We start from the raw sequence: 72089 nt of genomic DNA, 5'->3' as shown, positions 1-72089 counted from the left end.
TTTGAAATGCCCAAAAACTTCACTTTTCTTTTTCATAAAATACACCCAAACTTTTCTGCTATAGTCATCAATAAAAGTGACAAAATAATGACAGCCTCCAAGAGATGCAGCTTTAGTAGTCCACACATCAGAGTGGATTAATTCCAATGGCTTCTCACTCTCTTGAACATGTCTAGGAAATGGTTTCCTTGCCTGTTTTCCAAACTGACAGGCTTCACATACCTTATGCATTTCTGCAACCTTGAATTTAGGCAATCCTGCAACAATATTTTGGGCCTGCATTGATTTAAGTCGCTGTACATTAACATGACCAATGCATTTATGCCAGATATCAATATCTGCAACTACACCGGTCCCATGTGCAAACATTGCTGCACTCAATTCAGACATGTCTGCATCTAATGTAAACATTCTGCCCTTCTTCTTTCCTTTTGCTATCAAGCGACCTTTATTTTTCATATCCTCAACAAAGCATCCATGAGGATTAAATCTGACCTGCAAGCCCTGCTCAACCATTTGACCAACAGAAACCAGATTCTTGGTGATATTCAGGACATGAAATACATCGGACAGGTATTTCTTTTTCCCATCCTGCATAGACAAAGGAATTTTTCCAATCTGCACAATAGGATGTGCAATATCATCACCAGTCTCCACAAATCCTGGTTTTTCCATTTTTCTTGCATCCTCCATCCATTCTGCACGACCTGTCATGTGGTTTGATGCACCTGAGTCAACATACCATACATCATTGCTTTCTTCTGCACTTGTCACAGAATTGTTCATGTGCTGCACCATAAAAAGATGCTCATTTCTGTCATCACCCTGTCTACTAGAAGATGCATAATTCCCTTGTTGCAATTTCCCATTCATGATGTCATTCTGCTTTTTATAGCAGTCTTTAGCCATATGACCCATTTTACCACAGTAATAGCATTCAACATTACTGTTTGCATTTTGGCCTCTTTGCCATCCACCACGACCTCTTTGGCTCCCCCTGCCTCTAGAGTTACCACGTCCTCCTCCATAGGACTGGTTTTCTTGAGTTTGCTGCATATTCTGATTTCTACCACGGCCTCCAAATCGGCCTCCTCTACCTCTGCCTCTACCTCTTCCAGTATTTGAGTAGAAGACAGCTTCTTTTGAAGTTCCTCCTGAAGAAGATGCACCACCATTTCTTTGATCCTCAGAAATTAGAAGAGCAATCAACTCCTCAAAATCAGGAAATCTTTCACGAACTGAAATGGATGTCCGAAACTGTGCATAATCCTTTCCTAGACCATTCAAGGTCACCAAAACTAAATCATCATCTTCCACTGGCGATCCAATGGAAGCAAGTGCATCTGCAATCTTCTTCACCTTCATGTGGTAGTCATTGATGCTCATATTTTCTCTTTGCACATTATGCAACTCTTGCTTGAGCTGCATTTTCCTGGCTTGCGTATTTGTGCTATACATTTTTGACAAACTATCCCATGCCTCCTTTAGCGTACTTGCATCCTGAATATGCACAATCATAGAGTCTGAAATACTGATAGACAGCCAGTACATAACTTTCCTGGCTCTCTCATGCCATGCTTTGAATGCCTGCATTTGCTGTTGATTGGGAACATCAGGAAGAACTGGTTCTTCTTCATTTCCTGCAACAAATTTCCAATATCCTTTTCCCATAAGGAAATTCGTCATTCTAAACTTCCATGCTTGGAAGTTGTTCTTGTCAAGCATTTCAGTTACAATCTATGAAACAGAATCAGACGCCATTACAAAATACTGCAAAAAATTATGTCACTGCAAAAAACACAGCTTCACCCTCACAAGGACAAATCTGCAAAACTGGCGAAAGTGGTATTTGACCACACAGTCACTTCCTAGTGACGATTTTGCATAAACAGAAACCAAGGATGATTCTGTAACTCCCAATGTCTCTATAGATAAGCATACGATGCAATTTTTGTGGTAACTTTTCACCGACCTGTAGAATAGTGGTTGTATAGCATAAAACTGGGCCTTTTCCTGAGTGCGTGCAGAAAACTTCCGCCTCCAAAACAGGCCCCGAAATGGCCTCAAATCAAAAAAACAAGGTCGCCAAGGGCTAAAGCCCTATCCCGCAGTATATACTGCCCTCTTGCTTCACCGCGAAGGGCGTCTCAACCTGAGACAATGCACTCTTGCAATTTTCGGCTGTGCTACCTGCAGAGATCTGCTCCCAAAACAGAAAATGAAAGCAACACTACTCCTCTTACCAGAACACCGCGAGCTTGGCTTGCTTCCTTGAGCTCCTTACCACGAACAAGGCTCTGATACCATGTCAAGATTGTCGGAGAGAAGGAAGGAGTCTCACTTGTAGCTTTCTTGCTTGCACAATGGGGGAATACACACAAGGGTGGAGGCTGAAAACAGTTTTTCATCTTCTTAGTTGTGTAAGCCAAAAAAAAGAACTCAAGTACAAAGAAATAGAAGAACCCTATATATGGGTCTCAAATCAAACTCAACTAACTAAGGTGGCATACTAACTGAGCCACGAACTAGAGTAGATAAGGATAGCTATCATGTAGCTATTATTCATGGGCGGTGTACCAACCGCATCTGCAACTGACACGTCGGTGACATAAATGCACAACGGTCACCCTGGCGTATCACGAGTGGAGCTCGATATCTCAACAAGGTGAAGAGTGTATCTCTTGCAAAATGAGATCTTTGAAAGATGATTGAGGAGTCAAGAAAACCCGCCCTTTATGCCATAAAAGACCATTATGCCATTTATAATTTGGATACTCTTCTCCTTTGTCTTACTAAAACTCCTTCATTATTTTGGATGCTTGCTCATCAAGCAAATACTCTTCTTGAATGTCATGGATCCAATCCTTATGCACAGTTGAAATGGTAGAGATAGAACACGCCCACATTATTGATAAGGCATCCGCTACCACATTATCTTTTCCAACCATATAAGATATCTCAAAGTCATATCCTTGAAGAGTAGCTAACCATCTTTGTTTCTTAGGAGACAAATTTGGTTGTGAAAGGAAGTATTTTAGCACACGATGATTGCTTTTGACCTTGAGATGGCTACCATAGATGTAATGATGCCACTTTTTAATAGCATGCAATATTGCCAACATCTCTTGCTCATAAACATATAATTGATGCTCCTTGTCATCAAGCTTTTGGCTTTCATAAGGTATGACTCCGTGGTCTTGACATAAAATAGCCCCAATTCCTATTCCACTAGCATCCGCACATATGATAAACTCATTTGATAAATCCGGGCATACAAGGGTAGGTGCTAAAATTAAGAGAGATTTTAGCTCATTGAAACTTTGATCAGTGATGGAGTCCCAAATGAAAGCCTCCTTTTTTAGTCTATCCATCAATGGAGCCGCCACATGAGCATAATTACTAATGAACCTCCTATAGAAGAATGATAACCCAAGCAATCCTCTCAAAGAAGTTGCATTTGTAGGAGTAGGCCATTTTTTTTATACATTTTGCCTTGTTGGGATCCATTCTAATGCATTGCTCTCCCATAACATGACCTAAGTATTCAACTTCATCTTCCATGAAAGAACACTTTGTCATCTTGGCAAAGAGTGTGTGTCTTCATAATGTGTCAAAGACCTCTCGTATATGCTTCAAATGCTCATACTTGGATTTGTTATAGATAAGGATATCATCAAAGATAACAAGGAATGTTTTGAACAAAAAGAGCTACAATATTTTATTCATGAGGGCAGTAACTACTTACCTCTCACGAATATGTAAAATATTACACGGCGCAGCGAACAGAATCTGAGAAAGAGATAGAGAGTACACAATAGATAAGAGGAGAATCAGTAAAATTCTTTAACTCCAAACAACTGATACAAAGATGGCTCTGTCCACCCGTGCGCTTCCACTGTGTGAAGCTTAGATGGCGATCTAGACAGAAGATAGGTGAAGAGCTTAAGGCTAGCTGGAACAACAACTCTGACTGGGTGAAAGATGAGTGTCAGATGGCTGCGAAGGGGTTTAGCTTTTATAGCCCGCGAAGGTCGTTAGGTCGGCCTGCTGACCGACCTACCATATGAGCCTCCACTAGTCGGCCAGGGAATATTCCAGGGAATATTCCCTTTACCATCGGGCCGGGGGCGCTGCCCCCGGACCCCCGCCAGGGGGGCCGCTGGCCCCCCTGGGACCCCCCAGCCAGGGGCCGCTTCCGCGGCCCCCGGACCCCACAATAGGGGCCCCTTTTAACTCCCTTACCACGCAACTCAATGCAATGTGCCTCGAGTTGCTATCAGCTTAACCACTCCGTCTAACCCAAAGATTAGACCCACAACAGTCACCTTTTTGCCATCCGGTCACATAGACCTCATCTGATATACAAGTCAGGACTCAACCAATGTCCGGGCTCACATTTGGCTTCTCCTCATAATGGGGGCCTTACAACTTTGAGCACCATGGATCATTGGTAGCACCTAATGAGGGTGGGGCATTGATCATATCTAACACCCCCCCTCAATGTCCACCCATAGGTGAACTATCTCCTCGGCCCAATGCCGAGTCTCTGAAGATGAACTTGAAGCAGATCCTTCGTAAGTGCTTTGGTGAAGATATCTGCTCCATTCTCCTCTGTTGGACAGTAGACCAATTCCACTATCCCATCCTCCATCAAATCACGCACATAGTGATACTGGATCTCTATATGTTTGGTGCGTGCATGAAACACTGGATTTTTGGCAATGGCGATGCAACTCTGATTGTCACATCTCAGCACAGTTGGTTCTTCATCCTGCACTCCCATATACCATAGAATCCTTCTCAACCATACGGCCTCACATGCAGCAAAACAAGCTGCCTTGTACTCTGCTTCGGTAGAAGACAATGCCACTGTTGGTTGCTTCTTACTAATCCAAGAGAAAATTCCTGAACCCAAAGAGAAACAATAACCAGAAACTGACTTCCTGGAATCAATGTATCCTGCCCAATCTGAGTCACAGTTCCCCACAAGAGAAGTTCCGAAACTGTATGTGATACCATAGTCAAGAGTTTTCTTCAAGTATCTGAGCACCCGCATCCCAGCCTTCCAATGACTCTCATGAGGTTTGTTTGAGAACCTGCTCAAAACACCAACAGCAAAACTGATATCTGGTCTGGTGTTACACAAGTAGATTAGACTGCCGACCAACCTCCTATACCTCCCAATGTCTGCTAGTGCTGATGTATCCTCAACGGATAACTTTACATTCACCTCCATAGGTGTAGCTATCTCCTTGCACTCGGTCATGCCAAATGCCTTCAAGATCTCCCATGCATACTTCTTCTGAGAGATGAAGATCTTTCCTGGCTCTTGCCAGACTTCAATCCCCAAACAATAGTGCAGCAAGCCCAAGTCTGTCATTTCAAACTCAAAACTCAAAGCCTTTCGAGTTTGGTTGATCATATCTTCATAGTCACCTGTAATAAGAAGGTCGTCCACATATAGGACAATCACTACAGACTTTTTACCATCCCTGTAAACATACAAGTTAGCATCTGAGGCACATCTTTTGAAGTTTAGGTTTAAAAAGAACCTATCTATCCGCTGGTACCATGCTCTGGGGGCTTGTTTCAGCCCATACAATGCCTTCTTCAGTTTACACACTTTGTTCTCAGAATGGGGGGCCTCAAACCCTGGTGGCTGAGCCACGTACACCTCCTCCTTGAGGTCACCATTTAAGAACGCTGACTTAACATCCATTTGGTACACTGGCCACTTCTTGTGGGCAGCCACTGCAAGTACCGTGCGAATAGTGGTCATTCTGGCAGTTGGGGCAAATGACTCTTGAAAATCAAACCCTTCAACTTGTGAAAATCCTTGGGCAACCAGTCTAGCTTTGTACTTTTCTAAGGTACCATCAGCCTTGTACTTTACCTTCCAGATCCACTTGGTGCCAATAATCTTCCGCTTTGCTGGCCGATCCACTAGCTCCCAAGTGTCATTCTTCATTATGCTGTCATACTCCGCCTGCATAGCAGCCTTCCATGATGGATCTGCAAGTGCTTCTTCTAAGTCAGTTGGCTCCTTTACTTCTCTCATAATCTCAACCATCAAGGCCATGTTGACTATGTGAGCAGAAGCCCTCCTTTGCTCCTCTATTCTCTGAGACCTCCTTGGTCCGTCTGCCTTCTCCTCAACAGATGCAGGCCTAGGATTATTGTGGTCATAGAGCTGCTTCACCCAGCGCGGCAATGGCTTTTCCGGTGGGGTGATGTCAGGTTGGTGAACTTTTTCCTCATCATCTGAAGATGATGCTTCCTCCTCCTTAAGGATAGGGATAGCTCTCGGGACAGGTTCATAGTGGACTACTTCTTCGCTTGATGATAAAGTGGAAGACCTTGCCTTCTCCTCCTCCACTGTATGCGGCTCCTCCTTGAACACCACATCACGGCTCGCGATGATCTTCTTTGCCTCTTGGTCATATAACTTGTAAGCCTTTTGCTCATCACTATAACCCAAGAAGATACATTTTCTGCTTTTTGGTTGTAACTTGTTTCTCTTCTCATCTGGAACATGTGCATAACATTCACATCCAAAAATTCTGAAATGTGAAACAGATGGTTTCTTACCAGTGTAAGCCTCATGAGGTGTTTTTCCCTTGAGAGCCTTTGTGTAGCTCCGATTTAGAATGTAGACTGCAGTATTAACAGCTTCAGCCCAAAAATGGTTAGGCAATCCCTTGCCCTTTAGCATGCATCTTGCCATCTCCACAATGGTACGATTCCTGCGTTCCACAACACCATTCTGCTGAGGTGTGTGAGGCGTCGTCAATTGACGCTTGATCCCTTTGCTCTTGCAAAAGCCTTCAAACTCCTTTGAGTTGAACTCACCACCACCATCTGTTCTAAATTTCTTCACACTTTTCCCTGTTTCATTCTCAACAAGTATTAGCCATTCTTTAAACTTACCAAAAGCTTGAGCCTTATCACGAAGGAAGTACACCCACATCTTCCTACTGTAGTCGTCGACAATCAACATAAAATAAGAAGATCCCCCCAAGGCCTGTGTAGGCATCTTACCACACAAGTCAGCATGCACCAACTCTAGAGGAGCATGTGCTCTATTCTTGCTTTCTTGTGGAAATGCCTTTCTCTGTTGCTTGCCCATCATACAAGCTTCACATGGTTCCTTCAATTCAGTTATTGTAGGTAGGTGAGCAACCATACCTTGCTTTTGCATCTCCTTCAATACTGCAAATCCGATGTGTCCAAACCTTTCATGCCAAAGCTTACTTGTGCCCACTCCAGCGGTGGCTGTAAGAGCACTTAGCTCATACAGGTTGTTCCTCCTTTCTCCTTTGCCAACAATTGTGCCAGCACTATCAATAATTTCTGCACCTGTCTTCTTGAACCTTACTTCATGACCAAGATCAGTTATGGCAGCAACTGATAAGAGATTTCTTCTGATTTCGGGAACATACAACACATTTGAAAGCTTTTTGACTTCACCATTTGCAGCAACAAAAGAAATAGTACCTGTGCCCGCAGCAGGGCATTTAGCATCATTTCCAACCGTCACAGTGATGGATTCTTGTAGAGGCTGCATAGAACTGTATAGACCTTTCTTGTTGGTCATGTGACGGGAGGCCCCACTATCCAACACCCAAGAGTCAGTGGTAGATTCTTCTTGCGCCGAGGAGCACACTTCCTCAATGGTCGCCATGAATAATTCCAACTCTGCTTCAGCCGTATTGGCTGTCTCTTTCCCTTTACTTTTAAGGGTACCATTCTTTTCATCTGCCTTCTTGACACGACAATCTGCAATTGCATGTCCTTTCTTCTTACAGTAGAAGCACTCTCCTTGAAACTTCTTCTTGCCGCCCTTTTTCTTTTTGTCACCATCATTTTTGGTGGAGGAAACACCTTTGCCTTTTGCATTGGCAGAGAATGCAGCATCTCCATTGTTGCTTCCTTCTCGGGCTTTCAGCCTCAACTCCTCCTCCATTAATAATGCACAAAACTCCTCAAAAGTCAAAGCTTGAGGTCTCACCTGAGTATTAAGGGCAGTTACTAGTCCATCAAACTTTTGTGGACAAATCCGAAGACACCTCCGAGCTAGCTCTTCGCTAGTCTTTTGTATCCCAGCGCCAGCCATCTGGTCGCGCAGATTCTTAATCCGAGTGATGAATGCTTCAACCGTCTCTCCTTCAGCAAACTTCTCCGCTGCTAGTTGATTCTCCAAGTTTTGAATCCTTGTTTGGTTTCGTGTTTCATACTGACTCCTTAGTACATTCCAAGCCTCTGACGCTTTGGTTGTATGCTGAATCAGAGTCAAAACACTGTCAGAACAGCTTGTAACTAAGGCACACAATGCATCTGCATTCCTTCGTTTCCAAGCTCGTAGGAGATCTGCATTCGGAGGAATCATCACACTAGGATTTGATGGGTCGGGGGTAGGCTGTGGTTCTGCGTCAGTCCCCAGCACAGTCTCCAGAAGCTCATAAGAATCAAGGATAGTAGTAATTTTGAACTTCCACAAGGTGTAGTTTGTACCATCTAACTTGCCTTCGCTGAAGGTTGGTGGACGAATCCTCAGTGTTTGAATAGCCGGTACAGCAGCACCACCTCCTGCACCGCTTCCTGATGCGCCAGAACTGCTTCCCGGAGTCGACATCGTTTCTCTTTGCTGTTGAAGCCTTTGCCTCTTGCACTCTCTCCGATCTCTAGAGCCCCCTGGGCTCTGATACCATGTAAAATATTACACGGCGCAGCGAACAGAATCTGAGAAAGAGATAGAGAGTACACAATAGATAAGAGGAGAATCAGTAAAATTCTTTAACTCCAAACAACTGATACAAAGATGGCTCTGTCCACCCGTGCGCTTCCACTGTGTGAAGCTTAGATGGCGATCTAGACAGAAGATAGGTGAAGAGCTTAAGGCTAGCTGGAACAACAACTCTGACTGGGTGAAAGATGAGTGTCAGATGGCTGCGAAGGGGTTTAGCTTTTATAGCCCGCGAAGGTCGTTAGGTCGGCCTGCTGACCGACCTACCATATGAGCCTCCACTAGTCGGCCAGGGAATATTCCAGGGAATATTCCCTTTACCATCGGGCCGGGGGCGCTGCCCCCGGACCCCCGCCAGGGGGGCCGCTGGCCCCCCTGGGACCCCCCAGCCAGGGGCCGCTTCCGCGGCCCCCGGACCCCACAATAGGGGCCCCTTTTAACTCCCTTACCACGCAACTCAATGCAATGTGCCTCGAGTTGCTATCAGCTTAACCACTCCGTCTAACCCAAAGATTAGACCCACAACAGTCACCTTTTTGCCATCCGGTCACATAGACCTCATCTGATATACAAGTCAGGACTCAACCAATGTCCGGGCTCACATTTGGCTTCTCCTCATAATGGGGGCCTTACAACTTTGAGCACCATGGATCATTGGTAGCACCTAATGAGGGTGGGGCATTGATCATATCTAACAGAATATTGCCTACCACCCCTATTTTTTGATTTGAATGCCGTCATACATAGCTGCTCTATGGCTAGGCTAATGACGAGAGCCACCCTCCTCCCATCCTTTTGCATGGCCTTATTAGAGGACATGATGACAGACGGTTCACTAATCGCTTAAGCCCCTAGCCTCCTCCTCTCGCGACCCAGAATCCAAGGATTATTTCCTTGTGCACATTTCCTAGCCTCCTCCTCTTGCGACCCAAAATCCAAGGATTATTTCCTTGTGCACATTCAACAAAAAAAGAAGAAAATCAAAAAAGAGAAAAAGATTTTTTTTAAGAACAAGGAAACACAAAAAAGAAAAAGAGAATGAAAATTTAAAAAAAAAAGACAAGAGCAAGAAGGGAAAAGAAGATCAAATGGAAAACGGGAAAACACACCTCACTTAATAAGTGCCACAATCACTATATCTAGGGTCCTTCAAGTTAGGCACGTCTAGTGGCCTTAGTTGGCCGGCTCCGTTCCTAACCCCCTAGCCCTTTTGCCCCCACTCCATGCTTGGGACACATCAAGGGTAGGACACACCTAGGGAGGTCGCACTCGCCTATGGTTAGACCTATCTCTCTAAGCTACACTCACTGCAGTTTTCCCATACATGAACTGGGTCCTCAAGTACGGGACAGCATCCCAAGCTTGGCCCAGCTCCCAGTTACACTAGCACAAACACGATGCACAACAGCACAGTAAGGTAGGCACAGCCGACATGGAGAGAGGACAGAGAAAGATTGAAATCACTGACCTACACTCTTTATTAAATTGAAATGGTATCATGGAATTTCAATCATTTTGTAGACAAAGAATGTGCAATCAAATAGCACAAATGATGTAGTACATGATGGAAAGGAGAGCATGAATTTGGCGCTTTTCGCAAACCTGTATTCTTCTTCCTTTTCTTCTCCAGTTCTTTTTCCCACGATTCCTTTTTTTGTGCCTTTTGGCACCATGGTTTTTCAAAAATAAAAATGCAATTTCATTTCATTTGTGAAAAGGTGTATTTCATTGCCTTTTGGCTTTCCTCATATCCTATGGCTATTTTGATATTTATTTTTCATGCAAATGTGCTATTTTGACACACACTTGATATTGAAACACAAAAACATGTCATCGCCATGAATTTTTCTTGCATTTGAACCTCAAACAGGTTGTGAATCTGCATACAAGCCTTTAAATCGCTAGAAAAAAGCTTCTGGTTTGCTCCTAAAAATCTGCTCTCAATCATTAATGACGGCCTCAAGTGCCTAAGATAGCAAGCATCCACATCTACAATCATCAACTCTAGAAATTGATAGCGCCCGACAAAGGGTGGCAGCTTGGGATAGATTTACATATGGATCTCCCGCCCCCATCCAATTTAATGAGAACCCCCATGTGCCAACCCAAGCATCTCAGCGCTTTTCTCTCCCTATCCCCCTCATTGTTCTTTGCTTCAAGAATATTGCCATGGCTACCACAAAGCTCCCACAAATGCCACAGGGATTCCCTCAAAAACCTCTCAGGCAGCCTCCATGCCCTCACCCACCTTCACCTCTCCTTCAACGTCTTCTCGAGCGCCATCCCCACCTCTCTCTCTCTCTCTCTCTCTCTCTCTCTCTCTCTCTCTCTCTCTCTCTCTCTCTCTCTCTCTCTCTCTCTCTCTCTCTCTCTCTCTCTCTCTCTCTCTCTCTCTCTCTCTCTCTCTCTCTCTCTCTCTCTCTCTCTCTCTCTCTCTCTCTCTCTCTCTCACTCAGCCACTACCATCGAAGATGGCACATTATTATACACAGTTCTTGAGGATATCAGAGCAGGGATTCATAGAGATTCCGAGATATATGCAGATCTATATGCCACATCGATTGAGAGTTCTTATTGGACAGCTCAGGGTATCATCACATCAGCTTATGATTGAGAGTGGCAGAGCCAGTGGCATCTCGCGGGAGGAGAGGATATGCCCCCTTTGCAGATCAGAGGTGGAGAGTGAGGAGCATTTTGTTCTCAGATGCCCGACATACTCAGAGTTGAGATCTAGATACACATTGAGCAGCTCACTTCAGGGATGTATGACTGATATGGATCAGAGATCATTTGGCCGTTTTCTGGGAGAGACATGGCACATCAGAGAGCAGAGCACACAGCAGATCCTAGTCAGAGAGGGGCCCACCCAGACGACTATTACACAGTTCTTTCAGACAGACAGAGTGAGAGCTACTGTACCAGCTTCCAGCCAGACCTCCGGGCTCACACTACAACAGGCTGAGGACCAGCGTACCCGACGCCGCACGAGGATCCGTGGGTTTCGGACCCCACAGCCACACCGACAGGAGATCCGGAGGATTCTTGATCTACATCGACAGCAGACTGAGATCCGACAACACTCGACACATTGGATCTCAGATCTCCAGTTTGCTCTTTCTCCACCGCCGATGTACCACATCTTGCATCCAGGAGGGATCACCTGCTATTAGCGACTTCAACGCGACTGCTACTATATCCCAGGATAGTATATCTCCCTGCATCTGTTACATATATACATCGCACCACTTTATCACAGCCGACAGTTGTTCCCCTATCACAGCCAACATTTGTTCCCCTTTTGTAGCCATTATCTGGAGTACCAGAGCTACATACTCACATACACATACACGACACTTATCACACTCACAGCACCGTATTTTCAGTTTCCAATTTTTAGCTTTTCATTCAGCACTTTTATTTTGGATAGCTGGACCTCATCAGTTGTATCACAGTTTGTCTCATAGGCCAGTTTTGGTCTTTAGAAGACGTTAATATTTCTCTCTCTCTCTCTCTCTCTCTCTCTCTCTCTCTCTCTCTCTCTCTCTCTCTCTCTCTCTCTCTCTCTCTCTCTCTCTCTCTCTCTCTCTCGGCATTATTTCAGACAGTCTGCTTCCTACACAGATTTCAGGATATGGACAGAGATCGCATTGCATATAGAGCATATATGGCATCTCAGGAGATGGCTCGAGCGGGGGATACCACATCATGGTATGCACAGACTAGAGCTTGGTTTGACAGACATGGGCTGGACATTGATAGACTCCCACCTCTTCTATATGATACTCAGGCTCCCACTTACACCCTCTCTCTCTCTCAGAGGAACAGAGTCATCAAACACGAGATATGGCATATTTATATACAGAGGACATGGATCAGCCCTGCACAGCCACTGCCATCGAAGATGGCACATTATTATACACAGTTCTTGAGCATATCAGAGCAGGGATTCATAGAGATTCCGAGATATATGCAGATCTATATGCCACATCGATTGAGAGTTCTTATTGGACAGCTCAGGGTATCATCACATCAGCTTATGATTGAGAGTGGCAGAGCCAGTGGCATCCCACGGGAGGAGAGGATATGCCCCCTTTGCAGATCAGAGGTGGAGAGTGAGGAGCATTTTGTTCTCAGATGCCCGACATACTCAGAGTTGAGATCTAGATACACATTGAGCAGCTCACTTTAGGGATGTATGACTGATATGGATCAGAGATCATTTGGCCGTTTTCTGGGAGAGGCATGGCACATCAGAGAGCAAAGCACACAGTGGGTCCCAGTCAGAGAGGGGCCCACCCAGACGACTATTACACAGTTCTTTCAGACAGACAGAGTGAGAGCTACTGTACCAACCTCCAGCCAGACCTCCGGGCTCACACTACAGCAGGCTGAGGACCAGCGTACCCGACGCCGTACGAGGATCCGTGGGTTTCGGACCCCACAGCCACACCGACAGGAGATCTTGAGGATTCTTGATCTACATCGATAGCAAACTGACATCCGATGACACTCGACACATTGGATCTCAGACCTCTAGTTTGCTCTTTCTCCACCGCCGATGGACCACATCCTGCATCTAGGAGGGATCACCTGCTATTAGCGACTTCGACGACTGCTACTACATCCCAAGATAGTATATCTCCCTGCATCTGTTACATATACACATCGCACCACTTTATCACAGCCGACATTTGTTCCCCTTTTGTAGCCATTATTTGGAGTACCAGAGCTACATACGCACATACACATACATGACACTTATCACACTCACAGCACCGTATTTTCAGTTTCCAGTTTTTAGCTTTTCATTCAGCACTTTTATTTTGGATAGTTGGACCTCATCAGTTGTATCACAGATTGTCTCATAGGCCAGTTTTGGTCTTTAGAAGACATTAATATAACTTTCTTTCTCTCTCTCTCTCTCTCTCTCTCTCTCTCTCTCTCTCTCTCTCTCTCTCTCTCTCTCTCTCTCTCTCTCTCTCTCTCTCTCTCTCTCTCTCTCTCTCTCTCTCTCTCTCTCTCTCTCTCTCTCTCTCTCTCTCTCTCTCTCTCCACACACACACATATATACATGTGTGTGTGTGTGTGTGTGTGCGTTTATATATTTTTTTTTAAAAAAATTCTGAGCTCAAATTAGTGTGTCTCTTTCTCATATCAAGGTGCCTCGTAGGACCATTGAGGTGATCGGACTGCTTTGTGTGAGTTTTTCTATTCTCATACTAATAGATATCTTTTAACATTTTTTACACTAATATATGTCTTTAAATTTTTCTAACTAATTAATCACATTTTTTGTCACTAACATATATCTTTTATTTACTTGTTTTCACAAGCACTATCAAAATGAAATAAGAAAGTTGCCCATTCAATGTTCAATGGCCATTCTCTGGTCCCTTTGATGCATCATCTCATTAGCATGGGCATTGAAGCCTAATCCCTCTTCACAGTTTTCTGTTCAAACTATTGCCTACATTCATTGGGATCTTGTTCGAAATTTTGTCCTTGGTGAGGAGGTATTCAATAAGAGCACTCCAAAAAAATTTAGGACCCACTCTAATCGCAAAGAACTTGAAGGGAGTTTTACTATTCCATCAATCCTTGCATCTCAACTATTGATGTGCATTGTGGTCCTAGCATCATTTTTTCAAGTTGCCCAAGCTTCAACGCACATGATGAGATAGTCTATGGCTATAATTATGTGCCTCGCATGTGAGTATTATGCTACAAAGCTGATTGGACCAATGAAATCAATCCCCCATATTTCAAATGGCTGGTGTGCTATCACTAGGGTCAACTCATTTGGGCCATGTGATAATCGAAACAATGTCATGCAACCAAGACATCTAAAATGGCCCAACGTCAAAGGTGGGAGTCAACATGTGGGATGTAGATGTCACTTCTATGTATACAAGTTATTTCTTTGGCCCACTATTGCCAGGATAAACTATATAGAGCAATCCCATATAGATATCAATGGAGATAGATGTCGCGGGTGTGATCATGGTGGTCCCAACATGAAGCTATGTGTGGCTCCGTGGTTGTTAGAAAATATGTGACAATGGATTGCACGACTACTCCATAATGGTTTCATACCACATCAAGTATTTCAACAATACATTATCGTGGTTGAAAGAAACTCCACTACAAAGTTCCACTAAGCGTCTTGACAATGAAAGACATCTTAAATATCGCATCAAATTTAGAAGGTATCAATTTTCAAACAAATCAAATTGATGCTGCTAGTGTGCACATTTGGATCTTGGATAATAAAGCTAGGACTTTTTTCTACTAACCAATGGATGATGCTTGCAATCAACCAGATTAGGCCTTCAAATCGAGTGGCACTTGCAAATGGTGAAAAAATATGGATGCTCAAGATCATGTCCTTGACTTCAATGCCTCATGGGAAGCAAATTCTTGGATAGTTGACGATGGTCGAAACAAAGATTAATGCCCTTCAGTAAGATATAGACATTTTTGTCTTGCTGCTTAATTGTTTATAATTTTCTACTATGAGTAATACATTCACAACCTTGCATTTGCAGACATGTACTTGTTTTGCCAATATACTTGTGTGTGTGGCATGTAAGGAGAGCATGGCTCAAGAATTTAATAAAAAAGGTTCAAGATGTCCAAACTCGTGTAGATATATTTCATGATTTGGGGAGCATTATGAACATGAGATGTAGAGGACTCTCAAATGAGGCTAAAAGAATGGAGGATGCTTCAATACTAGTTCATACATTCGTGGAGAAATATAAGTTTGAAGCATGTTTTATGTCTTATTTCAACAAATATTGGGTTCCTAAAATCGGTAAGAGTGTGTTCCTAGTATGTCTTAAATCGATGTGAGTTTCAATCTTTTTCAAGAGCAAAGCTCTATATAGAAGCTAAATTTTCAAGGAGGAAGAGATCAAGTGTTGGTGAATTGCATGTAGCAACAAAAAAGAAACCTTGCACAATGCGAGGTCCATTAAATAGTCTAGTACTTGCACATAACAGTCTTCAAGATCCTCAAGAAGTGAATCAATGTTAAGGAAGGAAAAGAGGGCACTTTTGTCAACACTATTATAATCATTATCATGGTTGTTATGCTTTCACACAATTAATGTGCCCTTTGAACTCTTTAGTGCCTTATCATGTAGAGTTGATGATTGCAAATTGGAATATATTTCACACAAGCAATCCAATTTTGATACTTACAAATTTTTATTTTTAGATTAAGGTTTTTTGTACCTTAATTATGTAAAGTTAAAACAATTGTGATAAATATTATGCTTATGTTACTACAAATCATATTTTAAATTTTGTGTTACCTTGCAATTAATCATCTTTTAAACCATGGGCTACTTCCCCTTGCACCCTTGCTAATCTCTCATAAAAGGATTTAAGATTGTACTAACTGATGGCCGCCACCTCAAATTCCAAGCACCCTTGAGTGTCAAAGTATGAGTCATCAATTATCTAGAACACACCCTCCATCAATATTACTAAGAGGAGAGATTTGGGCATGCGATTGAGTGAGATTGGACCTTAATAGTAGTGGGCCATCCTCAACATCCATCGATTAGGGTGATTATTCCCACTTCTATTGTCTACATTGGGTTTCTATCCCCGGGCTTGCAAGATCCCATCAATGCACGGAGGGTCCATGCTCTAGATGATATACCCCACTAGCCTCATTTTCTCCTCATGGAAAATAACATCATGGATTTTGGGGGGGGGGGGGGGGGGGGGGGGGGGGGGGGGGGGGGGCGCGGGCGGGGCATGGGGCATGGACTGAGATAGAGCGGTAGAGGAGATGAACCACTAAAGGCTTGGGATAGATTTACATATAGGATCCCCCCTTATGTTAAAATTTGATGGACGTCCACCCATCCAAGGGTCTCCAACCCACCCTACGAATGGTAAAATAATATGAAACTTTTCATTGGACTGACAACTTAGAAGATTGCCTATCCATAGAGAAGTGTAAAGATTTTGGGTAAATATCTATGGATGGGTAGTAACGAGGGATGCCTATCTAAAACTAAAAAGCAATCGAGAGCATATAATCTCATATAGCAAGAAAATAGTACATTATTTGTAATTGTATTAGATATTTTTGACATGTTATATGCTTCATATCATGTTGTAAAGTGGTACAAACATCAAAATAAAACATATATGCTTAGTGTTGTGGTTTACATCTTTTGGTTATTTATTTATATCTATAATCATAATAGCAGGAAAAGCATAAATTTACAACGAGTTGGCAAGGTTCGAATTTGCCATGCCAATGGGAATGGCAAGGTCGAAAAAAAAGTGTCCCATGAAAACTAGGGCCTAACGCTCGTCGCCCCACCATACAAAAAAGGTGAGAAACAGCACGGGCTCCCTACCATCCGATTTAACGCCGCCATGTGCCGGCCCAAGCATCTCGGCGCCCTCTCTCTCTCTCCCGTGCACTCTCTCTCTTTCCTTCTGTAACAATTGCTTCTGGTTCTGATGCTTCGCCTTCTTCTCTGGCAGCTCCTGATCCATCTTCAATGGAGGAGCCTATGATTGCTGGCACGCGAGCAAAGGATACCCTGCCGTCCATCCTTGATATGGCTCAGCACCTGTCTCTCATTGTCTCTGTCTTTATCTCCCCCTTTGTTTAGTGGTGGCAACCTTCAACCACCAACATCATCTAGCTTCTGCTCCAATCTCTAGCCAATCATCTCAAACAATCATCTAGCCTCTCCCAATAGTGGGACCTTCATCAAGTCATCGCGATAATCACGAGACTGCCACTACTAGATCAACAACGAGTACACTCAGCACACTGCTATCAGCTTCAGCCTTCACGCAGCGTCAGTAAGTGTAAATTACCTATAGCACATGGGGAATAGTTAATATAGCAAAATCTCAGCATCAGGCTCACTCCCATGTCACCTGGATTTCTCAAATTGATACAAGGGTGGCAACCAAAGTCAATACTGAACCTCTAAAGGCTATGACATACAACAGTAAGCACAAAAAGCGCATCAAGAGATGACTGCAATACAAATAATGGCATAACTCACCTAGATGGGTACCCAAAGCACTACTCGAGGCATAGAGCTACTACCAAGGGAATCATAGATTGCGGTTTTCTAAGTCCATCCAAATGCCCCCAACAAATTGTACGATAGGATGCAAAGACCAAACATGTTTGCTAAGAACAATGCAAAAGACCAATGGCAAACCCCAAGGAATTACAAAAAGCTCCACTTTTAGAGAAGGTTGAACCCAAGAAACCAACTAGAAAGCGATAGCTACCTACCAATGTAAAGACTTTCCAACCAAGAACCATAACAACAACAACCCCCGTCTTCTTGCGCTATCCCAACAAGCACAACTGAAACTTCCAAAGTCAAAGAGGTCACAGCATCTTCAATAGTGGATTGAGAGCAACAACAGCCCCAACTATTGCAAAGGTTGACAAACTGCCTCTTGTTTTACTTTGTTGTTTTTATTTTGGTGTGTGGTACAATATTATTACATTAATCTTCCATGCATATTTACAGTACAAGGCTAATGGAAATTACATATTTGGCTCTTCAATGGAATGGCATACACAAGAGTACATACGAGATAGCATGCCAAGCTATTAACAACATGTAATAAGAAATTTGGTAATGATATTGTTCTTGAATAATATCTAAGCTCTATAAAGGTGTTACTGATGGGAAGATCATTGAGCCATTTGGAGAAGCATTGAGCAACTATTTTCAAAGAAGATGGATGTCGCAAAGAGTAAGTTGTCAAGGCACATTTTGCTTGAAGACAGGTTGGATTGAGTAGATGGGTGTTGATGGCTTCCTCTTTATTTAGCATGATGACAAAGTGTTGTAGTAGTGGATGACTTGTCCACACCTAGCTTTGATCAACATTGAAGCAATCAATATATCTTTTCTCCATTCTTGTTTGGGAGTCTTCAAGTTTTGCTTCCTACAAATTTTTGTCATCCTTGGTATCTATGATTATTAGAACAAAAAACAAGCATAGCACGAGGTTATGAATTAAAAGTTCACACACACAAGTTTGTGTTTCCTCTTTGTTTGCTGCAATCCTAGTGTTTATTATTTTTCAAGATCTTATTTAGGTATAATAAAAAGAATAGTCATTTATTCAAGCACAAAATTGGCTAAACTTAGCCTTAGAAATCCATCAATAGTAGAAGTTACGATTATACTAGAAACCTGCAAAGGGTCTAAGTCAATCAATTGGCATGCTAAAATATCACATACATGATGACACCTGAGAGAAGATTAGTGTTGCAAAATAACTCACTAAGTAAAGCTCTTTGTCTAGCAATACTTTATCCACAATAGAGGATGGTGCAACAATTTTGATGAGGATTCTCACATGACAATGATACCCTAAATAGATGTGGGGATACAATATGCTCAGTCATATTAACATATTTGTACCACCCTCCATTGCTTGGAATTATTCATAAGGCATCTCATAATGCACGTGATTTCTACCCTATGCTTATACCATTCCCTCAAGAAGTGATTATTGGGTTATGATTTTTATTTTAGCTCCTTGATTTCTCCCTCATTTGAGATCTTTGTAATAGCAACATATGCGAAAATGAGGTAAAGGGCTCTACGTTCCCTTTCAGCCAAAATCTTTAAAACCTCGTTCTTAATTAGCACAATTTTGAGATAGATGTGCTCATGATCCTCTCTACTTGTAGACCATTGGAATATAGCCTCAACAATGCTATGTACTAAGATACCCACATCTATCATCTCATAGACTCTGACTAGGGTACTAGGGTCATGTTGAGCTAAGTGAAATATTATGTTACAATTGCATCTAACTCTACTACTAAGTAAAATATTATAGATAGTTCTTTGAGCATAACTAGGCTTCCAACTAGCAAGAGGATTGGGCTTGGAGGAACTTGGTGCACCGTGTGTCTAGTCCTTTACCTACAAGTAGTTGTCAAGTTCTTGCCATAGTAGTACCCCTCTACCCTTCTTCAAAGATACATGTGCTCACATTCACTACACTACATCTACCGGGTTTCTCAAGTTAGAGATATCTAGTAGCCTTTGGTCAGCCAACTCCATCCAGAATCCCCTATTCCAATTCTCTACCCCCACATGTGCTTAGGGTGTATCAAGGGCAAGGCATTCCTAGGAAGCCCTTGCTTACGTACCACCTAGTACCAAAAAAGGAACTTGTTGATAGTAAGGTAGAAAATGCCCTTCAATTAAAAAAGGTTACCCCTACACCAAGTGTCATTCTACCTAGACATCGTGAATACATTGAGGACCTACATATCTTCTTAATGATCCTTCTACAAGGACGATACCATCTCATATCCCTCCACCATGAAGATCAACCCTTACTATGATAACAACCCTCAACAAGAAGAAATCAAAGAAGATGCCTACTACTTCTATATAAGCTTATGTAAACATGTGCACTCACATATTACTTGCACTATAGCATTGGCTTTTCAAATGTGGAAACAAGCCATTCAACACCTGGTTTTATATCCTTCTACACCTCCCCACCACTTCAAGTCATGATCACCATGGAAGGACCTATCAATTAATACCACTATCAACAATGGTATAGTCCATGAAACATTGTCACACCCATCACAACTTCAATCATCATCCACATAAGGAGGCCAAATGCATTCCTCCATACCTTTACTATCATGGGCTACATGCGCACACCACCTTTGATAGCAAGTACCAAGGGATTGAGACTCATCTAGCAAAGGGAAAAGTATTAAGCAAACTGAAAATAGCAATTGTTCTATATGATAATTACCAAAAATATTTGCTAAAAATAAGTGTGAAAAATAATAAGTGATGGCCGACAACTAGATATAACAAGAAGAAACCAAGACCTAGCCTAGCAAAATAGATGAGTCTTTTTTTTAGGTATTTAAGACCTTGAAATCTCTTTGATTTGTATTTCTATTCATTTTTCACGTCTGATGCTAATCTACATTGTAGAGCTAGTTGTAAAATACCTACAACATGCACAAAATACTTATTGCAAAATCCAAGCACCAAAATTACCTTTATGCAAACTACATAAAACTATGGGTAAAATTAAAATATCCAACACATTTACACCAAAAATCCCACAAGATAAATAGAAAATTCTATGTTTGCATTATAATATCCTACAGGCAAGCCACAAAGGCCTAGTCTAAAGATCAAGCATTGTAAGTGGGCAAGAGATTGACCAAAGGGTTGAGAATGCCCATCCAAAAAAAAGCACTACACATAGTGTATAAAATAAATAGAGAGTTCATTCTTGTATGTACAAACTTCTTTAGCATTACCAATAACCAATAGTGAGTCTCTTTCAACTAATTTTCATACCTTAGTAATAGTTCATTCTACTCTCCCCCCTAAATATGTCAATCTACCAATATAACAACTACCACACAGTTGGAGCTTACCACACACTTGGAGTTTGCATAGCTAACAAGAAGCCACCAAAGCCATTATTAATTGGTCGCCCATGTTTATCTCTTGGGCCTTTTCCATTGCTTGGTTGGGATATGCTTCTTTTGTTACTAAAAAGATGGAGAAACATTTAGTTCTACTTTGCAAATGATGGTTTGCCATCCTACTTACAATCCCTGCCTTCACTAGATAATACTAAAGCAATTACAAACCATAGCAATGCTTAACGGTATGGATACCCAAGCTATTGCACTATTCTTATAATGATTTTACCCTAATGTGGTTGCTATGTTGGCAAGCTATTCCAATATCTTAGCATTTGACTAAATGATAAAACATCCAATGCGGCCCAATGGCTCATAATAGCTTACTCTCCACAATCCTAGGTGATGGCCTTTGTGTGGTCTCACTGGAGCAATGATTCTTGTGAGTTTTCACCATTCCATGTTGATAACATACTTGACATGAGGTAAAATATATGACCACCTCATTTGATTGTCTATGACTAAGTTGCATGGTGGTTTTATATCATGTTATTCAAATTAGGATGCTTTTCATGGTAGCATTGCCTACCATGGATCCACAATGAAACATTGTTGGATGTGCTATTGATTAGTCTCAAGTAAACATCAGAGATACATAGAGACAGCATGTGAGAGTGAGCTACAAGCCATATTGGCCAATGGTAATCACTTTCTCAAGATCTAGTCCACATGATGGTGGCTCTTTGGAGCAAAACTTATACATGGACTTTGTAGCTCAAGCTTAACTAATTCATGGGTTTTTAATATATCCTTTCTATGCTCAAGGCGTATATCCTGGCTACTAAACACACTAGTGTCATCATACCCAAGATATAATCCCTTAAATTGGTCACTCTATCTCAAAATTTACCAAAAAGGGGACACTGATAACTGTTCTAACCTTTGCTTCGACACTTCTTGGGTGGAAAAATGTTAAAAACCTAATGGAGATAGCAGACTAGCTTAAAATTTGATGCGCTATCAAAAATAAATAAAAACAGATTCGATACCAAACAGTGTCATACTTTCATTGTGAATAGAGGTAGCAGAGGGCCAAAATTTAGCCACTTGACCAGCTATAAGCAGATCCCAATTTAACAGCATTTGCTGACATGCTGACCGAAGACCACAGCATAATGTTGCAAGAAAGTGGCTTCTCAACTGTAATGTCAATACAGCTGATTACCTGACATGCTGAAAATAAGCTTTCTCCACTTAAGGTACACAGCTTCTGACTTAGAAACCTCACAGTCACACTACCGATGACAGTAGTAATACTTCTAAGCCACAAATTACTAAACGGACTGCATATACTACTTCTATGTCACAATTTAGTAAAAGGACTGCATATACTACTACTCATAACTCAGCTCTAAAGTAAGCTATCTTCATCTCAATTCTACAGTTAAATTAATCTGTTCATATCTCAACCAACACATACTCTTCTAGCCAGGTTGTACATGTACCATCGTACACTGAGTGAGACCAACAGTAGAAACAAGATGTCCAATGGGATCGTCGCTCAGTTTGTTTGTGTCAGTTGAAGGTGTGTGAGTTGAAACCCTGGGCTGTGCATCTCCAGTCGCATAAAAATCTATGCACATCTAGTAGTAGAAACAAGATGACAAAATGTCCTTGCAACTCAGGACAGCAAAGCCCCCACAAGTATAGAACAAGATAAAGAAATGCACTTGTGATACAGGGTAGCGAAGCACCCACAATAACAGAAAAGGTGAGCTGTATCAATCTTGAAATGACAAGCAGAATAATTAATTGTCAGCCAGATAGATTAAGGAAACTCTGTTAATTTGCAAAAACCTATATCCTAGGTAACCCGTGCATCCATTACTTCCGTTTGCCATGACTTTGTAAATAATTCAACAGCATATTCTCACTGTTGTGGGCTAGCACCACCCAATTGCATTATAACCTTGGGTAGCCTCAAAGAATTTTGCTACAGAAAATAAAACTGTCCAAGACAAACATACACTCTGTTCTGATTACAATCATCCAGAACTAAGGGAAGAAAAAAATTTGAATGTAAACCATATATATGGTGAACTTGCAGACATGCAGTAGGTTCCAGTACCCCAAAGGCCTTGGTTGGAAAAAAATTACCACCTCTTCACTGATATCCATGTGTTACATCCATAGCAAAACTGAACACCAAAAATAAATAAATAAATGAGAAAGTCCTGATAAGCTACATTCACATTGACAGAATCACTGCAAACATGTCACAAACATCCCTTAGTTCTAATCAGCTCTGACAGTTTTACAAACTTGCTGATCTAGAGATGTTTCCAATTCTACCATGCTCTCGTTTGATTTTCCAAACATCACATACCTTTTAGTGATGCTGCAAAGAGATGGAACCGTATTTCATTTTATTCATACAATGACCATCCTATGTCAGATATGCTTGAGAAAAGGCCTTCTGAAAAACATTTTCTTGTAGCCTAATGCATGAGACCTCTTCTTGAACTTTTTCAGCCGAATATTCACTCTCTTTGATTTTGTTGCAACCACGTCTTGAAATAGGTTGCTACCCTGAGAATGCTTTTGGTCATGTGAGGCCAAGGCTGCTTGGTTACTTATCATTTGCTTCATTTTCCTCCTCTTATTGGGATACATGGGACCCTCAAAATCATGGGTAACTTCATCTCCCCCCATCTTTTTCCGAACCTTTTTGCGTTTACCTCGATCATACTCTTCATCCCTGACAGGAAACCTTTCTTATCAGGAAAGTACATAGAATTCCTCCTTTGACTTTCAACAAACAACACTTCAACTCACCAATCATCCAAAACATAGCCACAGGAAGCCTCTACTTCATCAGGCAGGTTATTAACCTTGTCTTCACCCCCTTTAAATCCCTCTTCTTCACTCCAGCGGGGCACTGCAAAATCTTGATGATTGACATACATACAAGGGCATGCTAAAGTGGAGACCAAAAACAAGACCAGAAACAAAAGTCTGCACACATGGAAAGGATGTTCAAAGCATGCTGACCGGCTACTTCTAAGAAAGCACTCCTCAAAGCAGGACCGCTAGCATCAAAAGTCTGTTGATCCCTCTTTGTACCCTCTGCTTGTTGTGAATTCTCACACACTGAACTCTGACCATTTCGACAATTCCCACTTAAAGGCTGATTGTTACAATCATCTTGATCCAAGACTTGTTGCAAAGGCCTCTCATAATTATTTCTGACACGAGAAGATTCCACATTCTTGTTGGTCACACCAACAATACAATCCACATTCTTCTTGACCCCACTGCCATCTCCATCCAAAGATGAACTGACACTCATCTTACTGTGATTGATAGCATACCCCCCTGAGCTGTCTAAAATCCCGGGATTACTTTGAACTTGCCCATTCATAAGTAGATCATTATGTAAAATGTTATTCTTTTTTGCATTGGGAGATAGACTGGGAACTGCATCTGCCAGGGTACCACTATGAACACCTGTCTTCATTATGTCACTATCTGCAGCTCTATTATTTGCACTGGGAGATGGACCAGCAACTTCATTTGATTTGGTCATGTTGGAAGTCTCTCTAACATAGAAGAGTATGTAGGCCTTCTGTTCAAAAACCGTCTTTTCACTAACTTGCGATACCTGAGAGTCAATTGATATATAAAGTTGAACTGGTTAGCCTTCACAAAAGTGGTCTGGTGCAACTGCATGCTCTCAGATAAGGACTCCAAACCAAAAGCAAGAAAACTTAAAGCCTGTGAGAAGCAGAAAAGTACCCGACTGTCATCAAGAATGTGCCACATGTCCATTGCAGTACGGACAAAGCAGAAGTAATGGCCAGAATGAGTTGACCAGCCAGAGTGAACTAAGACTCCATAAAGAGAGTATTTCAGCTCTTCATCCTGCGCACAGAAGGATTAGAATTAGCAGTCTTCCAAGGCCTACAGTAAGCATTAAAATGTACGACATCTTGAACATAAGTTTTTTTTTTTTTAATTAACAGGGTTTTAAAATCATTACCTTCTCAACATTAGCAAATGGTTTCAAATCTAAGGTTCGATCAAAATGAACCTTTTTGTCAATCTTGCCTCCAAATCCTCCAGAGCTACTAAATCGCTTGAATTGAATTGTTAAAACATGAGGAGCTTTGTCAATTGTAAACTGCTTCAGAGCTTTAACTTTAATCTTACACCTGCTACACTGGTACTTGTTGTCCCCGTCTAGCACTTCAACTGCTGTAAATCGTGACAGGGCCTTCAACAACGACTCCGCTCTCACTATCTCAAGGCTGAGATCCAGAAATGGGTCATATGTATTAGAGCAATGCGAGCATTGTGTACACTTCACCTGAATAAGTCACCACAGACTGATCAATATGGTAAACATTATCTGCACCTGCTAACAATCAATAGATCCTCAACAGCTTATGATATGCCACACCATATCTTACCTGGCTTCTGAGTCGTCCACCGAAAATATTTTGAATCAGACTCTTCTGACACACCAAAGAAATGCCACTTGAAATTTCATTGGAGGAGCACTTCTGCAAAGCCTCAATTAAATACCTCATGTACTCATGAGCATCTTCTTGCCGATACATTTGAAATGACCGAGAGATGCCTAGCAAATAAAGATTCAAGAGAACAACCTATATCCCGGACACAAATGTTAACAACAAATAAGTGTATGTAAGAGTTTGCAACTTTTATATACAGTAAAGACTAGGATACACCGCAGATTCTTAACAAGATGAGTCGGTGAAACAGTTCTTCCAGTAGATGATAAAGCCTGCTTCACATGACTTTCCAAGGCGCACATGGCACAAAATCCTGCCAAGCGACCTATGTACACAACAAAACATCTCTATCAGTTCTAATGAAACACGTTAATTTCAAGTCTAATGTGCACAATTGACTCAAAAATATCATCACAAGTTTTTTTTAAAGTTGAGATAACTTTGAGGCCCAAAGAGAAGTCAATAAATTTTAGATTGTGACCACCTCTGAAATGTGTATTCAAAAAACAAATGGAACAACTATGACCCTAAACATTAAATAGATCACTTTAACATGGTATGTTCCAAGTTCTCCAATAACCAAACAAAATTATCTTTTCTCCACCCAAATTGCTTGTCTTATCTGCTCAGCATTGGCATTCTTGTCCCTGCCAACCAATAGGCCAGGAGGAGCCATCTCTTTCTCATCTCTAGATTCTTCATCCCTCCTCCAACATCCTCCCAATGATCTTCTACCATGCATGTCTTCCCTTTCTATCTGCCAATGCCTTGTTTCCAGCTCTGCCACCGCCAGTGCAGCCACCTACAATACTACTACATTGCCACCACATTACCATCACTCTTCATGAAGGCTCTTCCATTGCCTTCACTTCTTCCTCATTTGTGCTCCTTGGGGTTCAAGTACACCCAAGATCTAAGTGGGGGAGTTAGCGGTCATGATCATGAACCCATAGAGACATTGGGGGCTTTGTCTAGTGTTAGTCACTTAGGTCAATTTGGTCTTCATCGGTTCATCTTTGGTCATGTCCTATTTTTGGCCCAAAGATGCCTTCTAGATATTTTTTAGGTCCCCTTGCCTATATGTAAGCTGCTGTGTCAGTTGGTTCATACACTCACTCAGTCAATGGACTTTTTCTCCCACCTTCATCTCTAGTGATGACTACTTCAACAAGGGAAGTTAGTAAATGCAAAACCCCAAGGAAGCCATCTACATTTAGAAAGGAGAATCAAGCCCTTCAAGTCCTCAAAGAGAAAAATCCTCCCCCCCCCCCCCCCCAAAAAAAAAAAAAGAGGAGAGCGATCAGGATGCAGCAATTGTGTGAGGCAAAGGCTCAAACCTTAAAAAGAAAAAGAAATTCAACCCAAAAAAAGTGGGGGGGAAATTATCAGGATGCAGCGATTGTGCAAAGCAAAGACTCAAGCAAAGGCTCAAACTGAACCTTGAGGCTAGCTTCCTTCAGCACAAGCTAGAGAGGTGGCAAGCAAATGAAAATTCAAAAGAAATCCAAGGAACAAGAGTACCTCCACCTTAAATAGAAGCACATCCACCATGAGTATGAACAGGCCTATCCAATGGATAAGAAAACTACTCTAGGGACATAACCATGAAGCATACAAATAGATCCTTATATAAAAGGAAAGCAAGTCAAGCAAGTCAATCAACTATCCAATCAAAGATCTACTTACCTTGATATGACATCATGAAGTTGGAATCATCCTTTCTAAAGTCTTTCCTTTGTCAAAACAATACTTGGTTCCTTGCATATTAAAAAAAAAGGGTCCCAACTTGTATGTCATATGTGTCAAAAGATGGCGTACCAACGAGACAGTAGGGTTGGCAGGGAGGAACACGGAGTGAACTCGGCAAACATGGAGAAGAGAAGAGAAGAGAGAAAAAATGAATGGAATGATGAAGTTCTGAATCATGGAGTGAATGTGATACAAGGGAACAAGGGTGCCGTAGCACAAGGAAGATGATGAAGACAGCCACGAACCACAAACCGCAATGTCCTCCTAAAGGGGTGTAAGGATAGTGGAGAGGCTGGAGAGAAGAGGTGACGGACTGAATGAATCAGCCGTAAGGAATGAATGAGAGAGTGGCCTATAAATAGGCACAGTCAGTCAAGGATGGCGGCCCTTTTTGGGGCTGCAAACCCTAAACGCAAAAACGCAAACTGTGGGTGAAAGGTGAAGGGTTTCTCAACAATATGGAAAAAACACAACCTTTGTGGATCTAGCATTTAGGCTAGATAGAGTCATTTAGTTGGTAGAAACTCGAGGTATACCACATCGAGTTGCAAGTGCCAAAAGATGACGTACCAGCAAGACAGTAGGGTTGGCAGGGAGAAACACGGAGTGAACTCGGCAAACATGGAGAAGAGAAGAGAAGAGAGAAGAAACTCAGATGAATGGAATGATGAAGATCTGAATCATGGAGTGAATGTGATAGAAGGGAACAAGGGTGCCGTAGCACAAGGAAGATGATGAAGATAGCCACGAACCACCTGCGGGTGAAGGGTAAAGGATTTCTCAACAATAAGGTGTGGAAGTTCCAAGGACCCCTATTTCAAGACCATCACCCCTAGCTAGGGGGTTCTTCGAGGAACCAATGGTCCTCCCTAGCGAGGGTTTCAAGGAAATGCTCCTAAACCAACAATAAAAGAAATATTCTATATCTGATTGGCAAAGGTTAATAGGTACGTGGTTTAGGCCAACTTGACCATCTTCGCACGCTATAAAAGGGAGACCCTGTAACGTGCCCGCCTATCGCCTGTACAAGCACGTTTTTAGCGATCCATCAAGAGATGAATCTAAGTGCCACCGCCCGGCTCTCCCATGGAATGTTACGGAGTTTGTCGCCTAGGGTTTCTCGAGTCCACCTTGCAATGGAACGTTCGCGGCCGAACCAACTAGGATCGACCTAAAACTTGGGTCCCTAGTAGTCAAGGTCTCCTGACAGCATTCTAACGTCAAGTCCTGGACATCCTACTTTACGCAAAGATACCCAAGCCGAAGCAGACCCATGCCGCACTTGGTTCAAAGAGAATGGGAAACAAGAGGGATGCGTCGCTCAACCTCTCTGCCCATAGGTCATAGTTCCATTCCGGTCCCCTAAAATGGCATGAATCGGGTTCTAACCTAACAATTCCTAAGGGTCGGGACGTCAATAAAACCTTATGAGAAGTCTCCTAGTTTTCTAGGACCACCTTGCCGTAGGATGGACCCGTTGGGGGTTCCGCCCACCCGCTTCCCTCAATAGACGTTCTTTAGTTATCTAATTAAGTCCTGTCACATTTATGTGTGATTTAAAATCAGCTTTCTTAATTAAGCCTTTTAAGAAACAGGGTTCGTTTGTGTAATTTATATCACGGATACAAATACAGAGCAAGCAGTCCTTTTGACAAACAAGTTCAAACAAGTTCCTTAACTTATCTTCAAGTTAATCTTTGTCTCCTGACAATACAGAAGAAATTATATTTTCATTCTGCCCTACAAAAGTAACTAGTCCAAATCACATGGCACCATAATTTCCATCCTTTATCTAGAATAGGATCTTCCAACGCCACAGACGTTGGGCGCATGGTAGTCTTCAATTCCATTCCGAACTAGGCAAGGGATGTCCAGACCCCAAGCGGCCTAGGAGTGAGACACAATTTCCATAGTTGGCCTTTTCACCACTTAACCTTCAGCCCGTGAATCGAGCAGTGCCCTTCTCGGGTTGAAGCGCAGTATAACCTTGGAGATGATCCATCCGCGCAAAATATTTCCAAAGTCAAGGGACAAGATTGGTTGCAAGAGCTATGCCACTGATTTCCTTATCTTCTATTCTCAAACGATGTAGAACAATGCACGAATCACCTCGTAGTTACATATGTACGTTTTCTACAACAAGTTTGATATCTACCTCTACAGATCCCATTCTTGTCAAGAAGGGGCCTCTTTTTGTGTGTCTGTAACCCTCAATACAATGACTATCAAGTTCTTATGACCAACGTCAATAGCACTCACAAGTGCATTGCTATCAAGGTCAAGATTTCAAGGCAGATATTGTCAGAGTGAAGCAATGCAAAAGCGAATGACCGTGACAAAGAGTGAACAAAGAGAGAAGAGAGAGAGAGAAAGAGACGGTGAAACGCAGAAAATCTGCAGTGAAGAATGCTGTATAAGGATGCAGAATTATACACGGGTGCAGAGACAATATCTGCATATGTCTCCACCTCGAGGATCTCGATCTCTGTTAGCCCCGAGAGCAATCTCCATCATCAGCAGGCTGAAATCTGTCAAAGACAATGTGCCAAGGCTGCCGAAAACTCCTTTTAAAGGCTGAAAATAATGCCTGAAAATACCTCAAATAATCAATCAGTGGGACAGTCCGACTGCTGCCATGTGGCAGTCTACCACGTGGCACTACTGACATGGCACAAGAAATGACTCGCAACACCCCCTCTCAAATCTTGGACAAGGTAACAAACGGAGGGATTTGGAATGTCCGTGAAGTAAAGCCTAGGGAAGTGCCTTCATAAACAAATCTGCAAGATTGTCTTCAATCTTACAGTATTCCACATCAATGGTTGCATCCCGAAGCTTCTCCCTAATGAAGTGATACTGGATCTCTATGTGCTTCGTTCAGGCATGGAATACATGATTCTGTGCCAAGGCAATGCAACTCTCATTGTCACACCACAAAATAGTAGAACGAGTCTGGGGGCAGCCAAGCTCCTCCAACAACCGTCGAAGCCACATAGTCTCACATGTGGTAGATGGCGTAGCTCGATACTCTACCTCAGTCAAAGATAGAGCTATCGCGGGCTACTTCTTGCTACTCCAAGAGATAGCACCAACACCCAAGGTAAAACAATAACCTGTAGTAGACCGCCTTTGATCCACATCGCCAACACAATCTGAATCACTCCAACCTGCAAGAATAAGATCAAAAGCACTTGTACCTGCTAGATAGAAAATCCCGCGGTCGGAGGTCCCCCTCAAAAACCGAAGTATCCTCTGAGCAACCTCCCAATGCACCTGCTAAGGTGCACTCATGAACCTAGTCAAGAGACCTACAACAAAACATAGATCAACCCATGTGTTGAGGAGCCAAATCAATGATCCAATTAGCTGATGGTAGCGGGTAGCATCCACCAAAGGAGAATCTGCATGTGAAGTGGCCTTCCAATTCGGATCCATAGGAGTAGAAATGGATCGGCAATCCTCCATCTCAAAAGTCACCAAGAGCTCCTGTACATATCTTTGCTGAGAGATGAAAATCCCCCTCTAAGACTGATAAATCTCGTGGCCCAAAAAGAAATGGAGAAGTCCTAAATCCGTCACCTCAAACTTTTAATGTAGGACTACCTTCGTCTCATCAACCTTCTGGGCAGCTGCAGATCAACTATAATGTGCCCGCCTATCGATTGTCCGGGCACGTTTTTAGCGATCCATCGAGAAACGAATCTAAGTGACGCCGCTCGGGACTCCCATGGAATGTTATGGGATTTTTCACCTAGGGTTTCTCGAGTCCGCCTTGCAACGGAATGTTCGCGGCTGAATCCACTAGGATCGACCTAAAACTTGAGTCCCTAGTGGTCAAGGTCTCCTGACAACGTTCTAGCATCACGTCCTAGACATCCTACTTTACGCAAAGATACCCAAGGCGAAGCAGATCCATGCCGCACTTGATTCAAAGAGAATGGGAAACGAGAGGGGTGCACTGCTCAACCTCTCTGCCCATAGGATATAGCCCCATTCCAGTTCTCTAAAACGGTATGAATCGGGATTCTAACCTAACAATTACTAAGGGTCTATTGTCGATAAAACCTTGTGAGAAGCCTCCCAATTCTCTCGGACCACCCTGTCGTAGGACAGACCCGTCAAGGATTCTGCCCACCCACTTCCCTCAATAGGTGTTCTTTAGTTATCTAATTAGGTCCTATCACATTTATGTGTGACATTTAAAATCAGCTTCCTTAATTAAGCCTTTTTAAGAAACAAGGTTCGTTCGCATAATTTACAGCACACACACGAAAACAGAGCAAGCAATCATTTTGACAAACAAGTTCCTTAACTTATCTTCGAGTTAATCTTTGTCTCCTATCCATACAGGAGAAATTATATATCCCTTCTACCCAGCAGAAGTACCGGGTCCAAATCACATGGCACCATAATTTCCATCCATTATCTAGAATAGGATCTTCCAGCGCCATAGACGTTGGACTCACGGCAGTCTTCAACTCCATTCCGGACTAAGCAAGGGGTGTCCAGAGCTCCACCTGACCCACAAGCGACCTAGGAGTGAGACACAATTTCCGTGGTTGGCCTTTACACCACTCGACCTTCAACCCATGAATCGAGCAATGCCCTTCTCAAGTTGAAGCGCGGTGTAACCTTGGAGATTATCCACCCGCGCAAAATATCCTTTCCTTAATTAATCCAGTTAAGAATCAAGCACAATCAAGGCAATCAGCCCTAATATCATTTTCCAAGACAACATTCATTTACGCTCATGGCAATTTGTCATCATAGACCCTTGCCATGAATTTACTATCAATCACAAGTACTTGGAATAATCATCCAAACGATAAACCAACAAACAATTGAATATAGAAGCATTTAGGACGTTGCTTGATCAACCAACAAAACCAATTGTATTTCCAAGCAATGCAAGAATAGACGCGATAACATTTCCATTGCATATTCACTCTCCCCCTTGGAGCCAAAGAGCAATTCTATGTAAAATTTACTTAACACTCCCTTCCTTTGGCTAAGGCATATGCTAAGGTTTCAAACACTGTACAAGACGTAAGTTCTATAGATCACTTACGATGATCAATAACCCAACCCTGAATTGGAGTGATGAAACATAGTAGCTATCGGACGGATCTCAAGGCATCTTAGTTTTTAACCCTTATGATCGTTGTTTGTACTAGCTACGCATATCTTCAAGATCCCAATCTATTAAATATGAGTTATCAGTTTATACTATTAGCAAGAGCCATGTCCATCGTCGTCATCCTCCTTCCCCCCCTCCCGCCACCTGTTCAACGCGACGACAGAGAGGGGGGGGAGGGGGGAGGGGGGGGAAGGTTAAAAAATTTTCTATTAACTTTAATAAAAAGGAGGGATTCCTATGGCTTGCAGTCGAGGAGGGATATTACATCAACCCTAGAGCGCCAATATCCCAACTTGGCTTGGAGAAACAAATCAATGTTCTTGTTCCAAGCACGCAGAGCCTGCTTCAGGCCATATAGGGCCTTCAACCCGTAAACCTTCCCATCTGAGAAACCAAAGGCAAGAGGCTACTCTACATAGATATTCTCCTTCAAATTACCATTCAAGAAGGCCAACTTCACATTCAACTGAAAAACAAGCCATCTATGACGACCAGCCAAGGCAAGAACAGCACAAATAGTCACCATACGAGCAGTGGGGAAAAAAGTATCATGGAAATCAACACCTAGGCGCTGTGCAAAACCTTTAGCAACAAGGAAAGCCTTGTGCTCGTTCAAAGAGCCATCACTATGGTACTTGGTCTTGAAGACCCATTTGGCACCAATCACCTTCTTATGAGAGGGACGAGGCACAAGGAACCAAGTTGCCATTCTGCTCAATAGCCTCCAGCTCGGCTTCCATCGCTTTCCGCCAATGATCAAACTGTGAAGCCTCCTTCACTGATGTAGGCTCTCTATCCTACATAACACGAAACATCAAATAGTAGTTAGAGCAAACAAGCTCCATAGTATGTACCTGGTGCCTGTCAGAGTGCAGCGGTGCGGAAGCGTAGGACTGAGAGAGAGAGAACGCAGAGAGAGAAGGGAGAGAGAGACAGTGTACACTGAAGATCTGCTGTATAAAGAATGCTGAATACAAAGATATACACGGGCGCAGTGCGCTGGACTGCGTGTCTCCACCTCGACGATGCGACCTGCTGTCCACCTCGAAGTCTGCTGCAGTCTGCACTGTCTGCTGTCTGAAATCTGCGAACAGAGACAGAGATCTGCACGGCACCGGTCTGTAATCTGCGACAGAGAATGATCGCCAGACTGCTGAAAACGTCAGCAATAAATAGGCAAAAAACTGCCTGGAATGGGGCGCCAAAATAGGGCGCAGCCAGAATAAATCGGCTGCAGGCAGTCGGACTGCCACGTGGCAGTCCGACTGCACAGTCCGACTGTGCAGCAGCTGGTCCGACTGCTGCTGCTGACTGTGCAGCTGCCTAAACAGGCTATGATCTCTGACACCCCCTCTCAGAGCCTGGACAGGGCAGAAGCCTGAGGGATCTGGAATGTTGCCGAAGTAGAGCCTGAGGAAGCGCCTTCGTAAACAAATCCGCAAGATTAACCTCCGTCTTACAATACTCCACAGTGATGGTCTCATCCAGAAGCTTTTCTCGGATGAAGTGGTACTGGATCTCAATGTGCTTCGTCCGGGCATGAAAAACAGGGTTCCTTGCCAAGGCAATGCAACTCTCATTGTCACATCGCAGCAATGTAGGACGAGTCTGGGGGCACCCAAGCTCCTCCAACAGTCTCCGAAGCCACACAACCTCGCATGTGGTGGAAGATGCGGCCCGATATTCCGCCTCAGTAGACGAAAGGGCTACCGTGGGCTGCTTCTTGCTACTCCAAGAAATAACACCTGCACCCAAAGTAAAACAGTAACCTGTTGGAGACCGCCTGTGGTCCACGTCACCGGCCCAATCCGAGTCGCTCCAACCTGCAAGTACAAGATCTGACCCATCTGTCCCTGCGGGGTAATGAATCCCCAAATCAGACGTCCCCCTCAGATACCGAAGTATCCTCTGAGCAGCCTGCCAATGCACCGTCTTAGGTTCACTCATGAACCCTGCCAAGAGCCCAACAGCAAAACATAGATCAACCCTGGTGTTGAGAAGCCAAATCAAAGACCCTATCAACTGTCGGTAGCGGGAACCATCCGCCAAAGGAGAAGCTGAGTGGGAAGTGGCCTTCCAGTTCGGATCCATAGGAGTAGAGAGGGCCCGACAATCTTCCATCTCAAAAGACACCAAGAGCTCCTGTACATATCTCTGTTGGGAGAGAAAGATCCCCCTCTGAGACTGAAAAATCTCATGTCCTAAAAAGAAATGGACTAGCCCCAAATCCGTCATCTCGAACGTCCGATGTAAAGCTGACTTTGTCTCCTGGACCTGGTGTGCATCATCACCTGTGACAATCAAATCATCAACATATAATACAAACAGCACACAACCATCCTCGGAAGTGTGAACATACAGCTGCGGATCGGCCTTGGACCGCCGATATCCCAACTGAGATTGGAGGAATGAATCAATCTTTTCGTTCCATGCTCGCGGGGCCTGCTTGAGACCATACAGGGCCTTCTTCAACCTGTAGACTTTCCCATCTGAAGAACCAAAGCCAGGAGGCTGCTCAACGTAGATCTCCTCCTTCAAATCACCATTCAGGAAGGCCGACTTCACATCCAGCTGATAAACAGGCCATCTCCTATGGCCAGCCAAAGCAAGAACAGCTCTAATGGTTGCCATACGAGTTGTAGGGGCAAAGGTGTCATGACAGTCAATCCCTGGGCGCTGGGCAAAACCCTTAGCAACAAGGCGAGCCTTGTGCTTATCCAAAGTACCATCACTGAGATATTTGGTCTTGAAGACCCACTTGACTCCAATCACCTTCTTCTTCGGGGGGCGTGGCACAAGTGACCAAGTGCCATTCCTCTCAATAGCCTCCAACTCAGCTTCCATAGCTTTCTTCCATGGGGCGGACTGTAAAGCCTCCTTCACGGAGGTGGGCTCTCGATCCTGCATAACTCGGGACATCAAACAATAATTGGAGCACACAAGCTCCGAAGAATGCGCCTGGTGCCTCCGTGACCGCCGCAGACCATCCTGCGGTCCCCACTCCTCAGGAACCCCCTCGATCCCTGAATCACGGAGTGTGTCACGGGCCCAGCGAGGAGGAGGCCGAACCTCCCCTCTTCGTTCTCCATCAGTAGAAGACTCTGGAATGTCCACCAGTGGTAACTCCTCAGAAGGATCCGGTGGAACAGTAGACTCTGTGTCAGAAACAGAATCATAATCAAACGGCACAGGCTCCAGTGGAACTGTAGAAGGAGCCAAACTCTCCCCTGGATCTCCAAGAACGGGATGCTCCTCACCCGTTGAAGAAGCCGGAACCTCCACAAACCGCACATCACGGCTAGTATATACATCCCGCTTGACGAGATCATAGAGTCGGTAGCCTTGGGACTGGGAGCTGTAGCCAACAAATACCTGTTTGCGGGAAGCCGCTTCGAATTTGTCACGGTGAGCTTTGGGAATGTGAACATAGGCATCACACCCAAAGACCCGAAAGTAAGAAACATCTGGCTTCGACCCAAAATACGCCTCAAATGGAGTCATCCCTTCCACGGCCGAAGTAGGAGATCGGTTAAGAATGTGGACTGCAGTAGCCACAGCCTCGGCCCACAGAACCTGGGGGGTCTGTCGGTGCTCCATCATGGTGCGCGCCATCTCGATCACACTGCGGTTCTTCCGTTCGAGAATACCATTTTCTTGTGGAGTATTCGTATTGGCAAACTCCTGGTGAATTCCTCTATCTGCACAAAACCGAGCAAATTCATTAGAGACAAATTCACCTCCCTTGTCGGATCGCAAGGTCTTCAACTTCCGGCCTGATCGCTTCTCCTCAAAGAGAAGCCAATCCTTGAAGTGCGAGAAAGCTTCTGACTTTAGTGCCAAAAAATAGGCCCATGTCAACCTGCTATAGTCATCCACGATTAGCATGAAGTACGAGCTCCCACGCAGGGACTCATTCCTCATAGGGCCACATAGATCCGTAGATACTAACTCCATCGGTGAAGTAGACCGCCGCGAAGCGGTGTGGGGAATGGCATCCCTATGCTGCTTCCCCCTTATGTAGGAGACACATGGCTGCTGGCTCACCACTATATCCGGCAACCCTCGAACAAGCTGTCCCCGTGACGCCTTCCGAAGATAGTCATAGTTCAGATGACCAAACCTAGCATGCCATAATTCAGACTGTGACTGTGAGGTAAGAAGAAGAGTGGAGAGGGCAGTGGAAGACTTCAGTTTGTAAATGCCGTTCTCCTCATATCCAGATGATAGAACCTTCCTCGATTCACGATCAAGGACTCGCACTGTAGAACTGTCAAACTCCACCAGAAGACCAAGGGAACAAATCTTATGGACTGAAAGGAGATGGTACCCCAATCCTGGTACATGCAAAACCTCTGAAGTATGGGTGCCACCTCGTCCATCCGGAATAAGCTGCATCTTACCCCGACCTGCAATAGAAACTGAAGAGCTGTCTCCAATGAGAACCTGCCCACGCGAAGGTCGCAGCTGGACAACACCATCTGATGAAGGAGTCATGTGCCGTGAGGCACCACTATCAATAATCCACTCTCGAGATTGGAAAGCCGCCATCGCAGCATCAGAAGCATTCGGTGAAGCGTCCTCAATGCCAACTAAGTGTAGAAATGCAGCTGATGAGGGTGCAGCCACCGCTCCAGAATCCTTGGTTTCCTTCTTCTTGGTGTCCTTCGAGTCTTTGTCAGGGCAATCCTTCTTCCAATGGCCAGTCTTTCCACAAATATGGCATGTGGAGTCTTTGTCCTTGTCCTTCTCCTTGTCCTTCTTGGACTTGTTATCCCCCTTCTTCTTCTTTTGGTCCTTCCCCTTCTTCTGAGAGGCTTGACCTGTCAACGCCTCCGACTTGGAAGCATTCTGTCCCTTTAACTGTTCCTCTTGGTCCAAGACCATAGGAACCAACTCCTCCCACCGAAGAGTAGACTCTCGCCCCGAAGCAATAAGAGCAGAGTAAAATGTACCGAATCGTGGCGGCAACTGGGACAAGAGTGTAATCGCCATGTCTTCGGAGGAGATCGGCTTCCCCGCATTCTGAACCTGCATCTGTAGCTGCCTTAGCTTGTTAATGTGTTCCCTTAGCGAAGAAGACTTATTGACGGACAAGGTCCGCATCTGAACCTCCAAAGAAACCCTCTTCATCAGGGTCATCCGATTGTACATTTGATCAAGCTCCAGCCATATCTCACGAGCCACCGTCAAGTGCTCGATGTGAGCGATCACGGCTGTAGTGCATGATAGAAAGAGAAAGGATCGAATCCTGGCTTTCAGTTTGTCCCAATGAGACTGGGCCCTGGCCAACTCCGCACGAGCATCGGAAGAGAGTTTGGACTCATCTCTTACCGAAGGCCGGTCAATATCTTCCTGTACCAACTCCGCCAAATCATAGGACTCCAGAATGGCCAACATCATAACGCGCCAAATGCGGTAGTTGTCGCCGTCGAGCTTCTGATCTGTAGGAAGAGCCGGTAGGACAGGCACCTTCCGGTCCATAATCGCCTGGAACTCCAGGTCCATCTCTGTAGACATCTTCACCTGCAATGCCTTCTCAAACGCAAAAGCAGCCCCCTCTGACTGAGTAGACTCAGCCTGCTAAGGCTCTTCAGCGTCCCGAAGCTTCTTCACCCGCCGGAGGCGATGAAAAAGCAAAACCTGCACTTTTAGGTTGAAAACTCAAACTTTCTCCGCGTCAAACAGCAGTAAACAGCAGCAAATCCACCACCTGTACTCCTTTCCTGTGCGCCCACACTCGTTTCAGCCTTTTTCCAAGGCGCAGCCCTCCTGTCTGCCCTTAAACGCAAAAAACGCAAATTTGTGTCGCGATGGAATCTCCTCTTCAGGTTGATTCTGCGCTCAGTCAACCCTCAAACACTGCTCTGATACCATGTCAGAGTGCAGCGGTGCGGAAGCGTAGGACTGAGAGAGAGAGAACGCAGAGAGAGAAGGGAGAGAAAGAGACAATGTACACTGAAGATCTGCTGTATAAAGAATGCTGAATACAAAGATATACACGGGCGCAGTGCGCTGGACTGCGTGTCTCCACCTCGACGATGCGACCTGCTGTCCACCTCGAAGTCTGCTGCAGTCTGCACTGTCTGCTGTCTGAAATCTGCGAACAGAGACAGAGATCTGCACGGCACCGGTCTGTAATCTGCGACAGAGAATGATCGCCAGACTGCTGAAAACGTCAGCAATAAATAGGCGAAAAACTGCCTGGAATGGGGCGCCAAAATAGGGCGCAGCCAGAATAAATCGGCTGCAGGCAGTCGGACTGCCACGTGGCAGTCCGACTGCACAGTCCGACTGTGCAGCAGCTGGTCCGACTGCTGCTGCTGACTGTGCAGCTGCCTAAACAGGCTATGATCTCTGACAGTGCCGCGGTGACCCCCGCGGACCATCCTGCGGTGTCCACTCCTCAAGGATCCCCTCGATCCCTAATCTCGAAGCGTATCATGGGCCCAATGAGAAGGAGGTCGAATCTCGCCTCGGCACTCTCCGTCTACTGAAGTTTCTGGAAGGTCCACCGTCAACGGACTAGACAGTGAATCCGATGGCTGGATAGTAGGCTTCTCATCCGAAAAAGAGTCCTCAAGAGACACATGCTTGAGAGTAACAGTCAATGGGGCCCAGCTATCACTGAGATCTCCAAGTACAAGGTGAATCCGGTGGTTGGGTAGTAGGCTCCTTATCCGAAAAAGAGTCCTTAAGAGACACATGATCGAGAGGAACAGTCTCGCTGGGGCCCAACTATCACTGGGATCTCCAAGTACAAGGTGATCCTCACCCCCCTCTGGGACTGAAACCTCCACGAACCAAACATCATGGCTCGTGGAGGCATCCCACTTAACAAGATCATACAATCAATAGCCTTGAGATTGCGAGCTACAGTCCACAAACACCTGTCTTCTGGAAACCGCTTCAAATTTATCATGCTGTGTCTTCGAGATGTAAACATAAGCATCACACCCAAACACCCAGAAATAAGAAACATTGAGCTTGGATTCAAAGTACGCCTCAAAAGGTGTTATACCAACAACAGCCGAAGTAGGGAAACAATTAAGGATGTTAATTGAAGTAGCCACAATCTCAGCCCATAAACACTGAGGTGTTTGACGATGCTCCATCATAGTACGAACCATCTCGATCACACTGCGATTCTTCCGCTCCAAAATGCCATTCTCCTAAGGGATGTTTGTGTTGGCAAACTCCTAGTGTATACCACAATTTGCACAAAACCAAGCAAACTCATTAGAAACAAATTCTCCGCCCTTATCCGATCGTAAGGTCTTCAGCTTCCGCCTCGAGATCGGTTCTCCTCAAAGAGCAACCAATCCTTGAAGTTGGAGAAAGCCTCCGGCTTCAGCTTCAAAAAATAGACCCATGTCAACTTGCTGTAATCATCTATAATGAGCATGAAATACAAACTTCCTTGAAGGGATTCCGTGCTCATCGGTCCATAAGGGTCGGTGGAAACAAGCTCCAAGGGTTCTAAAGACCACCTCAAAGCCTTGTTGGAAACAACATCACAAGTCTGCTTCCCACGGATGCAGGATACACAAGGTTGCTGACTCACCACAATATCTGGCAAACCTCGAACAAACTGATCCTTAGACACTTTCCGAAGGTATTCATAATTAAGGTGACCAAACGGAGCATCCCAAAGCTCAGACTGTGTCTAATAGGTAAGAAGAAGAGAAGTTAAGGTAGAAGAAGACCACAACTTGTAGACTCCATTCTCCTCTTATAACTTGAAGAAAGAACCACTCTCAATCCTCGATCAAAAATCCAAAAAGAATCCACATCAAACTCGACCAAAAGACTGAGGGCACAAATCTTCTGCACTGAGAAATGATGATACCCTAAAGCCACCACATGAAGTATCTCAAATGCATGAGCACCACTGCACCCATCTGGAATAAGATACATGTTGACCCTCCCTTGAATAGGAATAGACGAACTATCTCCAATAAGAATCTGACTATGAGAAGGCCGCAAATGAGTAACACTTGCTGAAGAAGAAGTCATGTGCCTAGAGGCACCACTGTCAACAATCCACTCCCGAGTAAATGGGGCAGTCAACGCAACATCAGAAGCCGGCCTAGTCGAATCCTCAACCACCTCTAAATAGAGAAAAGCAGTTGATGAGGGAGAAACCACCCCTTCGGAATCCTTTGAAAATTTCTCCTTCTTGTCCTTCTCTTCTCCTTGTCGAGGCAATCCTTCTTCCAGTGATATATTTTGCCACAAATGTGATAGGTAGACTCCTTGTCTTCTTTCTTAGATTTGTCTTCCTTCTTCTTTTGGTCCTTCCCCTTCTTCTGAGAGGATTGACCAACTAGAGCTTCAGATTTCGAAGCATTGGTTCCCTTTAATTGCTCCTCTTGGTCCAAGACCATAAAAACCAACTCTTCCCACCGAAGAGTCTCAGACCGCCCTAAACCAATTAGGCCGGAATAAAAACCATTGAAATAAGGTGATAACTGTGAAATGAGAGTTATCACCATGTCTTTAAAAGTAATCACCTTCTCTGCATTTTGAACCTCCATCTAAAGCTACCTTAGCTTGTTGATATGCTCCCACATGGATGAAGACTTATTGACACTCATAGTCCTCATTTGCATTTCCAAAGACATACGCTTCATGACGGTCATCCAATTATACATTTGATCCAACTCCAACCGTATCTCCCCAGCCACTGTCAAATGCTCTATATGAGTAATAACAACTATAATACATGAGAGAAATAAAAACGAGTGAATGTGTACATTGAGTTTATCCCAGTGTGCCTGAGCCTTTGCTGAAAGAGAGTCTAGACTCGTCTCGCAAAGGACAGTTGATAGCCTTCGTAATAAGTTCCGCCAAATCATAGGATTCCAATATGGCAAGCATCATGATCCACCAGATGCGATAGTTCTCACCATTGAGCTTTTGATTGGAAGGAAGAGCCAGTAGGACAGGCATCTTCCGGTCCATGATCGCCTGAAACTCTATCTCGGCCTTAGAAGACACCTTCACCTACAATGCCTGCACAAAACACAAAAAGCAACCCCCTTTGACAGTGGAAATACAACCTTCTAGGGCTAAGGTTCGCTCGTCCCCTTCCTTCTTTACCCGCCGGAGGCGATGAAAATGTAAAATCTGCAATTGAAGACCAAAAACGCAGCCTTCTTCCTTCTCTAACAGCAAAAAAAACAGCAGCAACAGCTTCAGCAAATCTTCTCTTTTCTCGCACACCCGCTCGTCTCAGCCTTGTTCTGATGCACAGCCCACCTGCTCGCACTTCGAAAACGCAGCCTTGTGTCGCGCTGAAAACTCCTCTCGAGATAGGTCCACCCTAGGTCAGTCCTTCAATGCTCTAATACCATGTTAGAGTGAAGCAATGCGGAAGCGAATGACCATGACAAAGAGTGAACAAAGAGAGAAGAGACAGAGAGAAAGAGACGGTGAAACATAGAAAATCTACAGTAAAGAATGTTGTATAAGGATGCAGAATTATATACAGGTGCAGAGAAAATATCTGCGTATGTCTCCACCTCGAGGATCTCGATCTCCGTCAGCCCCGAGAGCAATCTCCATCATCAGCAGGCCGAAATCTGTCAGAGCCAATGTGCCAAGACTGCTGGAAACTCAGCCTTTTAAAGGCTGAAAATAATGCCTGAAAATACCTGAAATAATCAGGTCAGCCGCCGACTGCAGTCGTGGCAGTCTGCCATGTGGCACAGGAAATGACTCTCAACAGGTATCCCCAAGATTGAGCAAGTCCACTACTACCTTCAATAATTGGTGACAAGGTTATTTAAATATTGATAACTCGATGATCAACTCTCATAGAAGGCATTGTAGTGAAGTGTTCATTTATCTTTCTAATGCTTCCTTGCACATATTCGCAGATGAATCTTCCTTTTACACAAGGCCACATTCTGGTCCTAAACTCTGTAAACTTTAAGACCCACCTATTATCAATGGTTCATTTTCGGCCTTGACTATGCAAACTGAAAACAGACCTCGTTTCCACATCAAAGTAGACATGAACCTTTCTCTTCAACTGTATTACCCTGACAGATCATACATATATGATACACTAGCATTCACATCATCCAAAAGTGTGAAAGTATAATATAAGCGTACACATCACAAAAAGCAATATTGTAAATGTGAAGAGGCATAAACGAGATTTACGATAAGAAGAACCTATAGAGCTCAGGGCCAACAATACGTGATTCCTAGAACAAACTCCTCCTCAGCTATCCAAAACACTGGAATGTCAATTAAAATGATTTGCATGCAAGCCTGCAAAAACATCATGTTGAATTTGAGACCTATTACTACTAATCAATGCACTTCTGAGAGAGTCTGTCCTTACATGTGGCCTTATGCGTCCCGCTTCCGAGATAGGCTCCTAGAGGTGGGGTATATGTGAGGCATTGCAGTACTGAGTTCAAAAAGCATGTGTTCCCTAGATTGGACAAACCAGCACCCTGCATTGAACAAGGAGATCATCAAAAACCACAGTGAGAAATGAATAGACAAGAAGACGAAGGAGCACATAGATGAACAAAACATGAGATTATGCTGTGCAACGGAGAAGAAGGATGATGCAGCTGGCTCACAATTCTCTGCAGAGGCGTGCTTTCCAAATAGATGGGGCAGAGCTCCTCTGTGGGCCGGGAGTCAAGGGCAGCCGATGAGGACTGGACGGAGCGGGTATGGGCATCAGCAAGGGGATCAACGGAAAGGGAGGGGTCATTGAGGGGGGTGAGGGAGGAGGATGGGGCAGAGGAGGAGGATTTGAAGGGAGGGTGGAAAAGGATGCGGCGGGGAAGGAGCGAGGAGGCGGCCATGGGAAGGATCTGCTGGGCGGCGGCGGCGGCTGTGTGGCCGGCAGCAACCTCATGCTTGGCAGCCACCATGGCTGCGATCTCCCTCCTTCCTCCTCCTCCTCCCCCTTTCTTCCACTGCAGCTCGGCGCTCGCTCTCTCTCTCTCTCTCTCTCTCTCTCTCTCTCAGAGACGCAATGATCTGGAATCTGGAGTCTAGTGGCGATCGCGTAGAGCCAAACACCGACCAAAAAGAGAGAGAACAGCGTCGTATGTGCCCCCGGCCTCTCCCCTTGTTTTTAGTTCCTTTTTTTTCCTCTTGTTAGGGAAGGGGCATGTTTCCATGTGACGTGTGCGACTCCGACTCGCTTTCCTCCCTCCGAGTTCCATACGCTGTCTCCAACCCATAGGGTGCAACTAATTGGATGGATGGATGGATGTCTGGGTGTCACATCATCTTATTATTATTATGGATGGATGGATGGATGGATGTCACATCATCTGACTGAGTTTACATGTGCTCGTTTTATTCTTTGAGTCTAATTTGGGTCAAGAGACGTCCGTGTGAGACTCCCCTAACATTGCACGTGTGTAAAAAACCATGGCTCATGCAAAATTTTGAGAATTCATAGGCTAGTCATGTCAATGCCCAAGCACCTGTGGACAATTGAATGCTAAAATATAAGGATTGTTGCATTGATGTGCCTGTTATGCTTCGCTCTACGTATGTGCATGATGGACAAGTTTGGGCAAAGGAGATCCTGTATCTAAGGAGCAAGCCCCCACCCAAAGAGGGGGATAAGGACAAGCACTTCCATTCAAAAGAGTATGTGGTGCATGTCAGACTTTGAACCTTTGTCCAATCACAGTTTGAAGCTCCAACCATTAAGACACCTGCACTCTATATTTAAACAACACAGCAAATAGTTTTAAGGCCAATTTGGGCCTAATGTGTAACCTGCCTTAGGTCTAGGGGTCATTTGTCCTAATTGAGAAACCATTTAACTTGGACAAAGTGGGATATGGGTCCAAGGTCAAATGGTTTTCCCTTTGAATTTTATGTTGAGTTTCAAGCTGTATGTGGTGCTAATCTATGCAACATGCTCATTTTAGTTGAGTTGTGGGATGTATATGGTGTTAATTTATGCAAGATGCTTTCTTTTTGGTTGATTGAGAAGTGTATGTGGTGCATATTTATGCAAGATGCTTAACCACTTTAGGTCTTCGAGTATGATGTCTAAGTTGATTAACCAATGCATTATCAAATTGCTTCCTAAAGGTCGAGAGAAGCAAGCCAAATCAATAGAGGCATCTAACCATACTTCATATGTCTTATAAGGTTATGGCTCCTTTCTTGAAGAAGAAAGTTCATTTTGCCTAAACTTGTTTGTCTTAGGCAATATAGGTTTGTCCATTTCTCGAACATACATAATGTTATCTTGAATATTATGCTGAGGATTAATTGTGACCTGAAAAAAGGGTGGTAAGTATTCATTTCATCAATATGGATCTTCAGAAGGGTTATGGCGAGTTGTTTTTCTTAAATGTTTTGTATCAATTCAATTTTGGAAAGATGTTTTGCAACATGGTGAAGGCTTTATTTTTTTAAATGACAGCAACTATATGCAGTATTGGTTATCGTAACAAAGGATTTGAGCTTAACAAGTCAATCAAGAAAGGTTTTTAATAATGTGTTTTGTTATATTAAGTGAATATTTACATCGCCAAACAACAACAAAATGAGCTCAAAGCAAAAGCCACGATGAAATTTGCTACGAACGTTCATTAAGGTTTTCTATATCCCTAAGCAACATTTGCCTCCGATAAACCACTGAATGCAAGTTGATTCTTTCCATTCCCCCCATTGTCCTCCTCCACAATGCTTGAGACCCAACATAGTTCCAAGACAAGTGTTTAACATTTTCAAATTCTTTGCTACAAAGAGCACATAATGGTGAAACACTTCTAAAATTGGACACTTGTCTGTTGTAGGTAGTTTGTTGGCAGCAATCCTCCATTGCATGATTCTTAGTCTAAATGACAAGATGGCCCATATAGACTTCTTAAGGCATTTTTTCAAGTGATTATCATCACATGCGGGTCCTTCTTCTTCCAAGCTTCCTTTACCTCAAGTAATCATAATGCATGAGTTTCCTTGGAATCTTGTATTTTCTTCATAAAGGGAAGGGGCTTACCCTTGTCATGGACCCAAAATTTTAATTTTAGATGAGGGTCATAAATTGAGGAGGTTGATGAAGCATCCTTGCACCTGGATCATATAAGGCACAACCATTCACTTCCTTCATTAGTTAAACTTGGATGTTGCATTCCTGATAAAAACAGTCATTTGTTGCATCCCACATACTAAACCAACAATTTCGACCTTTGAAGCTTATGCTACAGCTTAAAGTAGTATTCTCTTTAACCAACATAAAATCCCCATCACAAGCAACCATATGCTATGAAAAAGTGAGCAATCGGTTTTACCTCTATTAGCTCCTTTCCAACTCATTTTGGGAGTTATTTCCTTCCAAACATTAGCTAGTTGCTATATAGCTTTGGACCCCTTGATTTTGAACTTGTCTTCTCCTCCAAATATAATATCCTCCCATTTACAATTGTGCCAAACTCTACCAAAAACCTTGGTAGAGGTAATCCAATGTAATAGTATAATTAACCATGGCTACCCTTCATCCATTTTCATTAACATAGCAAGAGAGACTCTAGCAACTTTCTCCCTAATTGATTCAAGCCCAAGCCACCCTTCCAAGATTGGGGAAGTAACTTGTTCCCATGACACGACATGCCATCCTTCACCAAAAATCCGACATTCTTTGAGCAAAGTTTCTACTTTCCTCCATTGATACAAAGAAAAGGGGAAAGTCATTACTGCAAAGACCATTGTCGAAGGGGTTTTTGTCGAAAGGTCATATCCACCGGAGATTAGAGATAGAAGGAAGTAGAGATAGGAGATGGAAGAGAAGATAAAGAAATAATGAGAAAGCACAATGAATCAAATCAATATGTATGTGAAATCCTTTGTCTAGCACTACTCAGAAGCACTCTCCAGGCATTAGATCTCCTGGAGATTCTTCGTAGACCAAAAACATGCATCAAAATAACAGCTCCTTCTCTATTGCGCGGAACCCAAATCTAATGGCTCCATTGGCTTTGGAAGGGGGGTAAAACTGCAAGACATCTTATCAGGGATCTCCCAGATCACTTCTTCTTCTTCTTCCAGTTCAAAGTGCAGTTTTCAACCTGTCAACAGCGATCGTGATACGCGCGATTTCATCAATCTGTCTTTTTTATGAAAAATCCAATAAATAGCTGAAAAAGCAACTTGCTTTTTGCATGCCATCCTAATCTAGAAGCTTTTCTAACTTTTTCGGATTTTTACAATAAATAATATCAAAATTAGGCTAGACTTATTCAAAAATCTAGTATTTTTGGACCATTCATGCCAATCACACTAGTACTAATGACTCAAATCAGATTGACTTTCTACATTAATAAGAAAGTTAGATGATGATGCACTCCATAATTTTTCACACCGTGTTCACGCAGTGGCATGACATCCACCCCCTCTGAATTTGCACATCTTCCAGTATGTGTCAAAATCCTAGTTGTCACTAGATTCTAAGTCCTCATCCTCTGCAACCATATCATTTGCTTCTTCATCTTCCATATCTTCATGGCTATCCCCTATATCATGGCCACTATTTTCTTCCAATTCTAGCAACTCATAGGCATTAGATTCCCACCTCTTTAATAGTTTGATTCTTTTTCTTGCTACCGGAAGTTTTATGACACTCCCATCCAATTCATTTAATACATAAGTAGCATTATCAAACACATGTCTTACCACATAGGGTCCAAACCATATTTTGGAAACTTTGCGCATGGCACTATGCTGGTTGTCTAAATTGCTATCATAAACCAATACCCAATCCCCATCTTATATGATTCTTGGCCTCAATCTATGTCTTTTGTCAAACTGTTTCTTGTTCTGTATCCTTGTTGCCCTTAACTTTGCAACTGCTACCTCTATGTCTTTTGACTTTCTTTCCAACTGTCTAATACGTAAGGCTAACAACTCCTCTTGATTCAACTCCTCCTCCCAAGGTAGCACACTCCATGTGACTGTCATCTCTTCTATCGACATGATAGCTTTTTGACCATACATCAATTCTGCGGGCATATATCCAGTAATAGCACTATGAGTTGTTCTGTCAACCCACAAGACATAAGGGAGCAATCGTGGCCACTCTTTTACCTTCTCTCCACATGCTTTTGCCAATGCCTTCACAATAGATGGATGACCTCTTTCACTTTTGCCATTTCCTTCAAGATTATAGGTTGAAGTTTAAGCAAGCTTTATCCCCAACCTTGCAAAGAAATCATGAGCTTCATCTACATCTAGCTCACCCCTATTTGCTGTAATTTTTCCCACACAACCATGCTGACAAAAGATCTCTTCTAAGAGAAAAGTACACACGGTATTTGTTGTCTTAGTATGTAGAGCTCTCCCTTCCACTTGTTTAGTTAAGTCTTCATGGGCAAGCACAAGATATCTCATTTGCCAAAGACCTATAGGCATCGTGACTAAATCCACCACCACCCACTTAAAATGAAGAGACAATGGATATGTGGGCTACAATCCATTTCGATGTCTCACATATGAATACATTTGACATGTCGTACATATTTTCACAAAGTGAGCAACATCCTTATACATACCCTGCCACCAATATCTTTCTTTGATATTCGCAAAAGTACCCTAAACACCTCTTCATTCTCATAGCGTGCTCGAGATAACATGTCTGCCCATTGGGTTATCTCTTCCAGCAATATGCTGAAATTCAAGGTTCAAAGATTTGATATATGCAATCCATCATAGCATAGCAATGTCCGGAGTAGCACAACTAGTAATCATACCCAATACTGGCAAACAATCAGTCTCAATGACTACATGAGCACCCATAAAATACTCCTTATCACATTTAAGGGTTGTCACAATTCCCCATAATTCTCTTTTAACCTATGGATACCTTCTCTGTCATTCAGTCAATACTTTAGCACCAAAGCGTATTGCATATCTTTGCCCTTCCTCATCATCTTGCCCAATTGCCTATCCAATCCCGATTGGGCTTGTATCAACAGTAATAATGATAGGCTTTCCATGTAAATAGTTAGTCTTTCTCAATGTAGGAGCAAATTTTAAGAGTTTCTTCAATTTCTTCATTGCTTTTTGATGCTTCCTTTCCCAATGAAATCTCTTACCTTTCCTTAGAAGCTAATATAGAGCATCAGCTACATGTGCAAAGCGAGGAATCCATATCAAATAGAACACACATGCTCCCAAGAATCTACACACCTTTGATACGTTCGTGCACACATCTTGCATTCTATCAATCCCATCTATTTTTGCTGGTGATGGTCTTCGCCCATAGGGCCCACATATATGCCCAACAATCAAAACCTCTTCAACTCCAAAGATAGACTTTTGTCTAGAAAGAGTTAAATGCACCTCTTTTAGACGTGTCAAAATCCTCTCACAATCCACAATATGGTCTGCAACAAACTGTCTGCATCCATGAGCATCCATATCTTCATTCTTTTCATCCACTGCACACCCTTTGATTGGAACATAATCCAAGAAGGGCATTGTCAATTGTGGTATAAAATCCCTGAGTACGCTATTCATAGCATTTGTCATGTGTGCCACTGAGTTTGTTGCACCCTGTGGGAGAGTACACATCAATACTAACAACCCAAGGGAGTCTTCATGGTTGTGATATCCCTACTTTCAATTGCAAGCTGAAACTGGTCATACCCCGAGTAAAGATCACCCAAAGAATAGATCGCTCTGCCTGCAAAAGCCTCTGCAAATTCATCAACCACAAGACTTGCACCCACATTTCTTATGGTCACTTTATTGACCGGTTGCATGTCTTGAATAAATCTTAAAGCCCCATTCTTTTTTGGCACAGTAAACCAACGATTTGAGTACGGGAGTGAAGAAGGCTCCAAGATCTTCATGAGAATCTTTTCATTTAGCAAATCCATCAGCTTTGGCAAGTAAGCTTTAGGTGTACTGGAATAGGCCTCAAGTTCCATGGTACATGTGGCACATTAAATATTACCATAGGAGAGACAACATTTGGATCCACACAACCTATTTCACTTGGTTGAAATGTGAATGCCTTTCCATGCCTAGCCAACATCCGCATAAAACAGTTTCTTTCAGCATGCAAAAGAAACCCTTCCGCACCAACTTTCAATTCATGTACCGTCTCAGATGTAAATTGATGTGGAAAAGAAATTGGTTTCACCTTTTTCTCAACTGTGTTATACTTTATCTCCACAACTGCTTCAGCCCATAATCCTTCCTGCTAGGCAAACAATGCTATAACATCATACATGTCCAAAGAACATACCGACAATACTTTGTTTTTAGCCTCATTTTTTGCATGTATACTTGCTGAAATTTCAGCCATAGTATCATTAATATTCAGCCCATAAAATATGCTTGAAATGCCTTCCTTTTCAGCTCTAACAGTCCCAATGCTTTCAGTTCCTTAGTAGCCCGTTTCATAGATATGCGTTCACCCTTGCAAATAGCTTCCATAGGCATAAACCAACACGAGCTGTTTGTTGTAAACTGAGAATAACCAATAGTAAATACATGCTTCATTCCATCAAGGCGTGAGTACATCCTTTGAATAGGACTATTGTAGCTCCGCATTATAGTAGTGCTTAATGAAAATCTAGGTCTTTGAATTCCCTTGCATTTGGAGCCAAAGGAGACTCTCGAAGTGTATCCCGATTTCTAAGATGATTAACACAAATAGTAAGAAATTGGATTGCTTTCCTCCCATCCTTACTTCTGACTCTTGCATAAGTAGAACCATCATCAAGCACCTTTGTTTCCATATGCACTCCTGTAATATAGGGTTGTCCCAAAATCACAGCATATGAGGAATTATCTTGCACAAAGAAGTATTGCTCTTCTCATACATCACCAATTGTCACTTTTACATAAAGACATGTAGCATAGAGCTCTCTTGAAGAATTATTTGCAGCCCTCATACACCAACCATGACCAGTGTCTACAGGCCATGCACCATTTTCATACAACCCACACTCAATGACATTTATCTCACACTCATGGTCAAGTAAAGCAACATAATGAGTTTCATGTTCCCCTATTTTCACTACAGTTTCAATGGTAGCCCTAGCCCAATGATTTCTTGTGTAATGACTTTGAGGAATAAATCCTAGAGTCTCTTCCCCATATTGTTGCATCTACCTTACTCCACAATGTATATTGCTACAAGACAATGCATTTTCTGCCACTTTCTTATCTTTTCCACATGTTGTTTACTAATTAGTAGCATCCTACATAGATAATCCAGTACTTACTTCATGCTCATATTTAGCCTAGATACCCGACAAACCAGTTTCCTCTTCAAATTGCAGCAATGCACTAGTGGTATCACCAAGAAACTGAAGGTTCTTCTTGATTATGCCAATGATCTCATCATGAAATTCTTGCTTGGTGATGCCAAGCACCTCTCCCAAGGTGAATTCCACCTAACTATTTAAGATCCATTCTTCAAGAACCTTCTTCAGATCTATGGCTGTCTCAATGTCAAACTGCAACTTATACCTTGGCTGCTTGGCCTTCTTTTTGCCCTCTTGTTTGCTATCTTGTTTTTGCTCCTGACTGACCTCTTTCATAACATGCTTGGGAGGTGGCTGATTTGTAGCTTTAGGATGATCCACACTTCTTCTCGTCATTCTTTTAGATGTCCCTGCATTATCTTCATCTCTCTTTCATTTCTCTTCCACAAGTACATCTATGTTTTGTACCTTTGCTAAATATGCATACACTGAATATACATCTATTGGTGATTCCCAACTAGTTATGTCACAAATGTCTTGCCCTGCACGAGACATTTCACAATTAGAAACCTTTCTCTTTTCAGTTGCATGTAAAGCATGTGTCCATATTTTAGCCTTTGGACCAACCATCACTTGGCCATGCATTCTATTCAATTGTGGACCAAAAGTAGAAGCATGTATCGTCACATAAACATTTCGAACAGCCAAATCTTCCAACAACTTCTGCATATCTCCCTTTCTAAAATTCAAAGAAAAAGGCAATCCCATTTCTTATGCATGAATCTTGCCATCTTTCCAAAAGATGAGCTGTCGTGCCAAGGCCTCCTAATAGGCAACACAATCCTTTCTCTCATGCTGCAAACTATCACACCACATACATCTTTTTCTTGGCTCAGGGGCTGCTGCCCGTCCACTTTCCTCTTGTCCTTTTTCATTCAATTTTGCAACCTTCAATTGAAGATCATGCATTCCTTTGACCAATTCATCTAAGACATCTTCCCTAACAGAGGGAACAATAGGAGGTATAGCCATAGGGTTACCCATAGAAGTGGGTGGTTTATTGGATACATCAACTATCTTGCCCGTAACAGTGGGCAGACTAGAGACATGCAATCTTTCTCTTCTTCTATGCTTCTTCACAAGTGCAGTAACAGCTTCCTTGACATGTCTCCACTCTATTTTAAGACCTATCTCTGTAGTCTGATCCTCCAGCAAATCATCAAGCTTCTCTTGAAGCTTAGGATTAGCTGCTTGTAGAAACAATTCAATTTTCTGACTTGCAAGAGCTTGATGTTTTGCAAGATCCAACTGCTCAAATCGACTTTCAAATTCTCTTAACAATTCTGTAGCCACAAGACCCCATCTTGCACATAATCAAACTGGTATCTTCAATGTAAAATTCTTCCTTAAGTGTCTTCTTGAAAGCTACCCAGTCAGCATCCTACATGTATAATTCAGTAATCCATGCTTTTAGTTCATGTACAATAACACGTAGAAAATATCAGCTCCATGCGAGTTGAGTGACTCCAAAGAATTCCATCTTTTGAGCACAGGTATGTACATATGTAGATACATTCGTGCCATTGAATAACTTCACCTCACACTCAACTGCTTGCAAAGCATTCATCACAATACTTTTTGTTTAAGTAGAAGCTTGCATCACCTGTTGTTGTTGTACGTGCATAAGCATATTCATATTTTTCCCCAACTGTTGCAAAACATCACTAGAGATTATGTTCGAAGGTTCTCCCATCTTGTCTTTCCTTCTTTTGATGACCTTTCACGTCGAGTTCACCAATGTCGGAGGGGTTTTTGTCGAAAGGTTGTATCCACCGAGGATCAGAGGTAGAAGGAAGTAGAGATAGGAGATGGAAGAGAAGATAAAGAATACATAAGAGGTAAACACAATAATGATAAAGCAAAATGAATCAAATCAATATGTATTGTTGACAGAACCTGAAATCCTTTGTCTGGCACTACTTAGAAGCACTCTCCAGGCATTAGATCTTCTAGAGCTCCTTCATAGACCAAAAACGTGCATGAAAATAATAGCTCCTTCTCTGTTGCTCGAAACCCAAAACTGATGGCTCTGTTGTCTTCGGAACAGGGGTAAAACTTTAGGGCACCTGATCAGGGATCTCCCAGATCACTTCTTCTTCTTCTTATTCCAGTTTAAAGTGCAGTTTTCAGCCTTTCAATAGTAATCGCGATGCGAGGGATTTCGTCAATCTGTCTTTTTTATGGAAAATCCAATAGCTGGTTGAAAAAACAACTTGTTTTTTGCATACCATCCTAATCTAGAAGCTTTTTTAAAATTTCTGGATTTTTACAATAAATAATATCAAAATTAGGCTAAAATCGTCCAAAAATCTAGTATTTTTGGATCATTCATGCCACTCACATTAGTACTAATGACTCAGATCACATTGACTTTCTACATTAATAAGAAAGTTAGATGATGATGCACTCCAGAATTTTTCACACCATGTCCACGTAGTGGCGCGATACTTGTGGGAGCTTTTGCTCAACCACCAAGACCCACAGACCACTTATTGTTTCAAGCGTTCCAAGCGAGCTCTAATGGCTATCTCTCACCTAGCCGATGCACCGTCGATCCTACGAGTGTAGTGAGCTTACCTTGATGCCGACGCGAGTAGCCTCCTCCCTCGCAGACCTCGGTAGCTCCACGATTCTTGATGCTAGCTCAAGCATCCTCAAGCCTCCTCCATCTCCAAGCTCCATCCTCCATAGCTGCGCGTGCGAGAGAAGAGAAGAGAAGAGAAGCAGAGAAGAGGAGATGGTGAAGAGCTTCACCCACTTGATCCCTCACTCCCACACACTCACTCCCTCACACTCTCACACTCCCTCTCTCAAGAGCACACACAAGCAAGAAGGAAGAGAAGAAGAGAAGAAGATAAGAGCTCTTGTTAGCCACACACCAAAGAATGAGCTTCCATTCACTTTTTGAACTTTATATATACAAACCCTAAAATCCCATGGGCACCTATCCCCTTTTTTACATGATCGGCCATTGTGGCAAGGTCTCTTTTCCATTTCCCTCTTCTAGCATTATGCCTTTAGCCTACACCCGTCTAATATTTTACAATTGGCACAAGAGGGAGCCTGGCACTCTTTTACAAGAGTTTTCCAAGTTCTTGAGGTGCCTTTCATTTAAAATTGCACTTTTTGTCCTGGCTTAGCTTTAGCGGTCGCCTGCGTGTCTTTGCTCTTTTTCCGTGCTTTTTCTGCTTTTTCCTTCATTTTCCGCCGTCTTGACTCGGGGTTAACATTACCCCCCTCCTAGACGGGTGCCAGTCCCATGGCACTTCTGTGTTGTTGCAGAGGGGTAGGCAGTTGGACAAATGATGATGTAAAGGGGAGGGCCACGTGGAGATTCAGGTGCTCGTGGAAGCTGAGGAAGGATGGTTGTCGGAGAAATTAAATGGATAGCGAGTGGTTGACGAGGCCTCCGAAGTTGGTGGTTTATTGCTTTCTGTGATGCCTGACAGGAGAAGGTGTTGTGCTCTACCTAAGGGGAGTGTCTACCGTACCATGTTAGTGTATTGTGCTCGTGCTAGTGGAATGGGGAGGTGGGTCTAACCGCAGGCAAGCCTGGGTGATGTCCCACACTTGAGGACCCCATTTGTGCCGAGGGAGGTGCGGTGCAAGTGGCTTAGGGCGACATGTCTAACCATAGGCGAGTGTTACCTCCCTAGGTATGTCCTGCCCTTGATGTGCCCTAAGGGTGAAGTGGGGGAGCAAAAGGGGCTAGGGGGTTAGGAGCGGAGCCGGCCGACCGAAGCCACTGGGCACGCCTAACTTGAGAACCCCTAGCTGCAGTGATAGTGCTTATGTGGTGATTGAGTGCTTCTACAAGTGAGTGCTTGTGTTGTCATGCTTTCTGCTTTGCCTTTCTTTCTTAGCTTTTCTCTTTTTGTACGTTCTTTGCTTTTCTTTTCTTTTCTTCTCTTTTTTTTAAAAAAAAGTTGTTAATAAGGGAAGAAGTTACAGAGGAGGATATGGCTATTGTTGCTCACTCTGATCATGTTGGGAAGGAGGTTGGGGTTTGCGGGATCTATTAAGGAAGGGTCGGCTTTGCAGATACCTATGTAGATTGAGGCGGGTTTGGAGTGTGGTGGTGGAGAGAAAGGGATGATTACAAGTCGAAAATCGGTTATCGCTCATATCCTCTAAAAGGGCTAGGCAAAACGAGGGTAGGAGCGTGGCTCGCATCATGAGACGGGCCATGGCACAGCTATCAATCATGTTAGGATCAAAGAAGAGAGGGGGTAAGTTGCGCTCTTGCGAAGTGGGATCTATCCTAAGGAGAATTCTAAGTAGGTGAAGGTAATTACAAGTGGTGATAAATGCTAGGTCAGGGCAAGAGGAAAATGTGTCTAGGAAGTGTACAATGGCATTACATAGATCGCTAGGGGTGAAGGTAAGAGCATCCTCGTAATTTGTACAATTAGGGTTGTAGACGATTGGGAAATCATACCTTCCATGGGCACTTGGGTCAAAATTGACTCCAATCCTCCGAGGGTACGGCATGTGAGTGGGATCATTACGCTCGGAGGGGAGTGTGTTGCAAAAGGTCATCCAAGTGTCCATATTCATCAAACATAGCCTTCTCCTCCACAGAGGCTGGCTTTCGAATCCTGGCACAAATCTTGGCGGTCTGAATACCTTGTTCTGTTAATATTCGCTGTCTACATTGCTCCATGCAATCAGATGTTGCTCCATTTCTAGCAACCACCTGTCTCTTAGCCTTCCAGCAACACCTATGACTTCGTCCACCACTTTAATGGGTAAAACTCTTCTTAAGTTCGTGGGGAAGCAAAAAGCAAAGTCATAGGGTTGTTTATTCAGCTCATGCTGCTCCCATGCGGTGATGTCTGCTTGGAAGCGCGCAGGGCGCTCTTCTAGGGTGGGCGGAATTGGCACTGCGGCCGCTATCACTGGCCGAGCCCTCTGTCTAGCCCTGACCTCTTCAATAAGCTTCCTCTGCCTTTCTTCTTGAGCGGCTGCTCTCTTTGCGGATGGGTCAGTGGTGGGCGGCTGGTCTTCTGGTGGTGGCGAAGGGGGTGGATGGACCAACTTCTCCTCTTGAGGCCCCATTTCGAAATTGAAGTCGGTCTCATCCCCCTCTTGCTGTTGCTATTGCTGCACTGCCTCTGCTATGAAGCCCAATGAGTCTATCTCCTAGGGAGATAGCCTTGCCTCTGGTAATGAATTACATTGTTCTTCCAGGCTTGGGCTGGCTCTTGTCATTCGTGCCGATAGCTGTAGTCCCGCTTTTAGTGCTCTACGTGCCATGCCTAGTTTCTTGCAGGCTGTTTCCACAGTCTCGTTGTCTTCTGGCACTGTTACGTCTAGCAGGGTGGTCATGAAAGCACGTTGTTGAGCGTTGAAGCTCATGAAGACAGTACCTGCCGTGTTTTCCGCCATCAGTTTATCTTTCTCTAGCTGTCCTAGGCGTTGGGCAAGAGTCTTCACCCGCCTTTCATTGTGAGCGGCCCACTCCTCGGCCCTCTTTCCCATATCCTCCAGACTCTCGCCTTGCCTTTGAGCCAACACTGTCAGTCGCTGCTCTTGGTCTTGCATGTCCTTCTTCAGCTGTACATGTTTCTCTTGCTCCGCACTCAGCTCCTGTTTTAACTTTTCTATCTCTTGCTCATACCTACGAGCTCTCTCTTTTCGTACCACTTCCAGGTCATTCGCAGCCTTCTGGATCTTCTCCCCCTGGGCCTGCATATCCTCACAAAATCCTACAAGTTCATCATTTCGCTGTCTTAAAGATGCCATGACCTCGGCGTCTTCACTGACCTTGGTCTCATACTCGGCTTCCGTATCCTCCTTTTCCTGGAGCTACCCTTTCAGGTCATGTAGTTCTCTCTGAGCTACGGCTAGCTGCCTCATTGTTTCTAGCTGGAAGGCAGCTCTAGCCTCTTTCTCAGCTTCCAGCTCAGCAGTCACTGCTTTCTTCTTTTCCTTCGCCTTTTCCAGCTGAGCTAGTAGCTGCTTCACGTATTCATCATATTCTTGTGCTGGTATGCCTGTTGTGGGGACGGAGGTGGTGGAAGTTTTTGTTTTTTGTCTCTTTGGGTCCCTTTGCGACTCTGCATCAGTAGCTATAGGTCTCTTAGTTCCAGGTGCAGAGGGTGTGACCTCTCCTCCTCCTTGGCCCATCTACTTGTCAACCAAAAACTGCACCCACTCCAAGACATTGCTAAGATCGACCTTGGGAGTGAAGCCTTGGGTGGCGGTGGTAGTGGGCGTTGTCATGTTGAGAGTGGCTGGTGTGGTAGGTACAAAGAGAGGGGGAATCGGCGCCATTGGTTCTTTGCCTTTTCCTTCTGTTGGGGGCGGGGGTGTAATTTCCGGCACACTGGTACTGGAACCAGGTGCTTCTGTTCTACATGGGCTCTTTGCGCCCTCCTTATCTCTTTTGTGCTGCTCCTCAATGGAGCGACGGGTGGCCAGCGCTATTTCTTCCTCTTCCTTTCTTCTCATCTCCTCTTCAGTCTTCTTCCTCTCCTCCTCTGCCTTCTTTAATTCCATCTCAGATAATCTTGCCTCCTCTTGCTCTTCTTTTTTCTCTCCTCCTCATCCCTGAGCGACTCCCTCCGAGCCCTCTCCAGATCTTCTTTTTCTTTTTTCTTGAGCTCTTCTTCCCTCTTTCCATGCAGGGCTTTCGTTCTTTGTTCTGTGTGCCTCTGTGGGTTGCCCTGGGACTCTCCCTCTTCGTCTTTGTCTGTCTCTATTTCATCTGAAGACTTGTGCTGTTCTTTTGTGTGAGGTGGGGGTTGTGACGGTGACTCATCACTTCCTTCTTCATTTTCCTTCTTATCTTCTTCTTCCCGTCCTTGCCCTAGTGGTTCTCGGATTATGGCAGTAAGGACGCCTCCAAACCCTATGGTTGAGGCCTTGGAGGACGATGCCTTGCGTTTTGATCTGGACAATGGGGATTCTCCTCCAGCGGCTCTTCCTCCCATTGCTAGAGCCTTAGCTGAAGCCTCTATGGTTCTCCTCACAAACCCATTCAGGTTTACCTCGTCCAGTGATTGTGGTGCAATGATGTCGAGCAGATGCACGTTGATCCGGCTTATTATGGTGTTGTACCTCTGGCTCGAGAACAAAGTGTGCACCATTTTTGCTTGCAGCTGGTTATCTGGGTTTGGGATGTTTGCCAAGCTAATCCCGTCGTTGGTATGGACCTTCACCTTGTCCATTTCCAACATGGCATAGACGTCCCTCTTCGGCTTTCTTTCCACTTTATTTGGTAGCCCTAGTGCCCTCTCCACCAATTCAGGGGTCAGCTCAATCTGTACTTGTCGGGCGGCTTCATTCTCACGCACCGTGATGGTGCCTCTATTTCTGTTAAAGGTGCGCAAAAAGTCGGCGCACTGGGTGTAGTCCACCCTTTGGCCCACTATTTCTAGGTATTTCTGCAAATGGCACTGGTTTATAATCTGGCGCACTGCCGGCTCTTCGATGGCCACATCTTCAAGGTTGAAGATGTGACGGAACTTCAACTGGCTAAAGGCTCTAGTCTCCACTGTGAGCTCGTACTTCGCTTGCTCCTCCTCCGAGAAGGGAAGCTTGCCAGCCTTGTCCTAGCTTGCCATGATAGATGCCTGCAAGTTCAACCATTTCCACTATTAGTGCTTTTTGACAAGTAACTTGCCGAAAGAAGAAAAGCGTAGCAGATTTTATTGATCTGAATTATTTTGAGTATAGCCTTAACTTTTCTTTTCAGACTTTTACCATTACATTTCAACTTTTATTGACATTTCATACTTGGTTCACTTTTTAAATTCCACCTTACCCCCTCCCCCTTTGGAACGAGAAGAATCCGTTCCAGGATTGGAGGTTGAGAGGACAAGGGCATTCAGCATCATACAGAGCATCGGTCTATTTGTGCAGGAGCCAAGCATAGAAGTTGGGGTTGTACTCTAGCTGAGCTTCACGGTCTAAATCAAATGGACGGATACCCACGTGTGTGATGTATGTTAGAGCATCGGTTAGGAGATCGCCTGAATCGACACGACTAGCAATGTGGAGTTCTTCCTCTGTTAAGAGGCAGTCAAGGTAGGGATGCCCCTTGATGTGCTCTTTCATGGGTCGGTCACGAAGAGTGGTTAATACTCGATACGAGGTTGGTGCGACGTAAGTGGGATCATACTCTGCTGTTTTGATTATGCGGCGCTGCTCAGCGTTGGTCATTATGCGGCACTCCTCAACTTTCCATTGTAGCCTAAGAGTGTACCAATGCTTCAAAAACGTGGAGTCAGTATCAACGAGCTTGGATAACTCTGTGATTTCCTGATCAGTGATAGCAGAAGTGGTTCGTTGATCATAGGATGTGATGAGACGTTGTTTAATGGCTTGCTCTTTGGAGATCTCGCTATTGAGTAACTCAGCAGCAGAGCGAGAAGCTTTTGCAAATGCAAATTCAAAGGTCTCCCAAGAGCAAGGCATATTGCACACTTCCATTGCAAAGGGTTCTTCTAATAGACCTAAATCCAAGCGGTCGTAGCTGAGGGCTGGCGACACGAAGGTGGCATCGAGTCGTTTAATGCATTCCACCACGTCATCCCCGGTGTCCTCAATGAGGTTAGCGGCTAGCGCTAAAAAGGATTTTCGTTCATAGGAGGGCGTAAGGCCGACAGGTGGTTGAGGTTTGATAGAACAATAACTTTTGACAACAAAGATGGGCGGTTGGAAGGGTTCATGAGTTCGTGGTTGGGCCATTTGGATGTTGAGTGGATTGGGAGCAGCCATGATGGATGGGTTGCTGCATTCAGGTTGGAGTTGGGGAGGTGGATTGACTTCGGCGGGTGATGACTCTTGTGATGGAGCCTGCGGTTGGTGCCAGTAGACTTGTGGGACTCCCTTGGGTCTAGGCATGGATGAGGCGGATGGCCGTGGCTTAGGAGAGCACTGCAGCTTGCAGTTTTGAGGGTTTATGGAACGCAGTTTGATCAAGCTTGAGGGCGGTGTATGAATGGTACCTTTGGGCATGTGGGCCTTAGGGATCCACAGCCAAGTACATCCCTTGTAGTAGCCTTGCGCACGTAAGAGGGCTTTAGGGACCCATCTTTGCTTGATCATGCGGCACTTTCTGTTACTGCGCCTTGGCCCCCTAGGGCTAGAGTTTTTGGTCCTACGAGGATAGGAGTGTCGACTCCTAGGCGGTGGTTGTGGATGTTTGGGATTCCATTGAAATCTAGGCTGTTGAGCTAGATGTTTTGCTACTGTGGGCTGTGATTCCTAAATTCTGGAAGGTGGCGGCTGCGCACTACCCCCCCTCCGTAGATTTGGTCATGGAGAATTCTATCGATGGCTTTGTGGACGGTGATGAAGTCGCGCAGCCCTTGCTGAAAGCTGTGACAATGCGAACATTGCCTATTGCGAGGTGGATGCGCTGCGGCTCATAATCAACATTGCAGCGAGTCTGCTTTTTGAAAGTGCGTCCTAGCAACGACTACGTGCCTGTGTCTTTAGCATTTGGCAACACGTAAAAAATCATTGCGATAGTCTCAGACTCGATAGAAATGGCTACTTTGCACTTGCCGAGGAGTGCATAGGAATGGGCCCCATATGGGCTTAATTTAGCATTCGTGGGTTGAAGTGGTGGGCTGCCAAGTTTGGTCCAATGATCATGAGTTAGGACATTGCACTCTGCTCCCTCATCGATCAGAGCGTTGAAAGCGCAGGTTTGTTTTGCAGTGACCGTTATATGAGGTATGCGGGCTCTATGGCTTCCTCATCCTCATCATCAATCTCAGTGATTGTGGCCACTCGTACCTTGACAGGCGGTTCTAACATCGGTGGCTCGTGCAAAGAATGGGTGGGAGGGTAGTACTTCTTGACATGACTGCCATTGAAGAAGCCTATTCCCTCACCATCTAAGGTTTCGAGTTCGACATTGCCTGTGCGACTGATCACACGAACTTTGAAGGGTCCAAGGCCTCGAAATTTCATTTTCTGTTTATGTCCCTTAACGGAGTAGAGGAGTACTAAGTCGCCCTGTTCAAAGTCGTGCTGCTTGACATGCTTGTCAAACCAACTCTTGCAACGGGCCTTCTCACATATAAGTGCATGGATGGCTAGAAGACGTGTCTCTGATAGGCGTTCAAGCTCGACCAGGCGTTGCATCCATGCCTCCTTCCCTTCCCGTCATTCTTGAAGGGCTATTCTCAGGCTAGGAACAAAGAATTCTAAGGGTAGGATTGCTTCTGTTCCATAGGTCAGCCTGAACGGGGTTTGACCGACAACCGTTTTATAAGCTGTACGGTAAGCCCACAAAGCCGCCATAAGTTTGTTGTCCCAGTCGCTACGTGAGGTTGAGACTACTTTGGTCAAGACATTGACGAGAATCTTATTCGTGGATTTTGCCTAAACGTTCGCCTGAGGGTAGTATGGAGATGATTTGGGATGGATAATGAGAAAGGTAGACAGGAGATGCGCTATCACTTCGTTGATGAAGTGCGTGCCCTGGTCACTGACCAATTCAATGGGGCAGCCGAATCGCGAGATCACTTGCTCCCATAAGAACTTGGCAGTCGTCCTAGCGTCGTTTTTACGTGTGGCTCTTGCCTCTGCCCATTTTGTGAGGTAATCCGTGGCTACAAGGATGTACTTGGCTTGTGAGTACTGCACCGCAAGACTGATGGGTCCTATGAAGTCGATTCCCCATTTTCCGAAGGGTTGTCGAGTAATAATTGGGGTCAACTCCATCTAATCCTTGTGAATCGGGACTTTTGTCCGCTGTCACTCATCATAATGCTTGACGAATTGCATGGCATCGCGGAAAAGTGTGGGCCACCACATTGAGACTATAGCACCTTTCGTGCTGTCGTGTCTCCGCTAAAGTGTCCTCCCACAATGCTGCTGTGTGCCTCCGAGAGCACATCATGCATCTCATGCTCACATACGCATCTACATAGCAATCCATCTTGCCCCAGCCTATAGAGTTGGCCTGCAATCAGTTGATAGGGCTAGATCTTAAGGATTAATAGCCTAAGTCGGGCTTTTTCTATTGGTTGCTCAGGCAGTCCATGCTCAAGTACTTGGACTATGTCATCCACCCAATATGGCATTAGATCAGCCTTGAATAACTCTCTCTCGCTAGACATGTTAAATAGATGGGCATCGGGTCATTGTCTTGAGGGTCTGCCGTGACGTGCTCTCGTGACCCTTCAACCCACTGCTTAAGATCTTGCCATAGGTTAGGATGCTGCCTAAGCATATCTCCTAGGCTAAGTGTTACAGGGGTAGTCACTAGCATGGTCACGAGATCTTTGGATACTCGTCTTTCCCCTAACCTAGATTGTCCTGGCCAATGGTCGCGACTGATCTGCGGTTCTGTAGCATCAAGGCTTGGTCTTAGCGACACTGCTTGTGGCACGATTGCTTTTGTCGACTTAGGTTGGGGCGGCACTATTGGGGTGCTTACGTTGGAGAGATCATCGATCTCGTCCTCTATGATGGGCTCAGTGTCCTTGAGATGCTCTTGAGCCTCCTTCATCCATTCCTTCACTTTTTCTATGGCCTCTAACTGTCGCTTTGGATGCGGGTATTCCCCTACCTTAGCGCTTCCCTTTTTGGCCGTCTTAGGGGCTGAAGTCTCTGCCTCTGCATCTGAAACCTTCTTTCCAGCAAGCAGAGTCGTAGCACTCTCGGTTTTTAGTGCGACTTTAGCTTTTGATCTCTTCTTCTTTCGCCTGTGGCTTTTCTTCCCTATCGAGGCTGCGTCAAGGTTGCTGGGTCCTGGCAGAGAGATGCTGGCCTGCTTCGTTTGGGCTCGGATCATGACCCACAATGAGATAGGTGTGGCCTCCCCATCGAGGTTTTCGACACCAAACAACCCCAATGGGACAGATGGTACATTGGCTGAGCTAGAAGATGGCTTTCGCTTTGGGCAGTCTACGAAGAGATGGGCGATTCCGCACTCTGCGCACCTTTGGTTAGCCTTGTCTCTGTTTTGCTGCTCTCTTTCGGGACAGCATGATGAGACATGATCGGGGTGAGCACAAGTCCAACAAGTGACTGGATCCTACGGCTGCCCTCCTAGGCCTCTACCTTGTCCTTGTCCTAACACCATCACCGGCACGGGCCGATAGTCCATGAGGACAGCGTTGCCCTCGCCGTCATGCGAGACGTAAGGGTATATATAGGTTTCTTCCTCACTTGGCTCTTCCACGTAGTGGATTGGAGCATCGCTCGGTGGATGGGTCACGTAGGGACCAGGCGGTCTAGGGATGCCTGTAGGATTTATTTCCATCCTAGGAACGACTGGCTTCATGTCGTTAGGCGCAGGAAGGGCCAATGGGGCTTCCCTTCCAAGGAATGGTTGCGGCCTGTTCGCTAGGTAAGGCTGGCCGTAGGGTTGCGAGTACGGAAGTCTTCTTGGTAATCTGCATTGCGCGACGTCATGGCCAAACCTACCGCAGTTAGCACAAGGTCTTGACCTAGGGTCTTGACACTCGGCTGGTAAGTGGTTTCTGCCATAGTACACGCATTGGACGTGCGGGCGCATTGGTCATCTCAACATGTCTTGCAACTTGGCTAATTCCATCTTGACATCAGCCAATCCTTGGTCTGTCTCAGTGGCTTTCCCCTTATCTTGGGATGATGGGATTGATCATTCACTAGAGGCTGACGCTCTCTCTAAGCTTCGCGAGTCGGTCTCCTCTAGATTCGAGCTCTTGGAGTTCCGCTCCTTCAACTGATCATCGACTCTAATGGCTTCCTCAAACACTCTAGCTATCGCGTCTCGCTACAAGCTCGAATTGCCTGCCAAAGCCTTATATAACTCCTCATCCTGAATGCCACTGATGAACACAGTTAAAACTGCTCTTTCAGTCGGTCGCTCGCCCATAGAGATTCTCTTGAAGAGGCTCCTCACATGGGTTATGTAGTCACGGATGTCCTCCTTCTCTTTCTGCTTGACGTTCATCAAGCATACTAGTAGATTATCGGAGTATCCAGGCTCGGCAAATCTCTTAATGAAGAGATCCTTGAGGCTATTGAAATTGGCACGCTCTGCAGCATCTAAGCTCGTATACCACTTCCTACCCTTGTCGCCTAGGCAAAGCCCGAACGCTTGCAAGCATTGAGTTTGGTCGTTGAGGCCGTTGGCTTTGCAGACTTGCTCAAACTGCTCAACAAAGCTGTATGGGTCGTCATGAGGTTGGTACTTATCGAGTTGCTTGGCAACAATCGGTATTTTGGCCTGGCTCTTTGAGCCTTGGCTTGCCCCTAATCCTGTGAGTAGCGACGTCGCTAGTGTGGTGGCACTCTGCTCTACTGCTATATTATCGAGCAACCGCTTCATGAGAAGCTCGCTCAACGTCAAGTCTCCCTCTAGTGCTCTCTCTTGGTCCGTTCGGTTTTGGCCAACTAAGTTCAGCACTCGCTGCACCTCATGTAGCTCCATGCTTTGCCTTTGGCTCCTAGCCTGCTGATCCCTATTGTACTCGGCTATGCTCTACAAAGCTTTGTGGGCTAGCCTTCTCTCCTCTTCTAGATCTGCGATGATTGCATCTGATGTCCTACTACGGTGCTTGTATCGGGTGTGCGCATCGTAACTGCTCACTAGCTGCTGCTGAATAGCATCTGGGAATACGTTCAAATCGAGCTCCTCATTAGACCAATGGTCCGAGCTCTCTTCCGCCATGGTCGAGTTCTCGTGCTCCACTAAGCTGTCGATCAGGTTGAATAGACTTGACAGATCCACGTCATTGGCGCTCCTTGCTTGGTCCTACTGTGCGCTTTGATGGTTTGTCTATGTCTTGGTTCTCTCCTGCTGGTGGGTTCCTTGAGTGGTTTTATCTGAGTGAGTTCTTTGACTTATTGAATACAATCCTCAATTTATGATCACTCAGTGTGTGTCGTTTCTTGTGTACTTGTGGTCAATCAGGCTTTCAGCTTTCTTATGTGTACTTCAAGTGCGGAATTCAATGTGAGTGCGGCAAACAATCTCTATATGCCTTACGCCCTCTTGTCTCGTCTTGGGCCTGATAAGCTTCGTCCCTCAAGTCCTGGCCATTCTAGCAGATTCTAGGGTCTGTGCTGCTTCTTGCTGTTCACTCGAGGGTCGATCACAGGTCCTACGATTGGATTTCCGTTCTCAACACGTCAGGTCACTGGGGAGTGCTCCAATACTATCCCCCTGTCCCTTGGTCGTGACTCCTACGTCGGGAACTGCCTACAAGGCGTTCGCTATGTTGTCCTGGAGCGGGTTGCGCTTCCAGTCAGTCGCCGCGGGGGTCAATTTTTGATGTTTTATTTTTTCTGCCTAAGGGTGTGTCCGATTCTGAGAATCGGACACCCAATTTACCAGTGGTTCGATTCTCAGAATCGGACTAGGTGGGTCCGATTTTGAGCTGTCTGATTCTCAGAATCGGACAGGGGTCAAGTGTCCAATTTTCGAAAATTGGACAAGTGGTCTGATCGGACCAGGTGGGTGGTCCAATTGCTGACGTTTCCTAATCCATGGGTCTGATTACCTCGATCAGACGAGGCGTCCGATCGGACAGGTGTTCCGATTTCCAAAATTGGACTTGTTGGTCCGACTGGTTTGATCGGACAGGATGGTCCGATTGGACGGTTGTCTGAGCGTCTGATTCTAAGAATCGGACACCGGATCGGATGTCCAATCTCGCTAACCTGAACGCACTTTTGAGCATGAAATCATAAAAAATCTTAATGTATTGATTATTACAAGCTACAAGATTCAACATGAATGATGCTGGAGTGATGGGGAAGAGATTTATATACCTAGGGATCGCCGATAGCAACGTAACTCCTTGCACTGATCGATCGAAATGGGTCACCCAAGCTCTCTCTCTCTCTCTCTCTCTCTCTCTCTCTCTCAACTAGTTGCAAATGAGGATTTCCTTGCCCTCCAAGAACTTATACCCCTGCTGGATATTACTTGAATGTTACTGATCACTCTCCTTGCGATCCCACACATTCAAATGAGCATTTTCTCCATTTTCCACTTGTTTTCCCCGATTTTCTCCCTGTTTTATAGCAGCAAACCCTATGCCTCTCGGGTGCGATTTCCTAATGTTAGCTTACTCTAAACGCAACAAGAATCTAAAGCAAAAAATTGAAATAGTTTCTCCATGTTTTACAATTATCAAACAACCAAAATATCCCGAAATACTTACTTGTTTTGAAGATCAAAAACACCCAAACTTCCTACCTATCTCAAGCTCCGTTTCGGGGATGAATCCCCTACTTCGATGCTTGATATGAGGGGCGCAAGTGCTCAAGCTTGAATTTGTTTGTCCCGGCAATGGAACCAAAATGTGGGAGCTTTCGCTCAACTACCAAGACCCACGGACCACTTATTGTTTCAAGCGTTCCAAGTGAGCTCTAATGGCTATCTCTCACCTAGCCGACGCACCGTCGATCCTACGAGTGTAGTGAGCTTACCTTGATGCCGATGCGAGTAGCCTCCTCCCTCGCACACCTCGGTAGCTCCACGATTCTTGATGCTAGCTCAAGCATCCTCAAGCCTCCTCCATCTCCAAGATCCATCCTCCATAGCCGTGCGCGCGAGAGAAGAGAAGAGAAGAGAAGAAGAGAAGAGGAGATGGTGAAGAGCTTCACCCACTTGATCCCTCACTCCCACACACTCACTCCCTCACACTCTCACACTCCCTCTCTCAAGAGCACACACAAGGAAGAAGGAAGAGAAGAAGAGAAGAAGATAAGAGCTCTTGTTAGCCACACACCAAAGAATGAGCTTCCATTCACTTTTTGAACTTTATATATACAAACCCTAAAATCCCATGGGCACCTATCCCCTTTTTTACATGACCGACCATTGTGGCAAGGTCTCTTTTCCATTTCCCTCTTCTAGCATTATGCCTTTAGCCTACACCCGTCTAATATTTTACAATTGGCACAGGAGGGAGCCTGGTGCTCTTTTACAAGAGTTTTCCAAGTTCTTGAGGTGCCTTTCATTTAAAATTGCGCTTTTTGTCCTGGCTTAGCTTTAGCGATCGCCTGCGTGTCTTTGCTCTTTTTCCGTGCTTTTTCTGTTTTTTCCTTCACTTTCTGCCATCTTGACTCCGGGTTAACAACACTGTAACAAGGGAGAATTTTAAGTGAGACGATTCCACCTAGCAACCCTAGATGATGACCTAACCTGCTCTTAATCCTATTGCTCATCCTTTTAGAAAACCATTCAAAACTTTACTTGAGGATAATACCTACCCCAATAGGGTAGCCAAGATAACGTATTGTTTTGCCTTTAAGTACTATGATGTTGAATCCCAAAATGGCAATCCAATCTCATATTCATTCAACGAAAGAGGCAACAACTTAGATTTTGCCATGCTAATCTTAGACCCAGATATAAAGGAAAACTCTTCATAGAAGTATGTGATCTCTGATCTACCATGATGGCATTTGAATTGTCATTAGCAAACATTTATGTACACAAACATCGACCATCTGGCAAGGTAAGAGGTTTAGTACAATCGCATCTTACTGCATAATCTATGTAGCAAAGTAGTGGATGTGTCACTAGTGTGAATGATAAAGGAGCCAAAGGGCAACCCTACCTTGTGCTCCTCCTAAGCTCAAATTTTCCAAAATTGTAGCCATTTATGCAATTTATAGTTGAGACATAGTATATAATGATTGCAACCATCTTGCAAAACACGAAGCCTAATCCAAACCTCTAATATAGGCATCGCAAACTTAAGTATAGCATCCTGAATGTTCCTACCATAAACAAAACCATAGTGCCTTCTATGGACTAGCATGAAAGTTGCTTGCTTAATTTTGACTGCCATAGCTTTAACCATAACTTTGTGTGGTGGATTAAGCATTGTCAACTATCTCCAATGTGACTAATTGTCTCTTGGCTACATCCTTAATAAAATTCATGACATCTTCATTAGCTAACTATGATAGAGCCCCAATTTATCAAAAATGGTTAAGAAGCTTGTCAAGATCTAAAGAACAAGCCTCCCACATAGCCAAATAAAAATCGATAGGGAATCTGTTTGACCCTAGAGCTCTCCCCTTTTTCATGACTTTCTCTACTTCATATGGTGAAAGGGTGACCTAGAGCTAGAGCAAAAATCTCCATCCGCCCTCTCTTGAATATGTGATATGAAATCCTCAACCTAGTATAATAGTTGCCATCTCCATCAAAAGGCATACCAACCAAGGTAGCCATATGTTTTTGGAAAACTTTTGAAATGCCATCTTCATTAGTAAGGAGCTTCCCTCTAGGTAGTGAATGCCAAAGTGAGCACTTCACCTAAAAGCAAAGCCTTGGCCCTTAAGCATGACTACACATGCAATCAGATAGTGCTCCCTCTCCTGAATAAAATGTTAGGGTGATAGTGAATGAAGTGGAAACTTCATGTAAAAGCAAAACCCTCAACCCTTAAGCATATCTTGACACTTGCAATTTAGCACTTCCTCTCCCAAATAAAACATTCAATGCTTTGCGAGAGATGAAGGAGTATAAGACCAGTAAGCATGCTAAAAGAGTAGCAAGTATACAACTTGTAAATTGTTGAGCATCATGGAGTTTCTTTCTCCTTAATTCATATTTTGCATGTGAAGATCCCAATTAATTGTCAAGTCTTCTTATGCCTTTGGAGTGATCCAAGCATTCTTAGCACCCTCAATGAACTTGATGCTTTTGAGGAAACTCATATTGAGCTTAAAAGGAGGCAATCCCTTAGAACCTGTAAGTCATCATAATAGGGAGCGAAAACATTATAGTAGTGATACATGAGATCTGGGGCAATTCAGGTTGCTTCATGCCACAGATAAAATTTATCTAGACATGCACCTCTCCATGTTATATAATCATGTTTAGTATGCCAAGTTATTTCCTTATAGGGCCTCTCTCCTATAAAAGCAACATCAATCAACTTAAAATGGAAATTTGAGGCCTCCCACACTTCTCTTTCCACCTTGTTAGTACCACACGATCTATCACTAGAGTTTTTCGTCATGCTCTAGTCATCAAAGAGTACATGAGCATCTAAGATTAGATTTTCTTTGATCCAATTCCCTTTCTCACCAAGGTGAAGCATTTGGAGCATATATGGAAATGTGATCCACAATCTCTCCACTAACTTTACTCTCTTGACACCCAAAATTGTCCCATCTAAATCACTAATTAGCAAGGTTGGGTTGAGCTTTTCTTTCATTGCAATCATTAATCCTCCTTTTTCTCTTGATGCATAGTTGAAGAAGATTTTGTACCAAGGAAATTCAACCTCCAACTTATCATTTGGGCCCAGTTTTGTTTCTTGCACCCTAAATACATCTAGCTTACTTCTTCTAATCAAGGAACAAAGTTCAACTTGCTTTTCTCTAGTGAAAATCCATTTATATTCTAGGTAAGGAAATATAGTTTGCATGATGTATTATCCATTACAAGTAGTATTTTAAGATATGCCAACATTAGCCAAAGGATCATATATGTTAGTAAACTAAAAGCTTCTAGCCAATTTCATGATAGAAATGTTGTTATGCTTATGCTTCTCTATCTTTCCTTTAACATCATTTAGGACCACATTTCCCTATCAAGCTAAACTCGGTCCTACCACCCTTAGCTTGGTCAGGATCAATGGACTGAAGGGTTTTGTTATGTCCACCCAATAACTTCTTGCATTTTTCTTCACCAATCTTCACAAGTGATGCTAAAGTACTGGCAAATGATGCTATAGCTTGATTTTGAGAATCTTGGTTTTGGCTTGTTCACCTTCTCCAAATTTAGTCTCAGGAGCTGATTTAGTAAGTGTTCACATTCTTTTGAGTATCCTATGCATTATTAGGATTCTCCCCTTTGGCCTTTTGAGGGAAAACTTAAAAAAAAAATCCCCAATTGTTTGCAAAGGTATCAAACATCAAGCAAGCTAGAAAATTTAACCTAACATATGTAAGTGAGGCATCTCTATCGTGCATTTCTAAAACCAAAGGTTGAACTCTTTTGTCCCACAAAATGCATACCAACCTCACCATTAGGATTCAATGTGAGAGGATGCACATATGGCACCTTGATCAAAGTGGAAGCAATAGCACATAGGTTTGCCTCAAACACAATATGCAAGCTAGGGAATGCCACCTATGCTAGACACTCAAATAGTTGAACTTCATTAGATGAAAACGTTGCCAACTACAACATATTATGGACCAAATTCCCCTTGAACCCAATAGTGCAAAGACAAATTCCAATTCCTTTATCCTTAAGAACTAAGTAGAGCTTAATAAAACTCTTTCTCGACAAAGGGAAATAAACAAGACTGCAATGGGCTTGATAGAGCTAAGGAACCACTTGGAAAACTCCTCATTAGAGGGGATCTAAGCTCTCTTGTCTCCCTTAGTCTCAATGTTGTTTATCATCAATCAAGGAAGGTTGCCCACTTGTTCCCATTCTCTTTGCTATTGGCACTCAACCTACATTGAAGAGAATTGACTTAAGGGTTCAACAAGGTTGCATCAAGGATATTTAGTTACTTAATCATAAGGCCTTTACTCTCATATTTTTGCTAATGATAGCTCCAATATTGTTGCTACTAAGGAATCATTAAGAGTGTATAATATGTTTGTGGTTGTCTCAAGTATTGCGATTAGCATTCATAAAATTGAATTAAATGATGATTCATTTAGAAGATGCTCCTAAATGGGTACCTTACCTTGACTTTGAAGAAATTTATAAAAGTGTGATATTTCACTATTTAGGGTGCCCATTGAGTCTTGATGTAATAGTGAAACAAAGGCTCCAATGGTTTTTTGAGAAGTTCAAGACTAAGATGATGAGATGTTCTAGTTTTCTTTGCAGCTTGTCCAATAAACTAGTGAAAATAAAACATTCTCCCACCTCATGATAGTATTTGTAGGAGCAATTTTTTCATTCTCTAAGAATCGTTAGCTCTTCAATTGAAAGTTTAGGAGTTTCATTTGGTCATTTGGTGGGAGAAGAATAATTGGCACATTCTACCATGAGTTTAGCTTACAACTCCTAAAGTTGAGAGAAATGCTCAAGGGTTTCACTATATGTAAACCCCTAACTATCATTTACATTCAAGGCTAAATTTAGAAGCCCTTTATTTGAATATTTATCATGTATATAAAACACACCATTTTTCTATTCAACCTATGAGCATCCCCATTAAATGATATCCTTCTTATGAAAATACAAATCTTAAAAAGGGATTTTGAACCCACAAAATAAACTTTCATATCATGAATGACCCCTCCATGGGGATGTGCTAAAATTGAGTTTATGATTCTATCAAAAGGCTAAGCAATTTTGTTTGGATCTTTTCAAGAAAGTTGATTTTGATCAACCTTGGGTAGTGATTTTGTGCTCTTGGATAACTAGTGTTATGCTATTAGGTGGTATTTGATCAGCCATACGTAAAACTATACGAGTAGTTCTAGATTATTCAACCCTAATTCTTGCATCGTTTGGTTTGTCATTAACTTGACTACTGAACCACCATCCAATTGTACTTCACTTAGCAAATGTCCATTGATGGTAGTGTCTATAACTGGTGCTCTTGGATCCACAAATAAATCTACAATTTTTACTTAGTTGTTCTCCTTTTGGAGGCATTTGCAATTACTTTAGAAGCGTTAGTCTCAATCCTTTTCCTCCTATGTCAAACTAGCTTAAGATAAAGCTACCTTCGACATATAGGCGCTATTTCAAGTAGCTACCTTAGGTTAATTGTTAAGCTTATTTCATGCAATGCTACCCAAAGATCAGAAGTCTTATTTACTATTTCCGCTTGCTCTTTACTCCCTTCTTTTGGAGGTACGAGTCTTTCAGGAAAAGGAGCTACCCCCAATATGAATCTTAGGATTTGCTAGAGGCACAGGCAATAACGAATGGTCTGGAGACTACTGAGGAGAATCCAATTCAGATAGCTCTATGTTAGGGTCTATGTCCTTAGATTTATCCTTCACGGCCTCTTTTGATTGGGGACTTTCTTCCTCTAGACCATGCTCCTTTTGTTGTTGCTTTTGCGCTCTAGTAACAACATCAATCATGGGGTCAGCCTTAAAGGTTACCCTATGTGGTATGAATTTAGACCTAACTCCAATCTCTTGCTTTGTTTTTTCTACTTCAACTAAATTTGTGGATGAGGTTGAGGGTTCATTAGAAACTTGTTTACCCCTGTCATTAGTTTTGTTATCCTCTTGCTTAGGGAAATTCTCTTCATGATGTCCTTCACCACTACACCTCCTACAAAGAGGAGTATAGTCTTGATTTTTA

At 43.8% G+C, this 72089-nt stretch overlaps 1 protein-coding gene and 1 long non-coding RNA gene across 5 annotated transcripts; both read right to left on the bottom strand.

The window, feature by feature from the left end:
* Positions 1 to 23235: 23235 nt before the first annotated feature.
* On the bottom strand, positions 23236 to 43654 carry LOC148036765 (ubiquitin carboxyl-terminal hydrolase 23-like). Of its 3 annotated transcripts, XR_015690504.1 has the most exons (10): positions 43199 to 43652; positions 42952 to 43066; positions 25929 to 26039; positions 25649 to 25818; positions 25219 to 25545; positions 24975 to 25100; positions 24231 to 24840; positions 24015 to 24117; positions 23566 to 23937; positions 23236 to 23377 (listed from the first exon to the last, which is right to left on the bottom strand). XR_015690504.1 is itself a non-coding variant. In XM_087675642.1 (9 exons), exons 1-9 carry the CDS (start codon positions 43496 to 43498, stop codon positions 23631 to 23633), a joined length of 2169 nt encoding a protein of 722 aa, XP_087531768.1. In that variant the 5' UTR covers positions 43499 to 43652; the 3' UTR covers positions 23384 to 23630. The 3 variants fall into 3 exon arrangements, 2 of the variants coding, with proteins under 2 accessions (XP_087531768.1, XP_087531769.1); XM_087675642.1 differs by lacking the exon at positions 23236 to 23377 and having other exon boundaries at positions 23384 to 23937; XM_087675643.1 differs by lacking the exon at positions 23236 to 23377 and having other exon boundaries at positions 23795 to 24840; positions 43199 to 43654.
* LOC148036766 (uncharacterized) lies at positions 40575 to 42851 on the bottom strand. Of its 2 annotated transcripts, XR_015690506.1 has the most exons (4): positions 41859 to 42851; positions 41354 to 41764; positions 41111 to 41283; positions 40575 to 41022 (listed from the first exon to the last, which is right to left on the bottom strand). It is a non-coding gene; the product is annotated as an uncharacterized LOC148036766 (long non-coding RNA). The 2 variants fall into 2 exon arrangements; XR_015690505.1 differs by having other exon boundaries at positions 41354 to 42851.
* Positions 43655 to 72089: the final 28435 nt, after the last annotated feature.

Source organism: Lygodium microphyllum, chromosome 4 (genome assembly GCF_053477565.2).
Source record: "Lygodium microphyllum isolate KBCC chromosome 4, Lygodium_microphyllum_v1.1.10, whole genome shotgun sequence".
NCBI classification, from domain to species: Eukaryota; Viridiplantae; Streptophyta; class Polypodiopsida; order Schizaeales; family Lygodiaceae; genus Lygodium; species Lygodium microphyllum.
Note: the sequence above shows the minus strand (reverse complement) of the source record. Positions and strands in the feature narration are given on the sequence as shown.

Bases quoted from the DNA above. Each gene is read 5' to 3' on its own strand.
- LOC148036765 (XM_087675642.1), bottom strand. From the start codon at position 43,498: ATGGTGGCTGCCAAGCATGAGGTTGCTGCCGGCCACACAGCCGCCGCC. The intron at 43,067-43,198 runs GTGAGCCAGCTG...TGTTCAATGCAG, and splicing joins GCACGCCTCTGCAGAGAATT to GGTGCTGGTTTGTCCAATCT. The intron at 24,841-24,974 runs GTACTTTTCTGC...ATTGACTCTCAG, and splicing joins ACATTCTTGATGACAGTCGG to GTATCGCAAGTTAGTGAAAA.